This window comes from Ovis canadensis, chromosome 4, assembly GCF_042477335.2.
Source record: "Ovis canadensis isolate MfBH-ARS-UI-01 breed Bighorn chromosome 4, ARS-UI_OviCan_v2, whole genome shotgun sequence".
Lineage (NCBI taxonomy): Eukaryota > Metazoa > Chordata > Mammalia > Artiodactyla > Bovidae > Ovis > Ovis canadensis.
The window spans coordinates 91,382,435-91,453,930 of NC_091248.1; the positions used below are offsets into that span (position 1 = coordinate 91,382,435).

At 48.8% G+C, this 71,496-nt stretch overlaps 1 protein-coding gene and 1 long non-coding RNA gene across 4 annotated transcripts; both read right to left on the reverse strand.

Moving 5' to 3' along the window:
• Positions 1–9,653: 9,653 nt before the first annotated feature.
• LOC138438869 (uncharacterized) lies at positions 9,654–16,566 on the reverse strand. 2 transcript variants are annotated; one of them, XR_011256491.1, is made up of 4 exons: positions 16,393–16,566; positions 14,546–14,772; positions 13,075–13,314; positions 9,654–10,421 (listed from the first exon to the last, which is right to left on the reverse strand). It is a non-coding gene; the product is annotated as an uncharacterized lncRNA (long non-coding RNA). The 2 variants fall into 2 exon arrangements; XR_011256490.1 differs by lacking the exon at positions 16,393–16,566 and having other exon boundaries at positions 14,546–15,206.
• Positions 16,567–17,641: 1,075 nt separating this feature from the next.
• Positions 17,642–58,989, reverse strand: RAMP3 (receptor activity modifying protein 3). Of its 2 annotated transcripts, none has more exons than XM_069586837.1 (4): positions 58,836–58,989; positions 39,869–40,001; positions 36,101–36,363; positions 17,642–19,303 (listed from the first exon to the last, which is right to left on the reverse strand). In XM_069586837.1, exons 1-3 carry the CDS (start codon positions 58,897–58,899, stop codon positions 36,108–36,110), a joined length of 453 nt encoding a protein of 150 aa, XP_069442938.1. In that variant the 5' UTR covers positions 58,900–58,989; the 3' UTR covers positions 17,642–19,303; positions 36,101–36,107. The 2 variants fall into 2 exon arrangements, with proteins under 2 accessions (XP_069442938.1, XP_069442939.1); XM_069586838.1 differs by having other exon boundaries at positions 17,642–18,876; positions 58,836–58,976.
• Between the last annotated feature and the right edge of the window lie 12,507 nt (positions 58,990–71,496).

The following is a 71,496-nucleotide window of genomic DNA, read 5'->3' on the forward strand; positions in this document are numbered from 1 at the left end:
GCTGAAGTTAGAGCCTGTGTGGCTACCGTATTACTAGCAGATTGCTAGTGTTTTTTCAGAGTTGAATTTTGAGTCATATCAAATGGAGACTACCAGGGGAGTGAAGATTTTCGAGGGTGGTCAAACAGTTGACTCTGGTCCAAGCTTTGGGCTTTTAATGGATCTCTCAAAATGGTCATTCCTCTGGCAGCTGTGAGTCTGCCAACTATTCTTGACATTGAGTTGGGGTGCAAGGGCAAATGTCAGAGCCTTAAGTATCATCACCACTCTCCCTGCTGCTCTTAGGAAAATTCATATTTTTTTTAAATATAAGTTGTTTAATTTGTCCTGTGTCTGTGATTAATTTCCAGAGTTCTAAAAAGGCGGGGTTTTTATTGACTTGTCCCTATGTTTGTTGCTTTTGAGGGAAAGTAGCTTCCTAAGACCCACCTTTCTAAAAGTCAGTCGTTCTGAACAGCCTATATTTTTCAGCTGCCCTGGAACCCTTTAGGAAGCTGGTAAAGTGTAAAGCATGAAAAGATGATAATAGTCATCCTATAACATTTTATTTTTAAGAAATCTTACTTTAAAAAAAATCACTATTGGAATATTTAAGAGAATTTCCAAAGCATCAAGAATAGAGCTTTACAAGCTATATCTTCAGTCTGCACTATTCCAAGGTGTCCTAGTTTTTCAATAGAACCTAATACGGCATTCAAACTAAAATGCACTTCCCGACAAGTAAGACACTTTTGTCTGTGAACCTGACTCAGAAGGATCCTTTAAAACCTCATCAAGAAGCTATTATCTAAAGATTTCCTCAGTTTGACAAGAACAAATGCTTGTAAACTCAAAAAACAAAAAAATCTACCAGTCGATACAGCAGCAAATGCGAACCACCGATAAATCATGTCTGATTAAAGTGGAAAATCTTAGCACACCTGTATCTAGGCAGCCACCCTTACCAAAATACTTAAGAGACACCCTGGAGGAACAAAATCTGCACTCCCTTTCACAGACTATTAAAAACAGAAATGAAAGTCTGCAAACAGCTGATAAGCCGCTCCCACTGCTCAAAATGTTTTCAGTTATTATGACTGTTGATTCTGAATATTTCCAAGAGGATGGATGCATGTGGTGCTCACAAAGCTTGCACATTGCTTTGGAGAATTTATAAAGGGTGAAAGCCCCGGGCAAGGAATTCACACATCTCTCAGACCAATATCCATCAGCAGTGGGCTTTCTGTTGCCATAGCACTGTGATTGCTCACACAGAGAGAAAACCGGTCAGGTATCACCAAAGATAAAAGAGGAACTGACACCTAAAGTGTACGCAGCCAATGAGAAATTAGAGTCAGACCCAACCAATGTTTATCATACATGCTCTCATCTGTGTAACTTCAGTAATTACAAGGCTTAGGGCAGGTAGACATCCAGACACAATCCGTTCTCAGCCCAGCCTGATTTTTTCCCATGATGGCTACTGACACTGGGCCTTTCCACTTATATCTGCAATAGCTATGGCACACAGGTTCTAGACTCAGGCACAATAGTGGTAGCACATGGGCTTAGTTGCCCCACAGCATGTGGAATCTTCCTGGACCAAGGATCAAACCTATGTCCCCTGAACTGGCAGGCGGATTCTTAACCCTGCACCACCAGTGAAGTTCCTACTATAACTTCAGAGTAAAACTCAACCCTCAGGTCCCACTTTCTTTTCCTCAGGACTTTTTGGATGTTTCTCCAGTTATCATTGATCTCCAACCCTGGCATAGCCTTCTTACTCACCTTGGGGTGAGCTGAATTAACTCAGTAGAGATTTTTTTTTTTTTTTGGCATGAAATTACTCATTGGCTTTATATATCTTGAAATTTTAAAGAATGTTTCCATGTCTCCTATTACCCTTATATTCAATAACGATTTTACTAAGTTTAACATTTTAGGGTAACTGTTTAATTGCCCCCAGATAATTACCCAATTATCTTTTCACATTGAATATTGCTAAGAAATATGAGGTCAGCCTGGTTTCCTTCTCCTCCTTATATATGAACTGCATTTTTTTCTCCTTGTATATGAATTGCATTTTCCTCAAAACATCTTTTCTCTTAAAGTTCAGTAACCTAACAAAATATGCCCATTTACTGCATCCATTTAATAATAAATTTTTCTAGACTATCTCCTAATTGAATCTCTTCAATCTGTAAGTTCAGATTTCCTTGATTTTAATAATTTTTTTCTACCACATTTTTTAAAACTTCTGTTCATTGATTGGGTTTTCTAATTAAGCTTTATAAATGTTATTTTTATTGGGTCATCTAAGTGTCTCATCAAACTTGTGATATTTTTTCTAATTGTTTTAATATCTGCTTACAACTCCTACTTGTCCATGGTTATTTCAAGGCTTTACTCTAGCAAAGTTAACTAAAATTTAGTTGTGTATAGTCTGCTTTCTAGTTATTTTTTTCATGATATAAAACATGAGGACTTCCCTGGTGGCGCAGTGGATAGGAATCCGTCTGCCAGTGCAGGGGACAAAGACTCTACCCCTGGTCCGGGAAGGCTCCACGTGCTACAGAGCAACTAAACCTACACTGCGACTACTGAGCCCACACACCTAGAGCCTGTGCTGTGCAGGAAGAGAGGCCGCCTCAGCAAGAAGCCCGAGCACCGCGAGGAACAGTAGCCCCCGCTCCCCACGACTAGAGAAAGCCCACATGAAGCGATGAAGACCCGGTGCAACCAAAAACAATAATAAATAGTAGAACAAAATGAGGAAGAAACAGTAAGTTTAAAAAAAAAAAAACATGATATTATGTGAGTTCTAAAATTTCACTTTACATTGCTCTACCAGACTTTATTGGATTTCCTGGGTTCTGTTTTCTTTCCTGAGATTGCACTAAACGTCACTCTGTTACTACTCAGAGGGGGGTTGGCGCCCTGCACAGGGTACTTATGTGGGCATTTCCTTTAACTCACCATTCAGTTCAGTTCAGTCGCTCAGTCGTGTCCGACTCTTTGCGACCTCATGAATCGCAGCACGCCAGGCCTCCCTGTCCATCACCAGCTCCCGGAGTTCACTCAGACTCATGTCCATCAAGTCAGTGATGCCATCCAGCCATCTCATCCTCTGTCATCCCCTTCTCCTCCTACCCCCAATCCCTCCCAGTATCAGTCTTTTCCAATGAGTCAACTCTTCGCATGAGGTGGCCAAAGTACTAGAGTTCCAGCTTCAGCATCATTCCCTCCAAAGAAATCCCAGGGCTGATCTCCTCCAGAATGGACTCACCATGGAGTTCTAGAAAATGTCAAACCTTGGTAATTTTTTTTTTTTTTCCTCTGCGAGATCTTGCCATTTCACAGAGGTAGATAAGAGCTTCCAAACTTGAAGTCTTCTTGAAATTTCTCTCCAGGCTGTACACCCACCCCTTGTCTACTTCTCCCAGAATTAGGAAATTTACTTGAAAACTTAGAATTTTGTTTTCTCCTCTTTTCCCAGTATCCTCTCTGGGGAACTATGAAGCTGTTCAGTGTTTCACAAGCATCATCTCCTGCTTTCCATGGCTGCCATTCTCAAATGCTATGGCCTGAATCTGTACCTCTTTCTTTGATAGTTGGAAATTTTCTTGCTAATCTTTTTGGTTTATTAATCTCATCAAGAATTGGATAAGGGAGATTCTAAGACCTGAGTTCATTATACCATCTTTACCAGGAAGTCATTCTAATTTGTTTTCTCAATAAGCAATAGATTTATTCTCAGAGGACATTCTCAGAAAACAGGAGCGGCAAATGTCAACCCACTAAATACTGTGGAACCTTCTCGTCCTCTCCATGCTGGTGGAAGAAACAAGAAATAAATGAGCAAACGATGTTTACAAAGTAAACTAATGACATGATTAAAGCGAGAAGGTGCAAAATTCTCACTGCACAGCTCTGCAGTGTGAACAGCAGCGTCTGAGACGGGACCTCAGGCAACAAACCAGCCGTGTTGATTTGAGGCACCAGGGTGAAGACGTCTGTTCTCAAGCCAGTCAGCGTGAAAACATACAGCACAGACAAATTTCAAAAGTGCACATTCAGTGTGCTGTTTTACACTCACATGTATACACTTCATGCTCATGGACTGACTGGGTCCAGGCCAGCCTGGCTGGAGATCTGCAGCGTCACAGCATTCCAGTTCCTAAATGCTTTGGATTAAATGGCCTGTGGTCACAGGTCAGAGGAGAACACTCTCCCCCAGAGGAGCTGTTGGAGTGAAAAGGGAAAAAAGAGCAATGGGTTTTTCTCTTTCCCTTTTCTGAGAACAAAGAAGATAAAAAGAACAATGAGCAGGCCTGAACATTCTCAGGTTTTTTACTTTAACTGCTCCTACCTCTGCATGTCTGTAACTAAGTTTACTTTTCTGCCCCCTAATTCAGCAAGGAGTATGTCAAGGCTGTATGTTGTCACCCTGCTTATTTAACTTCCATGCAGAGTACATCATGAGAAACGCTGGACTGGAAGAAGCACAAGCTGGAATCAAGATTGCCAGGAGAAATATCAATAACCTCAGATATGCAGATGACACCACCCTTATGGCAGAAAGTGAAGAGGAACTAAAAAACCTCTTGATGAAAGTGAAAGAGGAGAGTGAAAAAGTTGACTTAAAGCTCATCAGTCAGAAAACAAAGATCATGGCATCTGGTCCCATCACTTCTTGGGAAATAGATCAGGAAACAGTGTCAGACTTTATTTTGGGGGGCTCCAAAATCACTGCAGATGTTGATTGCAGCCATGAAATTAAAAGACGCTTACTCCGTGGAAGAAAAGTTATGAACAACCTCTGCATATTGAAAAGCAGAGATGTTACTTTGCCAACAAAGGTCCGTCTAGTCAAGGCTATGGTTTTTCCAGTGGTCATGTATGGATGTGAGAGTTGGACTGTGAAGAAAGCTGAGCACCAAAGAACTGATGCTTTTGAACTGTGGTGTTGAAGACTCTTGAGAGTCCCTTGGACTGTAAGGAGATCCAATAAGTCCATTCTAAAGGAGACCAGTCCAAGGCGTTCATTGGAAGGCCTGATGCTGAAGCTGAAACTCCAGTACTTTGGCCACCTCACGCGAACAGTTAACTCATTGGAAAAGACCCTGATGCTGGGAGAGATTGACGGCAGGAGGAGAAGGGGACGACAGAGGATGAGATGGCTAGATGGCATCACCAACTCGATGGACGTGAGTTTGACTGAACTCTGGGAGTTGGTGATGGACAAGGAGACCTGGCATGCTGTGATTCATGGGGTCACAATGAGTCGGACATGACTGAGCGACTGAACTGAACTGAACTCAGCAGGAGCTACAATTTACATTTTCTCCTTTGATTCTATGCTAAATACATCCCCTGTCTGGTGTTTACCCTTACAATACCCTTGCCCTTGTAGTTACATATCAGGAATGTTAGTCACTCAGTTTTGTCTGACTCTTTGTGACCCCATGGACTGCAACCCACCAGGCTCCTCTGTTAAGGGGATTCTCCAGGCAAGAATACTGGAGTGGGTAGCCATGTCCTTCTCCTGCATATCAGAAAGAAGGCTGCAGAGCCACCCCGCTGCCAGACTCAATTACTGGGTTGTTCACACCAGTTTATGACTGTCTTTGAGACAATGAAAGAGGAAAAAAATCAAGATCCTATCACCTTTGTTCCTCATCACTGACTCCAGACTGGGAGCCCTTGCCTTAAATAAGCCCCTAGACTCCTTATGGAGGCGGGCACAGTTCCTGAGGCACAAGCCTACTGCGTTCCCCTCTCCTCCGACTGAGAATAAAAGCGACCTTTCTACTTCCTCCAAACTCTGTCTCCATATTTTTCATTTGGCTTCAGTGAACAGAGAAGGCCTAGATTTTGGCCAGCAACAGAGTTCACGCTTTCCATGAATGCAGATGCCTTCATCCTCAGCCGTGTCTCACTCGTGTTGTGACCCAGCCTTCAAGGTCCAGGGAAAAGGCCAAATCCTGCGGAAACCATCTCCAAGCACTCCTACTGAAATGACCATACCCTTTCTTCTGAATCACAGAAATGAGAGACGGCAAGGTCAGGAGCAGGGAGAGAAGAAGTGTTCAGGAGGTCTCTGCCCAGAACTTTAGAAGTTTCCTAATGTTTACAAGTGAGAGGTAAGCTAGGGGGACATCTTGTCTTACAGATTGAACACCCACCCTGGATGGCCAGCAGCAGCACCCTGAGTTCAAGCATTTGAACTGTTGAAAACCAAGAGCCCTCACTCCAAACAAAATTTAATTCACTTTAAGGAAGGCTACAGCTCAGGACACAACCCAACAAATATATCTGTGGGGAACAGACTTGCAACTCCTAGGCACAGCCTCTGATGTCTCCAAACCCTCCACAGTTGAGATATACCTTGTCCCAGAGGACAGAGCTCAAACCATCTCAGCTATGGGAAGTGATCAGCCTTCCTACCTTCTTAGCGACACAGCCCCAAAGGACTCCTAGTAACCCATCCCAGGCTACACCTCATCTATACTCTGTTATTCATTGTGGGATTCTGGGGCATGGCCCAGGAAAAATGGTTAGATTCTTATTCCTCTTGGATTGACCTCCCATATAAGCTCACTGAGGTAGTATGCGCGGAGGATGCTAGGATGGGCCACAGCAAGCATCCGTGGATTCCACTTTCCATCCAGGAGATATGAAGGCACTGGGTATGGAACCCCTTACCCAGCATTCCAACTAGAACAGCAAAGTAACAGGCTTCGGGGGTGTGGTCAATTCGCAGCTCAGCCCTAGATGGAGGAACTGGTGGGATTTTTTCTGAGTAAGGCCTCTTTCACAGGGGGAAGGAAAGGATTCAGCTTGCTACGTGTATTTGGTTGGCTCCATGCAAAATATGACTGGCCTCAGAAATTTCTCTCTGAAAGAGGTAATTATATAACAGTCCAGTTTGCCTCTATGGAGGGGTGCTTTGGGGTATTGGCTTATCACTTCCTACAAAAATGGCAGAAATTAGGAGACGGAAAACAGAAACTGGAGCCTGAAACAGCAAGTAAACCCTCTTCCCGGGGCAAGGCTATCATCCCAGGAGTGCAGGCTCTGTAGAGGCCAGACTTCTTTGCCTCCCGTTCCCACTGCACCCCGACTTCTGTGTCTGGTGTCTGGTGAGGTGTGGAGGCCCTGGGTACATCACAGGCCGAGGGCAGAGTTCCACAGCCCTGCCCCCAGTATTCTGCAGACTGGAGCCAATGCCTTGGCCTCCAGTCCCCGGTGATGGATATGGGGCCTCTGAGAACCCCAGGTGGAACCAAGGAAACATTTTGAGGATCTGCAGCCTTAGGCCAGCTCACTAGATCTGGTTCTCTCTTGCTATCTGTCTTTCTGGGTCCATGCCAAGGGCTCAGGGGATTGGGGTCCAACATTCCTAAACACGCTTACTTGGGAGGCCAACCTCAGCTGCAACTCCCGCTGTGGGAAGATATAAACCGTGGTCCTGCCTGCTTGTAATCACCCTTGTTGACAAGTAGAGCAGGCTGTCAACAGCCCTGGAACCTCGGAGAGGAAGGCCCAGGGTGTGGTTTTGTTGTCAGATACACACAGACAGTTGGTGTGTGTGTATTGCAGGGCGGGGAGGGGGGCGGTGTCTTTTGTTGTTTAGTGACAAACACAACTCTGACCATCACTTGTCGTGTAATCCTTGGAGACCCCACAGTAGGGGCAGCCCTGGCCTCCAGCTTCTGTGATAGACCCTGCGGGCCCACACTGTGCTGGTGGGTGATGGGCCAGGAGGCATTCACTGCTGGGCAGGGAACAACGGCCTCCGTTTGAATTCATTTACAGCTGATCGCCCATGACAGGCCTCTGTGTACCTGCAGGGGCCTTTTTTCTGTCGTTTTCCACCGCAGGCATGTTTGGGCAAATCTCTGTGTTCTGGTTTCTCTGGCAGGTCTGTGTCTAGAAGGGAGCAACCACAACAAGTTGGAAAGTGTAGCCCTTAGGTCTGTGCCCTTGCCTGTTAGCCAGTCCTGGGAACACAGGAGATGGATTCAGAGGGACATGCCCCTGCCCAAGGGAATCAATAAGCCTCACATTTTAGAGGCAAATCTGTATTGATTAATGGATCCTTAATAGGCACTTCCATAAGACCTTTAAAAAGGAAATGAAAGCCTCCTAGTCCCTTGAATTCAAATATGCTGACTCTCTTTAAAAAAGAAAAAAAAAAATTCCCCATGCTGTGGAGGGGGGACTCCATCTCAGACAGGCAAATGGAACTGAAGTCCACCAACCTTGAATTTAAATGCTGTTGCTAAGCAACAGAACCAGGAGCAAAGAATGTGACTAGTTGTTAGTAAAAAGGAAACAGTACCCAAAAAAGCCTAAAATATCGAGATTTTTTAAATGTCAGTATGCTCTGAGAACACAAAAGAATTATACAAGGATTTTTTGGATTACAAAAAAATTTTGTTTAATAGTACATGTCACAATTCATCCTTGGACAAATTTAACTGGTCTGATCATTTTGATATAAAATACTACTGTTTATCTTCCCCTGTATTATAATCATGGTGTGGAATATAATACAGGCAAAGTAGTTGTGTTTATCTCCTCTTAATACACTGAATTAATTTGAATACTTTAAATTTCCTATTCTGGTTTTATGAGCCACTATCATTGTTTCCACTAAATGTTTAGTGCTATGAGGATGTAGTCATGTATTCAATCAAATTGAACTGTAATAACTAATGTCTATATTTTTAAAAACTCAGTTGTACATGTCAAACCAGGCTGCAAATGCTGTGGGGTCAACAGTCAGGCCAACAATATCAGCAAGGAGAGTGTGGCTACAGTTGGCTGAAATATAACTTCCAAGATGCCTCATTGGCTCTAAGTCCTTGACTAGTGATTGATCTTTGATTTCCAGAATTTTTTTTTTCAGAACTTTTTTAATATTTATTTTTTATTTTTATTTATTTGGGTGTGTTGGGTCTTAGTTGCAGCATGTGGGGTCTTAGTTCCCCAACTAAGATCCAATCCTGGCCCTCTGCACTGGGAGCATAGAGTCTTAGCCACTGAGCCACCAGGGAAGTTCCATATCTGGAAATTTTTTTAATAAATCAAAGTTCACAAAGAGAGAGAAAAAGTACTGAAAATTGAGTTATCACACATGTACATGTATACAAAAACAGATTTGCTCTTTTTCAAGTTTCCATTGGGATGATAACTTGGACATAGGGATTGTCATGAGCTGATAAGGTTAAGAATATTGTGAAGCAGACTTCTCTGGCAGCACAGTGGATGGGAGTCCACCTGCCAGTGCAGGGGAAACACATTCGATCCCTGGTCCGGGAGGATTCCACACGCCACAGGCAACTGTGCCCATGCGTTACAATTACTGAAGCCAGCTTTGGGGCCCATAAGCCACAGCTACTGAGCCCGAGTGCTGCAACGCCTAAAGCCTGTGCGCCTAGGGCTCACACGCCACAGCAAGAGAAGCCACCTTAGCGAGAAGCCCACGCACCGCGACAGACAGTAGCCCCACTCGCTGCAGCTGGAGATGCCTCCACACAGCAGTGAAGAGCAGCACAACCATAAATAAATAAACAAATAAATTCGGGGAAAAAAGTATCATGAAGCTAAAGTGGGATGCTGCATTTGTATGCTAGGGCTGCTACAACAAAGCACCACGAAACAGATGGTTTTAACAACTGAGATTTATTCTCTCCCACTTCTGGAGGCTGGAAGTCCAAGAGCAAGGTGTCCACAGGGCTGGTTCTCCCGAGGCTGTGGGAAAGACTCTGTGCCTAGCCTCCACCCTGGCTTCTGGTGGTGTGCTGGCAGTCTTGGTGTTCTGAGCCCCGTAAAAGCATCACCAGATGTGGGCTTTCTCCTTGTGTGCACCTCTGCATTTAAATTTCCCACTTACAAGGACGTCAGTCATTGGATTAAGACCATCCTACTCCAAGATGACTTCATCTTAACTACATCTGCAACGACCTTAACCTGCAAATGAGGTCATATTCTGAGGTACTGGGCATTAGGGCTTCAAACATATGAATCTGGGGGAACACAATCCAGCCCTTAACTAAGCCCTTCATTCAGGAATAGGGCTGTAGCCTCAGGCAGCATCTCAGCCCCCAAAGCTCCAGGAGGAAGGTGGCCCATGTTCTCAGGCTCTAGGGCTGACATCACAGGAGACAAGGAAGGTCCCTCTCAGCAGACAGCAAAAGCCCGCAAGGCAACAAAGACCCACCCAGCACAGCCAAAATAATTAATATTTTTTAATTTTTTTAAAAAAGAACACAAGGGAGACCAGAACCTCCAGAGAGAGACAAATCTCTACAAATGGTCTATGTTTAACGCAAACTATTAAGGAGAACTTGGTTAAAACTTAGAAGAGCTCTTCATCTTCTTTGCAGATTTCCTCACTAGTGAGTTAAATCCAGCTTTGACATGAATTAGTCTATCTGCAAGAGAAAGATATTTTTAATAGTGATCTTTAACCATGAGATTGAATTAAATCCAACAGAACATCGCCAACAGAAAAGAGGCTTTCTGGGAGGACAGAGCCCTGGGTAATGCCCCCTCAGAGGTCTGAGACAAAGAGAGACCCAAGGGAGCAGCGACCAGGAACAAGCTAGCGGGAGCAGAGACCATCTTGCTGGACACTGAGAACTGAGAGGTGGAGGTTGGTGGGGATCAGCTAAATGACTGGTAAGGGTGAGAATCAGGCTGGGAAAGTACCTTCAGGAGGGAATGAAAATTCCTTAAAGCCGAAAAGTAAGTCACCAGTACAAAGGCACTGACCTTCACCAGGGACCATCGAGGGAGCTTCCAAGGGGTGCTTACTAGAGCATAGGCAAGGAAGGAGGACCTCAGAGAGCAGCCCGCAGGGAGGGCAGGCAGTGTCTGCTGGGCCCAGCAGGCATATGCGGAGAGGGCCAGCCCCTTCATCCTTGTTCCTCTGTGAGCCATCTCACTCAGACGCCCTGGCACAGGCCCTGTTGGAGTTCACTAGTTCCCAAGCTTTCCAGGTGGCTCAGTGGGAAAGAACATGCCTGCCCATGCAGGAGACATGGATTCGATCCCTGGGTCAGGAAGATTCCCTGGAGAAAGGAATGGCAACCCACTCCAGTATTCTTGCCTGGCAAAGCCTATGGACAGAGGAGCCTGACAGGCTACAGTCCATGGGGTTGAAAAGAATTGGACACAACTGAGCAACTGAGCAGATAAGAAACCCCAAATCTGAGAAACACAGTCAGTAGACATGATACTGATTGGACAGCCAACCTGAGCTGTGTTGTTTGCTTGCTGTGTGTCCTTGGGCCTCTGTGTGTCCTTGGGCCAACTCCATTGGCCTCTCTGAGCCTCTCTGAGCCTCTCTTTCCACATCTGTAAAATGACTTGACTGAGAAAGAGGCTCCACCCCGACTCCATGCTGTGACCCCCCCAGCACCCATCTGTTCCCCAAGGCCAACACTAAAACCTCCTGCCCTGCCACCTCTGAACATAGTTTCCCTTAGTTTGCCAGCATCAGGAACCCCATTTTCCCCAAAATGTTTAAAGGCTTGGGACACAGAGTGTGTTTTTGCTCTTATTATCTGAATAACTTGGCCAATTATCACCTTCAATTTGCTATGCAGATGGGGTCTAGCTCATGAGTGGTGCAGATCAGACCTCCTGCAATAGAGCCTGTGGTGTCTGCAGAGGGGAGCCCTCTCAGACCACTAAGGGCTGGTGTAGTCCAGGGTGGAATTTAGAGAGAGTTTCTATTGAGTCCAAGGGCATCATGACTGCCTGGGGCCACTTATAGTCTACTGCACAGAAATCAAGAGTGAGGATCGTTGGGGTGTGAGGCTCTGAGATGGTAGCAGGCCAGTCCCTTCTGTTCTAATGGAGCTTGTCCTGTCATGTCCACAAAACAGGTTCTCAGCCTGCACCTGAGGCTTAACCACGAGCCCAGAATAAAGACCCCATACCAATTTCACAGTGTTGCTGGTACCGAGCAGACCCGAGAAATGTTTGCCTGCTGGCTGGCTGAGTGCATGGGTTTTCCTATACTTTTAGATGAGAAGCTGATCCCATATCCCAGGCAGAACTGACTTGGAGCCCAGGCTCTGCATCCTCACCCTCCGTCAGCCAGAGCAGATGGTCCAGGAAGAGCTCAGCCCCCAGGCGGGCATATCCGCCACCCGAGGACCAGGAGTGCGGTGAGGAAGGACATGCCCACAACAACAAAGGCAGCGGTTGAAATACAAATGGGATAATGATATTCAATGTCTAACTATTAAAAAGCCAAATGCCCACCAGCCAGTTCTTCCAACATGCACTGAAGACTGGTTGTGGCCAAAGTCTGCAGAGGTCACCTCCATAGTTGGAAATCCAGCCTCCTGAGGGGGTAAGCGGTGGCCATGTCACTGCAAGGCTTCCATGTCTTCAGAGAGATGTGAGGGGCACATCTGGAGGGTGCCAGGCCAGGGGCTCTGCTCTCTCTCAGGACAGGGCTGGCCCAAGACCTCAGGAGACAGGCAGGCCCCTGAGGAGGGGCCTCAGCTGTGGGAGAGCCCCTCACATCTAGCACCCCCAACCAGTCTCTGAATTAAGATGCTGAGGTTGAACCCAGGCAAACTGCAAGATGGGATTCTACACAGTCTGGCAGAACCCTGATGGAACAGGACAGGAGGCTTCCTGGGGTCTGGAGGGGACACAGTATGGGGAAGGATGAGGCTCAGGACACCCCTATAAAACAAGTGCCCTGCAGACCAGAGGGCCCAGCCTGGCCAGTCCACATGCTTCCATTCACCCCTTCAAAACCTCAGGGCCCTGTGCCTCAGCTCTCAATAAACCCACACCAGGCAGCTAAAAAAATTAGTGGCTCTGCTTTGAGCTAAAATTATATGCAGTTTGTGTGGGAACATCAGCTGCCTGTCACTCAGCAGAGGCCAAGTGCAGCTGCCAAGCTCTCGGTTCACCCAGAAGAGGAAAAGCGTTGATACCATACTCCCTGCAGTGTTCCCAGATGTCAGGTCCACAGTTAGGTGACTTTGGGAGGGATGCTGGGGCGGGGGAGGGGACAAGGTATGTCTTCTTGGGGGTATTGGTCATCTCTTGGGTGCTCACCTGAGGGGTGGGAGGTCTCTGAGCAGCAAAGGACTGTCCAGTCCTCCAAGCTGAGAATTCGGCAGCCTGTAGGACCCTTGAGACTGCCCTGGAAAAACCGCCTGGATTTCAGCGCCCAGCCCCATCTAGCTGCCTTTGCTCTCCCCTCACAGGAAGTGGGCTTCCCTGGTGGCTCAGATGGTAAAGAATCCTCTTGCAGTGCAGGAGACGCAGGTTCAGTTCCAGGGTAGGCAAGAGCCCCTGGAGAAGGAAATGGCAAACGACTTCATTATGCTTGCCTGGGGAATCCCACGGACGGTGGAGCCTGGCGGGCTGCAATCCATGGGGATGCAAAAGGGTCAGACGTGACTGAGCACAACGCCACCAGATCACAGGAAATGGGTGGGGTAGGACTGGCTGGCACACCACTGCCCAGGGGGACCATGCCCCCTCCACTTCCCCAGGGAGTCTACAGCAAGCAAGAGGGGCTGCCAAGGGGGTGAGTGTGTCCTTGCACACCTGGAGAGCGCTGGACAAATGCCAGAGTGGCCATCACTGCCTCTCTTTCCAAACTTTCCCAACTACCCCTACCCCCATCCCACCAAGATGCCTTGTACCAGCTGGAACCAGCCTGGTTTAAGAAGAATCCCACTCTGGGCCTCCAGAAGAGCTCCGAGGTGGGCTGTGGTGTTGGGGGAGCGAGGCCAGGAGGGAAGGCGGGGGCACCCATGGTGACTCAGGACTTTGGTGTCAAGTGATGCCCATTCTGCAGCCCCACGGGGATTTCCCAAGGCCAAAGAGAGGGAGGGAAACACAGGGCAATTTCCCAGGAACCAAAGCTTCTATTGGCAGCACATGGGCAGCCCCCAAGCCACAACCTTCCTGCAGCGCCCAGAAAGGCCAGAACCTTGCCCCTGTGCTGTGCTGTGGACACTCGCTCAGTTGTGTCCAACTCTGCGCAAACCCATGGACTGTGGTCCATCAGGCTCATCTGTCCACGGAATTTTGCAAGTAAGAATACTGGTGTGGGTAGCCTATCCCTTCTTCAAGGGATCTTCCCGACCCAGGAATCAAACTGGGTTTTCCTGCATTGCAGGTGGATTCTTTATCAGCTGAGCTCTCAGCGAAGCCTGCCTAGGCCCTAACCCAGGAGAAACCAAAGCAGGCCAGCGAGGGAATGGGACCGCTTAGCGTGAGGGTGACCTTAGGGTGTGTGGATGTGATCCTGGGTGTGCTGTGAGACCCCGGGTGTGAGGGTGTGACCCTGAGTATAGTGAGTTTGACCCTGGGTGCGAAGGGAAGAAATGGCCTCCCGAGCTCCCCTGGCAGCTGAGTTGCCTTTTTGCCCTGGGGGCAGGCTTGTCCCTGAGGCACTGGGAGGTGGCCACCCATTTGCTGGCAGGGAGGAGGAGGCAGCCCTCCCCAGTGAGCGCACCCAGGCCTGCAGTGGGAGGGGGGCAGCCCTGCTGACCCGACCCGAGGTTGGTCTTACCTTTCCTTGAAGGATTACCCAGGCTCACAGCCAAGCGGCCTCATTGCACATCTGGGAGGTCTAACGGCTCCTCCCTTTGTCTAGGTCTGCGGCTTTTGTTCAAGCTACAGTGTTTCCACTCTGGTCGCTTCATGATCTCTTTACCCAGCAACAGTGAAACGGAGCAGGACACTGTGGTCCTTGCCCCACCCCCATGTCCTCTGCCGGCCTTTTGTCTGTGAAAAACACTTAAGCCAAAGAACAAGTTTAATCAGAAATGTAAGAAAATGCAGGAACAAAGGAAAACAGTCAAAGGAGACCATTTAATAATAGTTGAGTCCTTAAGCAAAGTCAAGGACCCTTAGCTCCTCTTCAAGGGCTACAGATAATACTCTGAGGAAATGCATCTGTGAGCTGTCTTACAGACAGTGAAACCTCCGCCGGATGCAAGAAGTTAACTGCTTGAGGACCAGACTGTAGCCATGACAGAAGCTGCAGCAATTCCAGGAACTGGGCTCAGGGACATGAGAACAAATCAACCCTGGAACTAGAGATTAACTGTACTTAAACCAATAGAGATGATGCTGGCCTGACCACCGCATGGCCAATTTCAAGGTGACTGTCAGAGCTGATTTGTTGTCCCTACATGTAGCGCCCTCCCTCTGTTTTATTATAAAAGCTCATGCCTACTGATTGTCAGAGGTGGGAAGTCAGCCTTTGGACAGGAGTCCATCCACCAACCTCCAGTTGCCAGCATCCGAAACAAAGCAAACTTTCCTTACCACCGACCTTGCCTCTTTATTGGCTCTTGAGTGGCAATCAGCTGGCCCCCACTTTCAGTTACAATAGTCCAGTGGCAGCCTGTCCTGGTATACACATGTACATAAAGGAGCATAAGAAGTACATAAAGTACATGTGTGTGCATATACTAACGTGCACAGATAGGGGTAGGTCTACAGACAGAGAGAGCCAGACGGTCATGCTTGTGTGCTGTGGTCACAGCTGGGGATCCCAGCAAAAAGTTTATGGGATTTCTTGCAACCTTCCTAATATATTTTAAATTATTCAAAATAAACAATTTTTTAAGTAGCATCATATGTGAACCATCATATGTCAAATGAATGCGGGGCTTTGTGAGCTCCATCCGCACAGGCCCTTCTCTGGGACTCACTGGACCTCTGACCCACCAGGAGCCTGAAGACCATCCTGCTTCTGGGCCTCATGTAACCTGTCCCCCGCAGATCCGGCATCCCAGCGCCTCTGGAAACCACTGGCCTGGGCTATTTCAAGAGCTCCCCTCTCCCAGGTTTCCCGGGACCCTGGCCAGACTCTGCTGCCCTGACAGACCCAGGATGAGATAGCCTCTGCACTCTCACGAGAGCTGTTTTAGGGCACAGGCCTACGTCTTCCTACTGCCCATCACCTAGCCGCTGTCACCACCCCAGGCACTACCCTCCCCCACCCACGCCAGGTCACTGCTCCAGTACTTTCCACGTAAAGGCATTGGCCCAAGGGCTGGAAGGGGGGCAAACACTTGACCACCCTGGCACAGGCCCCTGCTCAAGGGGCACCCCCAAAAGCATGGAGGACCCTGAGATGGAAAGCAGGTGGAGTCGAGGGGCACAGCTGTGCTGGGGCAAGCAGAAGAGGAAGGAGGGGCCTCACTGGCCTTGGGGAACAAGAGTGGGGCAGGGACCTCCCTGAGAGCAGCGCACAGAGTTTATGCGACACAGCCTCTGCCCCGGGCCTCAGAGCACTCTGTGCCTCCATCCCCCGCTTATGACTGGGGCTGAGAACACAGCCCTGAGGGCTCCAGGTGGCGGCCCCACCGCCCCGAGTCCCCTCTGGTCGGCTGCCCCTTGCCTTACCTCAGAGGTAAGTCCCAGCCGGCCACCTCCCTCCACAAAGGGAGTCAGTGGGCCCCTGAGGTCCTGGGGTCTCAGCCAAACAGACAGGGAAACATTTCCACCTCTGTATCCTGTTACCATAGGAAAGTGCAATGGACTGAATTGTGTCTCCCAAAATTCATGAGATGAAGCTGTATCCCCAGTGTGAGTTTTAGAAAAAGAGGTGGGGCTTTCAGGAAAATGATTAAGGTTAAATGAGGTCATGAGGGTGGGGCACTAATCTCAGAGGACTGGTGGCCTTATAAAAGGAAGACACCAGGGCTGTTTCTTGCGCTTTCTCTGTTTCTCTGACATGTGTGAACACAGCAGGAAGGCAACCATCGACAGGCCAGGAAGAGGCCCCTCACCAGAACACAGCCCTGCTGATCTCGGATTTCCAGCTTCCAGACTGTGAGACATCAATGCGGTTTCAGCCGCCAGTCTGTAGTATGTTGTTATGGCAACCGAGCTGACTAAGACAGATGGAAAACACATCAAGTGTGCCAAAGGAACCTGCCAGCAGATTCACATTAGCCATCAGGAGGTGGATTTTTAAATAGAATTAGTATCATTTTACCTTCACATCAGCTTCAATAATAATGCTAATAGCTGATGCATACACGGTGCTTACCAAGTGACCCTGGACTGCAGGTATCTCTCATGAAGCAGGTGAGGAAGCCAGCCCTTATCTGCCTGAGGCCGCACACCCAGGAGGGAGAAACAGAACTGAGCCCCGTGTTGCACTGACCCATGGTTTGCACCCCTCTGCATGCTGCCTCCAGGTTTGCAAAGCACTTTCACAGGCATCATTATTTAACATGGACTCACCCGACAAGGCCCTGGTGGGCTCCTTCTGCAGCCCACATGCTGAGTGCATTAGTGCTGTAGTCACAGACATAGAGGCAGCTGTACCACTGCCCCAACCCTGGGCTCCACGCAGAAGGTAAGAAGCAGTCAGGCTGTTAACACAAGTATGTGTAAAGTTGCAGTTGTATAAACTACAAATTCAGTACCATTCCATGCAAAACTCCAGCTGGAAGAACGCAAACAAGCCCATTCTAGAATTCATATAGGACAGAAAAGATCTGCAGACAGCTCTGAGCCCTTTGGAAAAAAAATAGAGGGATATTTGCTCTCCCAGGCACTCAGACTAATTTCAGAGGTGAAAAGCTGGAAGAAGGACCTTGGTTCTTGTCTTCACTGAAGAAAACATTCAGTGAATAAACCAACATTGCGAAAATGATAAAAGTGTTTATTTGAAGCAAAGTACATGTGGAAAAAAAAAATACATGCGAAAGAGCACAGAGATGAGCTCAGAGTGAGTTGAACCCAATAGGGGCAGCTTAGGTTGCTTATCTGGGGCATTTTCTGGGTTGGTCTCTGGCCAGTCATCTCCATATTTGGTCCTGATGTGAGCATGCATCTCTCAGTCAAAATGGATTCTAGCTGGTGTCTTCTCCCTCCCTTTTTCCTTTCCCTAGACTAACAGCTTTCTCTGTGCACTTGTTGGGCCAGGAAATCCACAAGAATGACCCAATCAGGGCTCTTCCTGATAACTCATCTCAAAGATAAGCTGATCCTGCTCCAAAACAGACAAAGGCCCCTGTTCAGTTCAGTTCAGTTCAGTCACTCAGTCATGTCCGACTCCTTGCGACTCCATGAATCACAGCACGCCAGGCCTCCCTGTCCATCACCAACTCCCAGAGTTTACTCAAACTCATGTACCTCATGAGTCAGTGATGCCATCCAGCCATCTCATCTTCTGTCATCCCCTTCTCCTCCTGCCCCCAATCCCTCCCAGCATCAGGGTCTTTTCCAATGAGTCAACTCTTCACATGAGGTGGCCAAAGTATTGGAGTTTCAGCTTCAACATCAGTCCTTCCAATGAGCACCCAGGACTGATTTCCTTTAGAATGGACTGGTTGGATCTCCTTACAGTTCAAGGGACTCTCAAGAGTCTTCTCTAGCACCACGGTTCAAAAGCATCAATTCTTTGGTGCTCAGCTTTCTTCACAGTCCAACTCTCACATCCATACATGACCACTGGAAAAATCATAGTCTTGACTAGATGGACCTTTGTTGGCAAAGTAATGTCTCTGCTTTTTAATATGCTATCTAGGTTGGTCATAACTTTCCTTCCAAGGAGTAAGCTTCTTTTAATTTCATGGCTGCAGTCACCATCTGCAGTGATTTTGGAGCCCCCAAAAATAAAGTCTGACACTGTTTCCCCATCTATTTCCCATGAAGTGATGGGACCAGATGCCATGATCTTTGTTTTCTGAATGTTGAGCTTTAAGTCAACTTTTTCACTCTTCTCTTTTACTTTCATCAAGAGGCTTTTTAGTTCCCCTTCACTTCCTGCCATAAAGGTGGTGTCATCTGCATATCTGAGGTTATTAATATTTCTCCCAGCAATCTTGATTCCAGCTTGTGCTTCTTCTATCCCAGCGTTTCTCATGATGCACTCTGCATATAAGTTAAATAAGTGAGGAGCTCAATATGGGAGGGAGCAACACCAGAAAGCAGAGGAGAAAGGACAGTTTTGTGGGAGGTTTTGTTCCTTGTTCCTGACATGGAGATACACAAAGCCAGACCTGACATCACAACATTTACAAAGGTGGAAACCAGGCATATTAAAGACCTCACTTGGAAAGGTATGGTTATAAAGCCATGGGAAGAGTATCTTCATCACTAGGGATGTGGCAAGTCTCCTTAAATAAAATGAAAATAATAAGTAAAGTCTTCTTAAATAAAAGCATGACCACAAAGTGAAGAAGGGATGGATTTGATGGCATCCATATGAAGGACTCTGTCCAGTGATGAACACCAGCTTCAGATGAATGGGTGAAACCACATCTCAGGCTGACAGTGAAATCTGGACTGCGGGGAATTCCTGGAATGAATGATGCAATGTCAGAAACTCCAGCAGATAGACGGGGTGAACAGGAATTACGGGAAAGGAAGCCCAGTTGTCTAATGAGTCTATGGGACACCAGTGGGACGTCACTGGTAATAGGAAAAAGCACAGCTTTTAAAAGGAGAGACCAGTTTCTACCCAATAGCATCATACACAAAAGTCAGAAGTGGTATGATGCCAAGTGCTGGCTAAGATGTAAATAAATGGGAATCCTCCTGCTCCACTAGAAGAATAAACTGGATTTGGTCATCTCGGAAAGCAACACGCAGCACTCAGAAGGTGAAGCGGGTGCATGCCCACAACCAGGAACTCTGCTGCAGAGCAGACCCTCCAGAGAGACCCTCACAGGGCTCCAAGAAGGGGTCTGTGGAGGATGTCCATCGCCAGGTACCGGGCGGCAGCAAGGTATTGATTGCAGACAACCCTGGCATCCTCAGGAAGAGAATAACCAAGTCAATGTACCAGGTTGTTGGCTGATCCAACATGCAGTCCCCACTGCTTCATCTATCTCAACCTGCAGCCTGGAGAACATATGTATTTACTCTTTTCAGATGCCCACGCCAATAGAGTGATTGCCAATGAGAGAAGCGAGAGTCTACTGAAGATGTGTGGGGACCCCTTGTTCCCTAACCAGTTCAGCACACTAGGGACAGCAGAGATAAGAAGAGGCAGAGACAGAGGCCACAGGGAGAACAGGAAGAGACACGACGGGTGCATGGGACACGGGTGAGAACAGTGAGCGGGGACAGCTGTTCCTGTCCACCCTTCCCCTGGGTGCTTTGCTTTTGTGTCTCTCTTGCCTTCTGAATTGTCCTTCAAAGGCATCCAGTGGGGTGGACACCAGGCCTGCTGTCTTGCTGGGGGCAGTAACTCTAGGGCTGGTGGTGGTGGTGGTGGTATCTGTGCTCCCCCCACCCTCCCCACAGTCTCAGGGCCCCCCCAGTGCCTCAGTCGGCTGTGTTTGTTCCAGGTTAGAAGCTGGGATTCCCATCACCAGTTGCCGACGTGTGTGTCAGGTTTGGAGGTGGGGACCCACACATACATCCAGGTAATTCTCTGACGCCAACAAGGTGTCCTACAATTTCACTCACTCCTGACACCATCTACCTGGAGATAAGGTCAGATCCCACAGGACTGACCCTCTCCCTTAGATGCCAGTGGAAAACCTAGGTTGTCACCAGTACTTCTGACCAGCTGGCTCTAAACTAGAGGTTCCACGACCCACTCCCTCCTCAGGCTTGATATTAACTTGCTAAAGTGGCTCACAGAACCTAGGAAACCCATCTATTCATTAGATCACCAGTTTAATACGTGTGCATGCTAAGTGGCTTCGATTGTGTCCAAATCTGCCACCCTATGAACTGTAGCCCACCAGGCTCCTCTGTCCATGGGATTCTCCAGGCAAGAATACTGGACTGGATGGCCATGCCCTCCTCCAGGGGATCTTCCCAACCCAGGGATCAAACCCACGTCTCTTACATCTCCTGCATTGGCAGGCAGGTTCTTTACCACTAGCACCACCTGGGAACCCCCAAGTGCATGTAGTTCAGGAATGTCCAGATAGTGGAGATGAGCAGGCAAGGCATGGGAAAGGGGGGAGGAGCTTCCACACCCTCTCCTCACCCTGAATCTCTGAATCTCCAAGCGCTCACCAAGTGGAAGCCTCGGAACCCTATTCTTTGGGGCTTTTATGGAGGCTTCATTACATAGGCAGCATTGATTAAATCACTGGCCATTGGTGATTGAGTCAGCCTCCAACTCTTCTTCCCTTCCAGTAGGTAGGGTGTTGGAGTGTTAGGATTGCAATTTCCTACCCTCTAATCACGTGGTTCCAAGATTGGATCCCCTGGCAACCAGCCCCATCTGGAGGTTGCTTTTCCAAAATCACTTCATTAACATAACAAGAGACACTTTTATCAGTCTCTCCTCTCAGGAAATTACAAGGATTTGAAGAGCTCTGGGCCATAAACAGAACAAAGAACATGTATTTCTTCTTGTACATCACAATATCACAGAGGGTCTCTGGGAAAGTCATCAGACCCTGGAGCATCTGTGACTATTTAGAAGGAAAACATTGAAACACTAGTGGGAGGCTCCAACAAAAAAGGCAGGGCCTGGGGATGGATGAGCCCCACCACCTCACTGGACAGGGGCCCAGAGGTCAGCATCCACGACTCTGGCCTCCTCATTGGCTGGCTTCCTCTAGGGGTGTTGTCCGACCTCTGCAGAAGAAAGGAACATTCCAGGGAGGAGCAGGAGAAGTGGTTGGGCCTCACCTCCCAGCTCAGGCCCTCACCTTTACCCCTCAGCCCCGCTGGAGTCGCCAGGGTCTCCTGTGGAGGGGAGAGGGTGTGGAGGCCTCACTGCTCGCCCCACAGACAGAGCAAGCCCACCACCCACGCTGGCTCCCTGCCTCCTTCCAAGTCCTGAGGTCCCTCCCCCAACTTGCCTCCTGTCAGCCTGGCCCACCCAGACTCCACTTTTAGGTCTTACTTCCCTCCACTTTGCAAAGTCCACCCACTTCCAGCTCCAAAATGTGCCTCTGGCTCTCCTCATCTGTGGTTTCCTGTTATTCTCCTCATCCTCTTGTTCCTCCTGGGTGGGTTTAGTGCAGTTTAGGTAAATGACCATGTTAATCCACCTATTTAACTTCAATATAAAGTCCTGTCCATGACTTTCCATGCCCTACCTGGGGTTCTCTCCCAACTGAGGAAGAAACAGGGGGTGACTGTGATCAGGTTGGGCAACCCACTCAGGCCTGCCAATCTCCAAGCTTTCAGTTGCTGCTTCCCATCTCTTTGCTGCAGGCACCCCTCTGACAACACACCATGTCCTCAGAACCCTGAGCTTTGCCTGAAAGGTGTGGAGTTTAGACGTCCCACTTCAAGCACAATGAAGCCTGTCTCTCTAGACCTGTTGCCTCAATAGAAATTCAAGTCAGTCTTGAAACTCAAAATCAAGCAGTGATTGTTTTTGTCATATCTGTTATCTGAGTGGAATAAAGTCAGCAGGAGGGAGCCCACAGGACTATCTGATGATGGGGAAACAGACGTGCATTGGTCTTGAGAGGGTAACAGGCAGGAAGGCTAGCGGCCTCCAAACAAAGGAAATAAGCTGCAAGTGTCAGACATTTGTTTATCTCTCTCAAGCAGCAGGAGGAAACAAACTAAGTGTCAGATTTTTTCCCTTCTCTATACAAATTTAAGAAGAACTAAATTTAGCGAAGAAAAACTAAAGAGCCTCTTGATGAAAGTGAAAGAGAAGAGTGAAAAAGTTGGCTTAAAACTCAACATTCAGAAAACTAAGATCATGTCATCCAGTCCCATCATTTCATGAGAAATAGATGGGGAAACAGTGGAACCAGTGTCAGATTTATTTTGGGGGGGCTCCAAAATCACTGCAGATGGTGACTGAAGCCATAAAATTAAAGGATGCTTGCTCCTTGGAAGAAAAACTATGACCTACCTGGACAGCATATTAAAAAGCCGAGACATTACTTTGCCATCAAAGGTCCATCTAGTCAAAGCTATGGTTTTTCCAGTAGTCTATCTTGTATGGATGTGAGAGTTGGACTATAAAGAAGGTTGAGCGCCAAAGAATTGATGCTTTTGAACTGTGGTGTTAGAGAAGACTCTTGAGAGTCCCTTGGACTGCAAGGAGATACAACCAGTCCATCCTAAAGGAAATCAATCCTGAATATTCATTGGAAAGACCGATGCTAAAGATAAAACTCCAATATTTTGGCCACCTGATGGGAAGAGCTGAGTCAATGGAGAAGACCCTGATGCTGGGAAAGACTGAAGACAGGAGGAAAAGGGGACAACAGAGGATGAGATGCTTGGATGGCATCACCAACTCTATGGGCATGAGTTTGAGTAAGCTCCGGGAGTTGGTGATGGACAGGGAATCCTGGCATGCTGCAGTCCATGAGGTCGCAAAAGAGTCAGACACGACTGAGCGACTGAACTGAACTGATACAAATTTAAAAGGAGGTTTCTCTTAAAACTTCTGTGTTGCCAGAAATACACCTGATTCCACCTGAACTTAATTTTTCTCAAACCTTGAGCTAACCAATGCATTTTTTATGGGAATGTTTTTCTTAAGCTATGTTAATGAACTATGTATGTACCCTAGACTCTGTCTTTCTTCAGGTGGGTTCTGCTTAAGACTCAGACCAATAAGGGCTCAACAAACCAGTATGTTTTACTCATACGTTGTTCTCCTAATCTATGTTAATGAAACTATATATTTACTTGGAAACCTACCTTTCATCAAGATTCATGTCAATTGTTTTATGACCCAGGATGATTCACCTTGTGCCAGTGTTATCTCAAAATGCATGTTGTGGGTGAGGGGCCTGGTGCCAGTCTCTGAGTTTTGAGACATTCCCTTTCTCTAATTAGCAGCCTGATTGTAGCTGTATAACATCTGGCTAAAGACTAGCAGGGGGGCACTCCTTCTGACCTCTTCTGATGTCTATGACAGAAGCTTTCTCTATCTCTTTTCTACCTTAATAAAACTTTGTTACAAAAAAGCTCTGAATGATCAAGCCTCATCACTGGCCCCGGATTGAATTCCTCACCTCTGGAGGCCAAGAATCCCGGTGTCTTTCATGGCTCAGCAACAATCTTTCAGTCTGATGTTTGAATAGCCACCACCATCATTCACAGTACAGTGTGCACAGGGGATTTTGGCCCTATCGGATCTTCAAGGGAGGTAAGGGACTCAGACTGAAGGCTGGAGGTGTTAATATAGCCCAAGAGGAATGGGATGTGCCTGCGGCTCGGCTGTGCCAGCCCATTCATTATGGCCTTCAGCTCTGCTGCTTCAGGTTCAGGGTTTCTCCTCTCTGGGAGGAAACTATGGCCATTCAGCAAGGGGACAAGAGGCTTCCAGGACAGACCTGCCTGTTTCCTGTTTAAAGTTCACACTCAACGTGGCTCCATCCTGACCCTCAGGTCAAGCAGCCCTCAGAAGGGCCAGGCTTTCTTCCCATGTCCAGGCTGGGTGATGTCAGAGCCTTGCTACACTGAGCAAAGGCACTGGGGTCAGACCTGTCACCCACGCTTTCCCACCAGGCTGGCTCCCACACTGAGCTCAGGGGCATCACGCAGCAGCTGTGTCATGCGTGGACGTGCTGCTCAACTGGAAGCTCTCTGGGGTGTCCCAGGAGACAATGGAGGGAAATGCCGTCTCTCTGCAGAGCCCTGCACTGTGGGCATGGGAGGGGCTTCTGGACGACATCCAAACTGTGGGAAAACACACACTGTGCAGTCTCCTGGGCAGGCAGAGGAAATCCTGCTAGATGCAGTTCACTACGTTTTTACAGCTCCTGTAGCTATTCAGAAGCCCCATATCAAATTGGAGGCCTAGGAGAAACTACCCCTGACAACCAGATTCCATCCCAGAAACAGCAGTTCCCAATTCTCAGTACTAGACGAAAACCCTAGCATTTCTGGTTGGCAACCACCAGTCAACTCATGTGCCCAAGAACACAGCCACGAATGTACCTAATGACTCCCAAATCTGCATCTCTGATCTAAATCTCTCCTGAGCTCCAGTTTCAGATGTGTAACCCAAGCACTCCAAACCTAATATATCTAGAACTGAGCTCATACCAGGGGAAGAACGTCAGGGAGACTCCACAAACAATGTGTGCATGCTAAGTTGCTTCAGTCGTGTCCGACTCTTTGTGATTCTATGGACTATAGCCCACCAGGCCTCTCTGTTCATAGGGATTCTCCAAGCAAGAATACTGGAGTGGGTTGCTATCCCCTCCTCCAAGGGATCTTCCCAACCTAGAGACTGAACCCACTTCTCTTCTGTCTCCTGCATTGGCAAGCAGGTTCTTTACCACTAGCGCCACCTGGACGTGAGGCCTTTAAATTGCACTTTGTCGGAGTTCAGTTCAGTTCAGTCACTCAGTTGTGTCTCACTCTTTACCACCCCATGGACTGCAGCATGCCAGGCTTCCCTGTACATCACCAATTCCTGGAGCTTGCTCAAACTCATGTCCATAGAGTCGTGATGCCATCCAACCATCTCATCTTCTGTTGTCCCCTTCTCCTGCCTTTGATATTTCCCAGCATTGGGGTCTTTTCCAAAGAGTCAGTTCTTCCCATCAGGTGGCCAAAGTATTGGACTTTCATCTGCAGCATCAGTCCTTCCAATGAATATTCAGGACTGATTTCCTTTAGGATGGACTGATTTGATCTCCTTGCAGTCCAAGAGACTCTCAAGAGTCTTCTCCAACACCACAGTACAAAAGCATCAATTCTTCAGTGCCCAGCTTTCTTTATAGTCCAACTCTCCCATTCATTGGTCTTCCCTCATAGCTCAGTTGGTAAAGAATCCGCCTGCATTGCAAGAGACCCCAGTTCGATTCCTGGGTCAGGAAGAGCCACTGGAGAAGGGATGGGCTACCCACTCCAGTATTCTTGGGCTTCTCTGGTGGCTCAGCTGGTAAAGAATACACCTGCAATGCGGGATACCTAGGTTCAATCCCTGGGTTGGGAAGATCCCCTGGAGAAGGGAAAGACTACCCACTCCAGTATTCTGGCCTGGAGAATTCCATAGACAGTATAATCCGTGGGGTGGCAAAGAGTCAGACCTGACTGAGCGACTTTCACTTTCACTTTCACACCAGTCCATACATGACTACTAGAAAAACCATAGCTTTGACTAGACAGATCTTTGTTGCAAAGTAATATCTCTACTTTTTAATATGCTATCTAGGTTGGTCATAGATTTTCTTCCAAGGAGCAAGGACCAAGCATCTTTTAATTTCATGGTAACCATCTACAGTGATTTTGGAGCCCCCCAAAATAAAGTCTCTCACTGTTTCCATTGTTTCCCCATCTATTTGCCATGAAGTGATGGGACTGGATGCCATGATCTTACTTTTCTGAATGTTGAGTTTTAAGCCAGCTTTTTCACTCTCCTCTTTCACTTTCATCAAGAGTCTCTTTAGCTTCTCTTCACTTTCTGCCATAAGGGGGATGTCATCTGCATATCTGAGGTTATTGATACTTCTCCCAGCGATCTTGATTCCAGCTTGTGCTTCATCCTGTCCAGCATCTCTCCTTGCAGGAGAGAGGGAGGCAGAAATTGGAAAGGGAATGGATAGAAATAGAGACAGATTTGAGAAAACTTTAGATAGTAGAATCAATAAGGCCTGGAGATTGGACAGATGTAGCAGTGGGGTCAGGTTAATAAAGAGGAATTCAACAAGATTCAGCAACACATTTTAAATAATACATGTACATGTTCGATATTTAAAGATGACAAAGTATAAAATGAAAAGTCAATCTCCTTTCCCATGTCCATCCCTGGACTGGGTCCACTAGGAGCCGTGAAATGCATAATGCCCTGAAGCTGACAACACACCACGAAGCTCGCATGAAGCTCCACACACATCAAATGTACCACCTTGCAATTAACTAGTGTTCTGCTCCTGAACACTTAGGCTGCTCCCAAACTTCTGCTCTAGTGAATGTAGTGAATGCATGCGCATACACATACGCATATATATATACATGTAAGTACGTCAGTAAGCTGAATTTGTTGAGGTGAAACTGCAGACCAAAAGTATATGCATTTCTAGTTCTGGCTGACAGATATGGCCGAAGTGCCCTCTACAATGACTATACCAATCTACATCCCCACCAGCAACACAGGCGAGAACTGTTTCCTCCAATCCTCCCCCACACAGTGTACTATCAATTTTAGATTTTTGCCCGTCTTATCAGTGAAGAATGATGATATGGTCATATATTTTAAACTGTGTATTTCTTATTATGGTGAGGTTGAATACCTTTTCATATGTGTAAAAGTCATCTACTGAGCTTGTGCGCTGCCACTACTGAAGCCCAAATGCTCTAGGGCCTGTGATCCACAAGAGAAGCCCCTGGAAGGAGAAGCCCGCGCTGCAGCTGGAGAGCAGCCCCTGCTCCCTGCAACTGGAGAAAAGGCCCCTCTGCAACAAAGACCCAGCACAGCCAGATCTATTAATTAATTAACTTTTTAAAGAAAAAAACAAACCATCATTGAGCTGGGGAACAACTTCAAGTGGCCTAATCATTGCGGAATTGGAATCCTCCGCACTGGGTTAGGAAGATCTCCTGGAGGAGGAAATGGCAACCCACTCCAGTATTCTTGCCTGGGAAATCCCATGGACAGAGGAGCTTGGTGGGCCACAGTCCATGGGAGGTCACAAAGAGTCAGACACAACTGAGAGCCTAAACAACAAACAACAAAATGAAAGGATGTATAGAGGCAGACAAAAATTTTTTTTAAAAATAATGATCACATTATTTCTCATCACTCAAGACAGCCCTCCATCACAGCCCCTCATCACTCAGGACACGCCCCCATCCCAGCCCCCCATCTTCAGGGCTGCAACCCCATCCTAGCCCCCCATCCTAGCCCCTCTTCACTCAGGAGACCCTCACCTGCAAGCAGAATGACCTCAGAAAAGGGTCCAGGAACCAGGACAAAAGTGAAAACATTTGGGGAGATTCTGAACCCTGTATTTCTCCTTTCTTCTCCCTTCTTTGCTTGTTTCCTAACAGTGAATTCTTCAATTCACAGGACAAATTTTGGGGACACCAGGAATTGGAGCTGGGGAAATGGTGTTCTATTCCCATAAGAAGAAAAAATGGGTGACCCAGGAGATAGAAGCAGCGTGGGCCCCTGGGCCTGCAGGGAGGGAGACGGAGGGACACGGACAGGGAGGGGGCCGTGCGAAGGCTGAATCTCGGTGGCTCCTTTCACCAGAAATCAGAGTGTTTCCCAACAACAAAGCTACCAGAGGAGGAACATGGGACCTGGCCTTCCAGGAACGAACAATAGCACGTCCTTCCTGAATGTCCACTGCGTTCTGGGAACCACGCATAAGTATTCTGTATCCTGTGATTGTCCCCATGGTCCTTGGGGCACGGTGGGAGGAGCCGGCATCCGCACTCAGAGGGAGAGCCTGGCCAGCCGGAGGGGTGGCCACACAGAAGCTACTGCAGAAGTTGGCAGAGCAGAGTGATGGGGAGAAACCCGCCCACTCTCCAAGCTGCTAGGGCCTTTAGTCAAACCCAGTTCAGGGAAGGGGCAGTGCCACCCCACCCCCACCCCGAGCACACAGCAAGGCCAGACAGCCTTTATCAGAGTCCACCGGACACATGGGCCCACTGACTCTGCAGTTCATCACAATTTTGTCCAGAACCTTATGACATTGAGAGCCAAGCCTCCGGACAAGGAGGGTTCTCACCAAGAGGCAAGTGTGGGGGGACCCCAACCCCCACCTTCCTCCTCAGCAAATGCCCCCTCCTACAGCCTCCCAAGTCCAAGCCTGAGTCTCACCTGGCCTCCCCTCCAGCCTCCCTTGTCCTGACCCACCTCCAGCCTCCCTTGTCCTGACCCCATCTGACCCTTTGTTCCTGCTCAGGCATGACCAGTCACCAAAGTCCCAGTGACCCGGTTCTGGCAGCTTCTGTAGGTCCTCTTCCGCTGCCATCCTGTGTCCTCTGCTGACTGAGGGCTGGACCAGGAACTTTCCTGGGGCCCCTTATCAATCACTTCTGAGAGGAGCCTGGGTCCTGGGCACATGTGCAGCCACACTTAGCATCCCTGCTCCCACAGGGTTCAGGAACAGCGTCAGCCTGTCAGATGCTGACACCCCGTTATGGTCAAAGACATGAAGACATCTGGGGGCTTCTTTCATCTTCCTGGAAACTGCCTGATGGATGCTGGAACCATTCAGCCGAACCTCTTCCTCTGGCAGCTTCCTCCTCCCCCTCCTGGTTCTATTGGCTTCAGCTACAGAAAAAGCAAGAGGATTCCAGAAAAACATCTACTTCTGCTTCGTTGACTACGCTAAAGCCTTTGACTGTGGATCACAACTAATTGTGGAAAAGTCTCAGAGATGGGAATAGCAGACCACCTTACTTGCCTCCTGAGAAACCTGTATGCAGGTCAAGAAGCAGCAGTTAGAACCTGACATGGAACAATTGACTGGTTCCAAATTGGAAAAGGAGTACATCAAGGCTGTGTATTTTGTCACCCTGCTTATTTAACGTCTATGCAGAGTACATTATGCTAAACGCTGGGCTGGATGAAGCACAAGCTGGGATCAAGATTTCTGGGAGAAATATCAATAACCTCAGATATGCAGATGACACCACTCTGGCAGAAAATGAAAAGGAATTAAAGAACCTCTTGATGAAGGTGAAAGAGGAGAGTGAAAAGGCTGGCTTAAAACTCAACATTCAAAAAACAAAGATCATGGCATCTGGTCCCATCACTTCATGGCAAATAGATGGGGAAACAATGGAAACAGTGAGAGACTTTATTTTGAGGGGCTTCAAAATCACTGCAGATTGTTACTGCAGCCATGAAATTAAAAGACACTTGCTCCTTGCTCCTTGGAAGAAAATCTATGACCAAACTAGATAGCATATTAAAAAACAGAGACATTACTTTGCAACAACGGTCCGTCTAGTAAAAGCTATGGTTTTTCTAGTAGTCATGTATGGATTGGAGTGAAAGTGAAGGTCACTCAGTCATATCCAACTCTTTGCCACCCCACGGATTATACTGTCTATGGAATTCTCCAGGCCAGAATACTGGAGTGGGTAGTCTTTCCCTTCTCCAGGGGATCTTCCCAACCCAGGGATTGAACCTAGGTATCCCTCATTGCAGGTGTATTCTTTACCAGCTGAGCCACCAGAGAAGCCCAAGAATACTGGAGTGGGTAGCCCATCCCTTCTCCAGTGGCTCTTCCTGACCCAGGAATCGAACTGGGGTCTCTTGCAATGCAGACAGATTCTTTACCAACTGAGCTATGAGGGAAGACCAATGGATGGGAGAGTTGGACTATAAAGAAAGCTGAGCACTGAAGAATTGATGCTTTTGAACTGTGGTGTTGGAGAAGACTCTTGAGAGTCTCTTGGACTGCAAGATCAAATCAGTCCATCCTAAAGGAAATCAGTCCTGAATATTCATTGGAAGGACTGATGCTGCAGATGAAAGTCCAATACTTTGGCCACCTGATGGGAAGAACTGACTCTTTGGAAAAGACCCCAATGCTGGGAAATATCAAAGGCAGGAGAAGGGGACAACAGAAGATGAGATGGATGGATGGCATCACAACTCTATGGACATGAGTTTGAGTAAGCTCCAAGAGTTGGTGATGTACAGGGAAGCCTGGCATGCTGCAGTCCATGGGGTCGCCAAGACTCGGACACGACTGATCGACAGAACAATGACAATTTTACAAGATAAGTGCATCCACTTTTTTTATTTTGCTTCTTTATTTATTTTTGGCTGTACTGGATCTTCACTGCTACACATGGGCTTTCTCTAGTTTTGGCAAGCAGGGGCTACTCTTCCTTACAGTGCACAAGCTTCTCGTTACAGTGGCTTCCCTTTCTTCAGAAATAGATTCAAGTGCTAGGGCCTCAGCAGTTGCAGCACGCAGGCTCAGTAGTTGCAGGTTGCAGGTTCTGATGCAGAGGTTTAATTGCCCTGAGACATGTAAAATCTTCCCAGACCAGGGATCATAGCCATGTCCCCTGCACTGGCAGATGAATTCTTAACCACTGGCCCACCAGGGAAGTCCCAAATGCATCCACTTTTTTTCCCTCCATTAGTAAGCTTTTATTTTTAACCATTTAAAAAGCTCTAAGAGACCACATGTGCTATTTGTATAAACAGTATAAGCTTTGTGGTTAAAAATTACATTTAAAAGCCTTATAGACAGCTGCATCACTCAGAAAGTCCCACTCCTTCTCATTAATTAACAGTAAATATGAAGGAGTGATTTTAACCATGATAACTGGAGCATGCCTTTATCGTTTCAATGCTACTCGGTACCTTGGCTCCACCTATGGTGTGCTCCACCTATATGTGACTATAATGACTCAGAATGAAAACCAAATCCTCACCTTGTCCCACCCAGCTCCATATGGTCTGTCCACCTCCACCCTCCACTGCTCTCCCCTCGAGTCCTCCATCCCTCTATCAGGCTAACTCTGGCCTCCTGGCTACTGCTCACACATCTCAATGGCCCCCTTCCCCCTGCTCATCTCTGCCTCCCTGTCGGGAACTCCTGCTCCCCAAGAGGACATCCAACTTCCCTCCACTCAGAACCCCTCTCATGGGGAAAGGATGGGTCTGCTTTGCCAGAGGCTAGACCAGCCACTAAGGGGGCGGGAGTGTGGGGGGAGCCTCTGCATTGACAAGACTCCTTACTCCATCCCTCAAATTTGTCCCCACAAGTCTCCTGCCAAGGGGCCGCCTCTCTGTTTAATACCTTTCTGAGATCTCTGGTTGGATTTTTGTAGTCCTGAGCTGGTGGCTGCCCGCCTGCCCCTCAACACCCTTCCCACACCCTTCATGACCACCCAAGCCCCCAACCCACTGGCCCACCGGTCATCCACCAGCTCTGCTTTCTGGAATCTTCAACAGTGCCAGCAGGATCAGTCTCCCAAAAGCATTCCTTGTGTAGTCACAGCCTGCTGTCTGGGGTTGGGGGGACATCAAGAGGTCAGGAGTGTCCCTCCCTCCATGAGGACCCAAATGAATCCACTTAATCTTCCCACCGTGGGTGACATATTCTTGATCCTGTTGCTTTCCAAGACAGGAGATGGTTCTGGGAGGGGTCCAAGGATTCCCACCTGACCACACCCCAGGAATTCTTCTTGGTTTCTGTGAACTGGATCCCTCAGTAGCATTTGATGCCTTCTGGAAACTGGTTCTCTCACTCCCTCGCTGTTGCCTGGGGTCCTCTTTCTTCAGGTTAGAACCCTTGGGGTGACTTTGCCCCAAGCTCTCTTTGCTCCCCACTCAACACATCCCCTGGGACCATCCTCCACTCCCACAGTATCACCCTCCATGAAGTGACATGCCAGGGGCTCCCCCATCCAGAACCCAGCCCAGACTTTCCATAATAACACTGACCATAGCCACTGTGTGCCAGGCTCAGGAAGCTATGTGGATGATCTCATCCCATCCTCCCAAGGCCCGCGTAGACCAGGAACCCACCTATGCAGAGGGCACATACTTGTTGAAGGTCACGTCACAAATGACTAGGCTGGGATTGGACCCAGGTGGCCCCCTGCAGCGCCAGCACCCCTTCACTGTGCAGAAGTCCACACAGAACACACACCCTAGTCAAGTTCTGCACCAACGCCCTCCAGGGGACATGACCTGGGCTGATCTGCATGCGTGAGTAAGATGGAGGCACATCTGTGATGGGTACTGGAGGACGAGGGACAAATTTGGGACAGACACTGACACTTGAATGCTAGTCATGGGTGGACTGGCTGGAATGTCAGCATGAGCTCAAGTGTCATTCTCAGAGAGCATAGCCCTCCGCTTAGCACACATGCCCAAGACCCCAAGCTCTGCTGGGGCTTCTTTTGATGTCCTTGGGTCTGATCTCTGGGAATCTGCTGTCTCTGTGGGTATCACTGTCAGCTCTCAGACTCCACTGGTGTCTAGCTGACTGCTCCGTTGTGCTGACGATGACCTGGGACATCAATGCTCCACATTCTAACCCAATTAAATCTGAGCTCCTTGGTGGGGTGATTTTAAGGCCAGTCTATGAGGTTCGATCCCTGGGTGGGGAAGATCTCCTGGAGGAGGGCATGGCAACCCACTCTGGTATTCTTGCCTGGAGAATCCCATGGACAGAGGATCCTGGCAGACTACAGTCCATGGGGTGGCAAAGAGTCGGACACAACTGAAGCAACTGAGCTCACACAGCTCGCACACGCTATGAGGTTTTCTCTGACCCCGTGAGGGCTCTTGTAAGTGTCTCTGTTCCCACTTATCTCTGGTGGGAAATCCAACTGCCTGTGGTTTAACTTGTGCTCTCATGGAGCTGCCAGCGCCCTTTCATGCTCACCTCCAACGCAGAGCTGCCAGTCGCTTGTCACTGCTCACCACCAAAATTCTCCCGGTTCTCGAGAGCTCCCTTAGGCTTGGACTTCCCTACACTATCTTCTAAATCAAGTCAGTTCCTATGGAGAGAGCTTCAGAGCTGCCCGTCCTTACAGTTGCCTCTGCCCTTGGGAAGAGCTCTGACCCACTCTCCTGGAGCTGGGGTTGTGGACAGTAGCGTAACACCCTCACTTTATGAACAGCATATTGGGTGCGGGCAGCAGCTTCTGGTCTTCTCCACTCGCCTCTCCTGGCAGGAGCCTCCACTGTACAGGTGAACTGAAGTGAGAGCAAGCTGAGCCTGGGGTAGAGCTCCCTCTTAACTGTCAGTGAGGTCTGGCCAGGGAGAGGGAGGCCTGACATCTCAGCTGTTCATGCCTGGAATTTAGTCTCTGTAACACAGAGCTCAGAGTGGAGGGGATGAGAAATCCTGGCCCTCCCAGGAAAACACTATATCTAGACTGCTTGTCTAGAAAGTAGAGAGACATGGCACCCCCTTGTACGGAGCTGGGGGAAGAGGGACAGAAATGCACACACAAATACACACAAACGTATACACACACATTCCTTGTGTGGTCTGGCACCCAGGACCCTCCATGTCCTAGAAAAACCCATGAATAAGTGAAAATGTGGGGCCAACAGACTGACAGAGCATACAAAGCTGTGACCAGTAGACCAGGCTGGGTGGGAGGGAGGTAGCAAGCCAGGGCTGGACAGGACTAGCCTGAAGGTCAGAGGGCTCAGTGGGGTCAGGGGGTCACTAAAATTAAATTAAAGTTAGCATAATGAAGAAAGCGTGCTAGAGAGCTAAAAGGGCGGTCAGGCGGCCCAGTGCCAGGCCCACAGTTACGAGGTTCTCCAGTCTTGGTAAGAGTGGGGTCTTCAGCCAAGAAGCATCATTGGATAGCCATGTGCACACAAGAGTAGCCTCTTGGTGCAGCTCTGGGGGCCCGGGCTCTCAGGCGACCTGGGAAGTGAGAATCCCTGGGGCAGGGAAGACACACACAACCTCCAGGGGCTCCCCACACAGGGTGTGGCCAGGGCCAGCAGGGGCTGGGCTGCACTCCCTCCGCAGCTGCAGGGGCCCCAGGGCACCATCTGAGAAGAGAACCAACACTTTAAAGGCTTGAGATGGTCTGAAACCCAAAAGCACTGCGCCTCCGGGCCTCCACAGGTTATCTCATCAGCAGTCGGTCAGTTCACAGATGACCAGCAGAGACCTGCATGGTGGGCGATGCTCCAGAGGCACTGTGGATACACGTTGAGATCACAGTCTCTGTTCCTTGGCTGAAGCTGCCTCAGGAACCGGAAGTGCCAGGAGATTCCCATCCCATCCCTGCACCTGTGGGCATCTGCACCTGTGGGCATCTGCACCCGTGGGCACCTGCAGAGAACCAGCAACCTCAGGGGACCCCCTGCACCTCTGGGCAGGAAGAGGAGTAAGGCCTCTGAAGGACATAAGGACTGCTCTGCTAGGTTCCCTCCACATCCACTCACAGCCACGACCCCACTTCTGGGCCCCAGCAAGACGGTGCTGAAGTAAACCGCCCACATTCAAAAGCATTGACTACGGAACTGGAACGCCGCCAGGGACCAGAGAGAGGCTTGCGGACAAAGCGCCTCCACCAGCTGCTCCCAGGTCCCCAGGACCAGGCAGGGGTCCTAGCAAGCCCGAGGCAACCTCGAAATGCCAGAAAGATGAAGTCTCCCCTCTTTCCTCAAAGCGCAGGGAGCCAGTGGGAAGCACAAAACCTCTGAGAGCTGGATAGCAGATCCCTCCCGCCTGCCCACACTCCCCTGGTTTGAGGCTCTCTTTGCTGCTCTGACCTCTGACCTCCTGGAGCCTCAATCACTCCCTGTCTGTAAAATGGGCCTGGGGGACTTGCCAGTTCTAAGAGGCCGGGCAGAGTCTCTGTGAATTCCCTGAAATAAAACTGGAAACCTCAGAAGCAGCATGTCTCTTTACTCACAGAAAGCACAGGCACAGCAGACAGAGCTCAGCCAGTAGAGCGCACAAGGCCCCTACCCTGAGGCCTTGCTCTTAGAGGGGCACATTACCAAGGAGGCCCACACCAGCTGCAGCCACAGACCGCAGGTCACAAGCTATCCTGTGGCTCCTTGGAGCTCCTAGTTCAATTCTGTCTTCCAGATTCTCTCTAAGTGGGCTCCCCATCAGGAGGACCCAAGGCCTGCAAAGTGAGGACCCACAAAACACTTTACTGCCCCACCCCCAGCCAGGTGGGAATGAAAGAAAGTGAAGTTGCTCAGTCGTGTCTGACTCTTTCCGACCGCCTGGACTGAAGCCTACCAGGCTCCTCCATCCATGGAATTTTCCAGGCAAGAGTACTGGAGTGGGGTGGGAATAGGCACACCTTTTCAGAGCAGAGACACTGTGGTAGGGCCAAGGCTGGGGGTGGTGTCAGAGTAGGAGGTGGGGTCAGAGTAGGAGGTGGAGTCAGGATAGGAGATGGGGCCAGAACTAGGGGTGGAGTCAGAGTAGGAGGTGGGGCCAGGATCAGGGGTGGGACCAGGACCAGGGGTGGGGTCAGAGTGGAAGATGGGGTCAGGGGTAGAGTCAGTTAGGAGGCGGGGTCAAGGTCAGGCCAGGGCAGGGCCCTAAGGGACTTGGTACTGGGAACACCAGAGGCCCCAGCCCATCCTGGGACAGCGCAGGTGAAGCAACGGTGATCTGCGCCCAGCACACAAGCTCCAGCCACAGCACGTTTTCTCTATCACCAGCCCAAGACCGCCGGGGCAAGGTTCAGGGGCAGCTGAAGCACCAGTTCAATCAGCCCTGCAGAACTTTCTTCCATCTCTCCAGGCATGGCCCCTCGGGCTTACCAGGCCCTCACAACACCTGTTCGGTGTGTTTGCTGCGCCACACCACCACACCAGTCATGGCGATGGTCAGCAGGATGGGCACGGTGATCAGCGGGATAAGAATTTCGTCTGGGGGGTCCTCCCAGTCTTGCCTGTCCACCGAGCAGTTTTGGAAGAACTGCCTATGGATGCCGGCGATGAAGCTCTCAGCCAAGGGGTTGGGCCAGTAGCAACCCACCACGTTGGTCTCCACCTCCGTGCAGTTGGTGAAGCTCTCGTAGTACCTGTGAAGGCAAGGCGTTTGACCATTCAGCTCCCCCACCACTTCTAAATTTGGCCCTGAGTTACAGGAAAGTGGGGGGCAAGTGCTGTGTGGCCACCAGTTCTCAGCATGGCCCCAGGCCACATGGGAAAAGTGGCCTCGTGCTACAACCTCTCTTGGGCCTGCTGGTCTGGCAGTATCCATCCCCCTGGCGTCCTTGCCCTGAGGTTCTCTCGCGTGGTGGCCCCATACCCTGCAAGAAACTCTGAGGCCATGAGCTCCCCAAAATATACCCCATGCCCAGTCTGCATCTCGTACGTCATCCCTGCCCTCATCATGGTCGTCCACACTGTCACCTCCTCCCTACAAGGAAAGGAACTCCCAACACCCCAGCTCTGGGCTCAGCCCCCAGGGTGCCAGCACCCCCAGGTCTTCCTAGAGGACACTCTGAGCCTGGGCTCTTTCTCCAAGGCCAAAGGTCACAGCCCCTTGACCTGCAAGGCCCTTCTCACCTAGGACCACTATATGGGCCTCCCAGGGGAAGAGATCTCTCTGAGGCCAAGAGAAAGCTGCCTCCCAGTCAAGTTAACCTGTCTTCATTAACCTGACTGGGTGGTGCAGGGAGGAGGAGGGGCATCCCACCTGTCCTCCTCTCCGAAGTTACCTTCCTCAGCCCCCACCTGACAGGATACATGGGACCCCCTCTGCCCAGGGTCTTCCTGTCTGTGTTGACCAAACCTGGAAAGGCACGTAGCAAGCCATGAACAAGGAGCCACGTCCATCAAACAGCCAGGCCCCTGATGGTCCATATAGCCAACCAAGGGTTACCACTGGCAGTCCCCAGAATTCAATCCAAAAGCCCACTGACCGAGGATTACGGGCCTCTGGGGCTGCTGACCTAGACTGGCAGCCATTGTTCAAGATGCTCTGGTCAGAGGGCTGGTTGAATATCTGCCTCGGTGTGCCAGCTCCGACCACTGCCCACCTGGCAAAGTGCTTCACACAGGACAGGTATGGGGCAGGAAGGGGTTCCTGCCTCAGCTCCCCATGGGGGCTAGGCTTTGCAACCACCCTTCTCCTTCCGGTACTGACCCAGGAAGGGTGGCACGAGCAACAGGAAGAATCCGCTTCCTGCAGGAGCTTCCTGTACACAACCTCATCTCTGCCTGGAAAGGCAGGGGAAAACAGGGCAGCGGATCCATTCAGCCAGACCTTTCACCACTCCTCCTGGTGGTCCTGGGGCAAATGGTTTCCCAGCCCAAACATTTGGCTGGTTGGTCAGGCACACATCTGCCCACACCCCTCAGGTAATGCAGGCAACGAAGAGCCACACAAGGCAAAAGAAAGCAGGAAACAAAGGCTACAGCCTGGAATCCATGTGCAGACCCATGATGTGGTCCTTGGGATGGGTCCAGGCTCTGGGTCGCCTCACTAACCAGGTCCTCAGGCAAACCATCACCCCCAAGACCCACCCCTCCCACTGGGCCCCATCACCCCAGAGCTTCTAACCCAACACCCTGCAGAGCCCCCACCCGCCCCAGAGCTCAGTGCAACTGAGACAAGGTACAAGGAGCAGGACGTGGAGGGTGATTTGAGGCCCGTGTGACCCCCGTGCACAGAAAACAGTACAAGGTAGCAGCTTAGGGCTCAGGATGTCAAACTGATATCTTCTAATCTCAGCTTGGCTGACCATCTTCCTGACTTTGCCCACATTGCTTAGCCTCCCTGAGCCTCAGTTTCTCCACCTGTAAATGGGATTCATAATTCTCAGCCAATAAGGTAATGGGCCCTATTAGGTGAAAGCCCCCACCTTGGTGAAAAGACCAAATTAGGTGCTGTGAATACACTTCTGGTAAGTGCCCGGCACGTAGTAGGTTCTCAGTGAGGTCATGGGTGAGTCCCAAAGGTTAGGGCTTGGGCAGAGCTGAGACCTACAGGGCCATGTGCAGACTGCCCACACTTGCTGCTTCTCAAGATCACTGGGAACTGACTCCTTATTGTGACAGAAAATGTTGTTACAATAAAAGACAGCAAAGGTCAGGCACTCAGGCACAAGGCAACAGTTGCAGAAGCCAACACCCACAGCCCAGCACCCCGCGTTCCCAGGGCTGGAGAGGCAGATGAGGCAGGGATGCACACCTTTCCACACACAGTCCCAGGTGCTGTTAACTCACCAGCCTGCGTTCAACCTGGAGATAAAATCAAGGTGTTCTTCCCAAGGAAGCTGCCATTTGTGTGACATCACAGAACCAGGGTCACGACAAGCTCGGTTCTTCCCAAGCAACTCTGGTCACCCTGGGGCCTTTCCACGCCCTCCCTTCAGTCTGTCTCCCAGAGCACCCTCCCTGCAGCCCCTGAGGGTGCTCTCACAATGAGCAAAAATGCAGCCATGGTCCAGAGGGGAAAGTTGGGATGTGGAACCCAGAAGACAGGCAAACTGCCCCTGGCAGCTTCCCTCTTCCACGAGCAAACTTTTCCCTAGTCCAGTAGACATCGGCCCCTCTCTCCTCCAAGACCCCTTCCTGGCTGACCCCTCTACTGTCCTCCGGCCCTGGGGCTGGATGTCTGTTTGATCTCACTGAGGCTTTAGCAGATGACAGAAGCCCAGGACAGGAAACTCACACCTCCTCCCTAAACCTCCACCCCTGTGTGTCCACTCTGGGCTTGGCGTTCAGGTCAGGTTCCAAGGACAATAAGAAGCCTGGCCAAGGCCCTTCCTGAACACCCCCTTCCCCTTTCCCAGCAGACACAGAAATTTTGTTCCATTTGGTTCAGTGAGCAGCTATGTGTGGAGTCCATGAGGGGGCTTGGATGTGCCCACAAGGAGACACTGTCCCCTGGGGAGATGGCCATGGAAGCCCATAGGACAACCACTGGGAACAGACAGCACAGGGGCCAGGGTCTTGGGGTGGAAAGGGCTGGAGCAACTGATGGAAATCCAGGGGTCCCAGGCAGGCATGGCCCACAGGACAGGTTGAATGCAGCAGCCCCCAGCACTGTGCCAGGCAGAGCCTTCTAAGTGGGAAGTGGGGGAAGGTAGGCGCAGGCCATCGGTGATTTCCAAGGAGGTGAAAGGTGTACCTAGACACCTGATGCTGGGTGTGATCACAGGAGATGAAAAATATCTCAGAAGCTTCTAGAAAGCGGGGCCCTCTCCACACCAGGTAGAAACCAGTGGGAATCAGTTTCTCTGTGGTCCAATGGTCCTGACTACCGACCCAGCCCTGGCTGGTGCTGTGAGGAAAACCCAAAAGGACAACTCCACCCAGTACGGACCGTGGAGAGAGGCAGGCACCCCAGGGCAGGGCACCAACCACATTCAGGAAGGGGAGTGGGTGTCAGGGGTTCCCAGAGAAATGACCACACTCAGAAGAGTGGGGGACGCACAACCTGGAGTGTTCAATTTGGAGCAGCCAGTGTGGTCCATGAGGGGAGTGAGGGGCTGGGAGGCTTGGAATGAACCTCGGAACTTGGGAAGCACAGGCGCTGTGGGCAGGGCAAGGGCAGGGATGGGCAGGGACACTCACACGATGAACTCCGAGAGGTTGCACCATTTCCAGACCTCTACCTTCATCATCTTTTCGGCGAAGGTCTTGCCGCAGCGGGGCAGCATGGCCAACATACGCTTCTCATTGCAGCCACCCACCGGGGGAGACTCCCCTAGAGAGGAGAGAGTTGTGAGTATCACTAGGAAGGCTAGGTGCTGTCATGACCCTTGAAGGCTCGTGCTGATGCCCCTCAAGGTCAGCTGGGGTCTTCTTCCACCACCTTGGCCTCCATGTAACTCAAGAAGGTTGAAGCCAGTGCAGAAAGAGGAACCCACGTTGCGGTGTCACCAAGACAGGACCCAGAAGGGTCACAGAAAGATGTCCTCTAGTGAGGCATGGGAAGAAGCAGGCAAGGGAGGGCAGCATGCAGAGAGATTGGGGTCTTGGGAGTGGAGAGGCTGAGGGAAGATGGGTTCCAGTGGGATAAAATATAGGAGAGGACTTCACTGGTGGTCCAGTAGTTAAGAATCTACCTGCCAATGCAGGGGACATGGGTTCAATCTCTGGTCTGGGAAGATCCACATGTCATGGGGGCAAAAAAGTCCATACACCACAACTACTGAAGCCCAAGCACCTAGAGCCCATGGTCTGCAACAAGGGAAGCCAGTGCAATGAGAAGCCCGCATGTTGCAACTAGAGAGTGGCTCTCATTGCTCTCTGCAACTAGAGAAAGCCTGCACGAAGCAACAAAGACCCAACATAGCCAAAAATAAATAAATAAAATATTTAAATAGAATAAATATACAGGAGAAAGTCACTGTGTCCTTGTATAAGATGAAGTCTTCTCATATGACACCAAAAATACAAACAAAAGAAAAACATAGAAATTGAACTACATCAAATTTTTAGACTTTTGTGCTTCAAAAGATACCATCGAAAGAGTGAAGACATCCCACAGAATGAAAGCAAATATATGAAAATCATATCTCTGATACAGGGTTTGTATCTAAAATATATAAAGAACTCATGACTATTAAACAAGAGCAATGACTTATTTAAAAATAGGCAAAAGGGGAATTCCCTGGTGGTCCAGTGGTTAGGACTCAGTGCTTTCCCTGCCAGGACCTGGGTTCAATCCCTGGTTGGGGAACTAAGATCCCACAAGTCATGTGGCACTGCCAAGGGTCGGGGGGACAGGAATGAAAGGTTTGGAAGGTTCTTGTTCTATACATGAATTGATATAATATCACTTAGACTGTGATAAGTTAAAGATACATACTACAAATCCTAAAGCAACCACTACAGTAATCAAAAAATAATAATAATTACTGCCAATTAGTGAAGGGGAAGAAGGAGAAATTAAAAAGTGGAAAAAAATACAAAATCTAAAAGAAAGCAGAAAAAGAGAGAAGTGGGGGCAAGAACTGATAGTACCATGGTAGATTTAAAATTAACCATATCAATAAATTATCACATTGAAAGTAAATAGTCTTAGCACCTCAATAAAGAAATAAAAATTGTTGGGATTTTCTTGGTGGTCCAGTGGTTAAGACTCCAAGCTTCGACTGCAGGGGCACAGGTTCGACCCCTAGTCATGGAGCTAAGATCCTACATGCCACATGGCATACCCAAAATTCAAAAAATGAAGCAAGGATTATTTGATGAAATCAAAAGGCAAAATCCAAAGTCCAATCACAGGCTATTTATACGTACCCTACCTTAAAATGACTCAAAAAGATTCAAGGTAAAAGGTGGGGAACAATATGCCATGCAACCACTAATCAAAAGAAAGCTGGAGTGGCAACATTAATACTGGACAAAGTATATTTCAGAGCCAAGAGTATCACCAGAGTCTTTCCATAATAATTAAAGACTCAATTCATTAACAGTAGTTGGGTGAAAGGGGAAGAAGTGACGTTGGAGGCTAGACCCAAAGGTAGACTAGTGCAGGTGTGCAGGCCTTCCCAGTTTATTTAAAGCCTAACAGAAGGCAGAGGTGGGTTTTCAAACTCCACACTCCCCCGCTGAACCCACCCTGAGCCTCAGAACATTCACATCGTGGGGTCCCAGGTAGGCAGCAGCCAAGCCGGAAGCTGACACCCCTCAAAGAGGAGCCTTGCCGTCTCTGCAGGAAGAGGGTGCCCTTCTGAAGTTAACCACAACTAGGTGCCCAGCCCCACCCCCTTGGAGTCACTGGTTTGCTGTGTGACTCTGGACACACCCTTCACCCTGCTGGGCCTATGTCTTCTCCTTTATAAAAGAGAATGGTACTGATTTTGGGTGTTTTCACCAGTTAATAGTCATGCATCTCTTTCAATTTGTCTCCATCTGGCCACAACTGCCCCACCCACACACCACTCGGCCTGGACCCCCAGCCACCTAGCCCCCTTCCCAGGCTGCCTCAGGTCTGGCTTATGTGCTCCCAGGCTGTCGATCCAGTTCTATTTTAACACAGCTCTCGATTCTGAAGTCCTTGATGGAAACAATCTATTGTAATACAATTCTTCTGAAGGCAGAACAAAGCCATTCCCCTCTGAGGCTGGTGCAGACCACCGTACCTGAACCCACCTGGACATCCCTGTGGCTGGGGGCCTCCCTCCCAGCCCCTCTCAGCACTGAGTCTCTCAGGATGACCATGTGAGGTAGAACAAAAGTGTCTGACTTGGCTGCACACCCACACTCCCTGAGGCCAGAGCCCTGGCCCATGGCAAGGGTGACTCTGAGATTGGGACCAAAGATTCATATTTTCATATTTGTTAAAAAAAAAACAACAACACCCCATGCGTGATTCCAATGTACTGCCAGAGCTGCAAACAAGTAGGGAAAGCAATGCTTGCTCACAATTACGTGCACACAGGCACGGAGATCTTGTGCAATGAAGATTCTGAGCCAGTAGGCCTGCAGCACCAAGATGCTAATCTCTGACAAATTCCAGGTGCTGAGAGGCCCTGCCCACACTGCAGAGTTAAGAGACAGACAATGGGAGAGCTGAGGAGTCCGGAGGTGGTCAAAAAGCCCCACATGTTTACCACGACTCTCTTCCAGCCCAGATGCACTCACTCTCTACTCTGAGCCCCAGTTTCCCCTTCTGGAAATGAACGCTGGCCTGGCTGCCCCTTGCCAGGCTTCCCTCAGCTTCAGTACTGACCAATGTCTGCTGAGTGCCCTGTCCTAAGTGTGGTCCAACTTGCTGAGCCCCACAACAGCCCAAAAAGACAGGGTCGCTGTGACCACTTGCTCAGTAACAGGGTGGGGGGCCAAACCCACCTGCAGCCCTGGGTCCAGGCCGTGCAGGGGGGCACAGGCTCTCGAGCTGTGTGGAGGCAGCTGAGAAGGCCACCTGTGCTCCATTTCCCCCCACCCCCCAAGCCACCCTGTTGCACAGGCACTTTTTCCTTTCAGCTCATTGACAGGCACCCCAACACAGGCTCCAGTCCACTTAATGTCCTCCACATCCAGCCGTGTGCCCATTCCTGGGTCTGGCTGATAGTCTCTGCAGGGTATCCTACATGGGTCTCCTGAGTGCCACCCTCCACCCGTGGGCATGAGCCAGGCAGCTCTCATCCCGTGGTTTGCCTCTACTGGTACTGCCACTCCTCCCAGGTGCAGTCCAACTAGACCTGGCCGTCTAGACCCCCTGGACCACCATCAAAACCCAACTGGACCTGGATCCATGGACCTGGATGATCTGGATGTTAATCCTCTGGGCCTGGACCCCTGGACCTGGAACATCTGGACATCCTCAGCCTAACCCAGGCACCACCTGTCACATCACTGAGACCCAGTTCAGTGCTTCCTCCTCCTCCATCTCATTCTCCTCCTTCCCCCTGCACATCCTCCCTCTTGGAACTCCTTCCTCCTCTCCCTCCCTCCTTCCTCATAGACCAGAATCTCCATATGTCCCAGAATCGCCACACACCAACATGGCAGGGGCCTGGCCAGAGCAGGTTGAGGATGTGCCATCAAGGACCACGTGACATCCTGAGGCGAGTTTCACGGGATAACTTCTCCTGCCCATGGAGGGAGTGGGCAGTGTGGTATGAGGAGGCACAGGACAGGCACCATGGGACACCTGTAAGTGACCTCCATGAGGGGATGGAGGGACAGTTAAATAGAGCACCATTTCTGATGCACAGGCTTAAGGAAGTCCCAGCAAAACCCAACAATCCATCCAGTGTTATAAGACTGAGGTAAAGTTTCTGGTACCGGAATGGGAGGTGTCGAGGTATCTGTCTAAAGTCCACCACCAAGGAGAGAAGAGGGATGTGGGGCTGGGCTCAGTGGTACCAAGACTGGGACTTGGAAGTAAAACTTTCTTTTTTGGTGAGCTTGAGGTTCGCCTGTGAGAAGACAAGTGAGATTTACAAGTCCCTGGATGAAACACTTGGAAAGTCTTTAAATGCCAGAATTGACTGCCGTTTCAAAGAAAATAAGATAGATGGTTTTGGAAAGTTCATGCTGTTTCTTCAATGAATTTTAGAGATCAAGTCCTGAGCCTTTGGAGTAGGAGCACTGACTCCAAGACCCTAGACTACCAGAGAACTAACCCTAGGAAGTATCAGATAGTGAGAACTCACACAAAGGAAACCACTTGAATATAAGATCCACATCACCCAACCACCAGTAGCATGCAGTGCAGGATGCCTCATCTAAACAAACAAAGAAAAAATACAAACCCAGTCATCAGCAGATAGGATTACCACTTCACTCAGCCTTGCCCATCAGAGGAAAAACAAACAAACAAACAAACAAAAACTCAGCACAAATCTCTCCTTATACAAGCTCACACAAACCACTGGACCAACCTTGGGAGGGCAGAAACCAAAAGAAAGAATTCAGCCTTGCAGCCTGGGAAAAGGAGACCTCAAACACAATAATTTTTTTTTTAATAATGAAAAGGCAGAGAAATACTACACAAATGAAGGAATAAACTAGAAACACTGAAGTCCAAATAAATGAAGAGGAACTAGGCAAACTCCCTGAAAAAGAATTCAGAGTAATGATAGTAAAGATGATCAAAAACACTGAAAACAAAATGGAGAAAATGCAAGAATCAATTAACAAAGACCTAGAAGAATTAAAGAATAAACACACAGAGACAACACAATTACTGAAATTAAAAATACTCCAGAAGGAATTAATAGCAGAGTATCTGAAGCAGAAGAATGAATCAGAGAGCTGGAAGATCAAATGGTGGAAATAACTTCTGAAGAGCAGAATAAAGTAAAAAGGATGAAAAGAACTGAGGCTAGTCTCAAAGACATTTGAGACAATATCAAAAGCACCAACATTCGAATTATAGGGGTCCCAGAAGAAGAAGAGAAAAAGAAAGGGTATGAGAAGTTTTTTGAAGAGATTATAGTTGAAATTTTCCCCAACATGGAAAAGGAAATAATCAATCAAGTCCAAGAGGCACAAAGAGTCCCATACAGGGTAAACCTAAGGAGCAACACACCAAGACACATACTAATCAAACTAACAAAAACTAAACACAAAGAAAGAATATTAAGAGCAGCAAGGGAGAAGCAACAAGTAACATACAAGGGAAATCCCATATTCTTAACAGCTGATCTTTCAGCAGAAACTCTGCAAGCCAGAAGGGTATATTTAAAGCACTGAAAGGGAAAAATCTGCAACCAAGATTACTGTACCTGGCAAGGATCTCATTTAAAATTGATGGAGAAATAAAAGCTTTTCAGACAAGCAAAAGTGAAGAGAATTCAGTACCACCAAACCAGCTTTACAATAAATGTTAAAGGGACTTATATAGTAAAGAAATACAAGAGAAGAAAAAAGATCTACAAAATCAATCCCAAACAATTAAGAAAATGGAGTTAGGAACACATATATCAATAACTACTTTAAATGTAAATGGATTAAATGCTCCAACCAAAAGGCACAAACTGGCTGAATGTACACAAAAACAAGACCCATATACATGATGTCTACAAGAAACCCACTTCAGACCTAAAGACACATATAGACTGAAAGTGAAAGGATGGGAAAATATATTCCATGAAAATGGGAAGCAAAAGAAAGCTGGAGTTGCTGCTGCTGCTGCTGCTGCTAAGTTTCTTCAGTCGTGCCCGACTCTGTGTGATCCCATAGACAGCAGCCCACCAGGCTCCCCCATCCCTGGGATTCCCAAGGCAAGAACACTGGATTGAGTTGCCATTTCCTTCTCCAATGCGTGAAAGTGAAGTCGCTCAGTTGTGTCCAACTCTTAGCGACCCCATGGACTGCAGCCTGTGAGGTTCCTGCATCCATGAGATTTTCCAGGCAAGAGTACTAGAGTGGGGTGCCATTGCCTTCTCTGAAAGCTGGAGTAGTAATCCTCACATCAGACAAAATAGACCTTAAAATAAAGAATATTACAAAAGATAAGGAAGGACACTACATAATGAATAAGGGATCAATCCAAGAGGAAGACATAACAATTGTAAATATCTCTGCACCCAACATAGAAGCACCTCAATAAGACAAACACCAACAGACATAAAAGGAGAAATTGACAGTAACACATAACAGTAGGAGAAGTTAACAACCCCACTCACACCAATGGACAAGTCATCAAAACAGAAAATTAACAAGGAAACACAGGTCTTAAATGATGCATTAGATGAGATGGATCTTATTGATATCTTCAGGACATTCCACCCAAATGCAGAAGAATACACCTTCTTCTCAAGTGCACACGGAACATTCTCCAGGATAGACCACATCTTGGGCCACAAATCAAACCTCAGTAAATTTAAGAAAACTGAAATCATATCAAGCATCTTCTCTGACTACAACGCTATGAGACTGGATATCAATTACAAGAAAAAAAACTGTAAGAAACACAAACACATGGAGATTAAACAACACATTTCTAAATAACCAACAAGTTACTGAATAAGTCAAAAAATCTCTAGAAATAAATGACAATGAAGACACGACAACTCAAAACCTATGGGATGCAGCAAAAGCAGTTCTAAGAGGGAAGTTTATAGCAATACAGTCCTACCTCAAGAAACACGAAAAACATCGACTAGACAGCCTAACTTTACACCTAAAACAACTGGAAAAAGAGGAACAAAAAACCCCAAACTTAGTAGCAGGAAAGAAGTCATAAAGATCCGAGCAGAAATAAATGAAAAAGAAATGAAAGAAACAATAGTAAAGATTAATAAAACTAAAAGCTGGCTCTTTGAGAAGATAAACAAAATTGACAAACCTTTAGCCAGACCTATCAATAAAAAAAGAGAAGAATTAAATCAACAAAATTAGAAATGAAAAAGGAGAGGTTACAATGGACAATGCAGAAATACAAAGGATTATAAGAGATTATTATGAACAACTATAGGGCAATAAAATGGATAACCTGGAAGAAATAAACAGATTCTTAGAAAAGTTCAATCTTCCAAGACTGAACCAGGAAGAAATAGAAATTATGAACAACCCAATTACAACCACTGAAATTGAAGCTGTGATCAAAAATCTCCCAAAAAACAAAAGCTCAGGACCATATGGCTTCACAGGAGAATTCTATCAGTTAGAGAAGAGCTAATGCCTATCCTCGTAAAACTCTTTCAAAAAATTGCAGAGGAAGGAACACTTCCAAACTCATTCTATGAGGCCACCATCACCCTGATACCAAAACCAGACAAAGACAACACACAAAAAAAGAAAACTACAGGCCAATATCACTGATGAATCTAGATGCAAAAATCCTCAACAAAATTTTAGCAAACAGAATTCAGCAACACATCAGAAAGCTCATACACCGTGATCAAGTTGGGTTTATTCCAGAAATGCGAGGAAAAAGAAATGCGAGGATTCTTCAATATATGAAAATCAATCAATGTGATACACCATATTAACAAATTGAAAGATAAAAATCATATGATAATCTCAATAGATGCAGAAAAATCCTTTGACAAAATTCAGCACTCATTTATAATTAAAACTCTTCAAAAAACGGCCATAGAAGGAACCTACCTCAACATAGTAAAGGCCACATATGATAAGCCTATAGCAAACATTCTCAATGGTGAAAAACTGACAGCATTCCCCCTAAGATCAGGAACAAGACAAGGTTGTCCACTTTCACCACTATTATTCAACATAGTTCTGGAAATCCTAGCTATAGCAATCAGAGAAGAGAGAGAAATAAAAGGAATCCATATTGGAAAAGAAGAAGTAAAGCTTTCACTGTTTGCAGATGACATGATACTGTACATAGAAAACCCTAAAGACAGTATCAGAAAATTACTAGAGCTAATCAGTGAATTTAGCAAAGTTACAGGATACAAAATCAATACACAGAAATCACTTGCATTTCTATATACTAATAATGAAAAATCAGAAAGAGAAATTAAGGAATCAATCCCATTCACCACTGGAACAAAAAGGATTAAATATCTAGGAATAAACTTACCTATGGAGATGAACTGTACACAGAAAATTATGACACTAATGAAAGAAATCAAAGATGACATAAACAGATGGAGAGATAGTCCATGTTCCTGGGTAGGAAGAATTAATATTGTGAAAATGACTATACTACCAAATGCAATCTACCAGATTCAGTGCAATCCCTATCAAATTACCGATGGCATTTTTCACAGAAATAGAACAAAAATTTCACAATTCACATGGAAACACAAAAGATCCCAAATAGCCAAAGCAGTCTTGAGAAAGAAGAATGGAGTTGAAGGAATCAACCTTCCTGACTTCAAATTATACTACAAAGCTACAGTCATCAAGACAGTATGGTACTGGCACAAAAACAGAAATATAGATCAATGGAATAAGATAGAAAGCCCAGAGATAAACCCATGTACCTATGGGTACCTTATTTTTGACAAAGGAGGCAAGAATATACAATGGGGCAAAGACAGCCTCTTCAATAAATGATGCTGGGAAAACTGGACAGCTACATGTAAAAGAATGACATTAGAACACTTCCTAATACCATACACAAAGATAAACTCAAAATGGATTAAAGACTTAAACGTAAGACCATAAACTATAAAACTCTTAGAGGAAAACATAGGCAGAACTCTTGATGACATAAAACAAAGCAAGATCCTCAGTGGCCCACCTCCTAGAGTAATAGAAACAAAAACAAAACTAAATAAGTGGGACCTGATTCAACTTAAAAGCTTTTGCACAGCAAAGGAAACCATAAGCAAGGTCAAAAGACAACCCTCAGAAAATAATAGCAAATGAAACAACTGACAAAGGATTAATTTCCAAAATATACAAGTAGTTCATACAACTCAACGCCAGAAAAACAAACAACCCAATCAAAAAATGGGGAAAAGACTTAAACACACATTTCTCCAAAGAAGACATACAGATGGCTAACAAACACATGAAAAGATGCTCAACATCGCTCATTATTAGAGAAATGCAAATCAAAACTACAATGAGATATCACCTCACACCAGTCAGAATGGCCATCATCAAAAAGTCTACAAACAATAAATGCTGGAGAGGGTATGGACAAAAAGGGAACACTCCTGCACTTTTGGTGGAATGTAAATTGATACAACCACTCTGGAAGACAGTATGGAGATTCCTTAAAAAAACTAGGAATAAAATCATCATATGAGCCAGCAATCCCACTCCTAGGCATATTATACCCTGCTTCTGTGAAGTTACTTCAGTCATGTCCGACTCCGTGTGACCCCTTAGTCGGCAGCCCACCAGACTCCCCCATCCCTGGGATTCTCCAGGCAAGAATACTGGAGTGGGTTGCCATTTCCTTCTCCAATGCATAAAAGTGAAAAGTGAAAGCGAAGTGAAGTTGCTCAGTCATGTCCAACTCTTAGCGACCCCATGGACTGCAGCCTACCAGGCTCCTCCATCCATGGGATTTTCCAGACAAGAGTACTGGAGTGGGGTGCCATTATACCCTGAGGAAACCAAAATTGAAAAAGACTCATGTATCCCATTGTTCACTGCAGGACTATTTACAATAGCTAGAACATGGAAGCAACCTAGATGTTCATCGACAGATGAGTGGATAAAGAAGTTGTGGTATATATACACAACGGAATATTACTCAGCCATAGAAAGGAATGCATTTGAGTCAGTTCTGATGAGATGGATGAACCTAGAATCTATTATATAGAATGAAGTGAGTCAGAAAGAGAAAGATAAACATTGTATTCTAACACACATATATGGAATCTAGAAGAATGGTACTGAAGAACTTATTTACAGGGCAGCAGTGGAGACACAGACATGGAAAATAGACTTATGGACATGGGGAGAGGGGAGGAGAGATTGAGATGTATAGAAAAAGTAACATGGAAACTTACATTACCATATATAAAATAAATAGCCAACAGGAATTTGCCGTGTGTTTCAGGAAACTCAAACAGGGGCTCCATATCAATTTAGAGCAGTGGGATGGGGAGGGAGATGGGAGGGAGGTTCAAAAGGGCGAGGATATATGTATACCTATGGCTGTTTCATCTTTGACAGAAAACAACAAAATTCTATAAAGCAATTATCCTTCAATAAAACAATAGATTAAAAACAACAAAAAAAAGAGAGGTAAAGATGCAGATTCCTGACAACACCAAAAAGGTAGATGGTTGCCACCCACTCAGGCAACCAGCTGCATTAGTAAAGTTCTCAGAAATTAACTTGGAATAGAAAACCATTTCAGCAGTTCCATCAAGGAAACAAAGAAAAAGCAGAACTGTGTTTCTTTTGTCTAGGGGACTTTCAGACTCTGGGAAATGATAAACAGCCAAACAGATGCATTTCGGAGAGAAAAGCCTTTTACGGCCAGTCATTTGGAAATGAAAAACAGGAGCTCTCATTCTCCTCCAGTGCAAACAAGCAGCAAGCAGACCATGGCCTCCTCGGTGGGCTCAGCAGTGACGGGCCACGGCCAGTATGGCTCTGGGACACTGTGGGGTCTAGAAGGTTCTGCCCTCAGCCCCTGTGGTCTGGCGAGTTCCCTCCCCATCCTGGACCTCAATTTCCATATAGTGACGTCAGAGGACCTCCAAAGCACCTCTGAGCCACGCACCTCCTTGCAGTCACTGGGGTACCTGATATCCAGCACTGCACCTGGGCCCACTTGAGTGCACAGAATCCAATGCGACAGGAGATGGCCCGACAGCAGGACATTACTCCCACCAGTGACAAACACAGTGACAGTGCCATGTTTATGCACAGACACACTGGCACAGGCACTCTATGTGGTGGTGCTGTAGGTGAGCCCCTGGGAGCCACAGATGCTAGCAAACTCAAATGTTCACAGAATGTGTGCCAGGCACTGGCAGGAGCTTCCCATACATGCAACTCCACACTCCTAGGTCCCCACACAGCTTATGGGGACTGAACTCACTGAATCCAGCTGGCAGTCACATGCACGCGTGCGTGCTCAGTGGCTTCAGTCGTGTCTGACTCTTTGGGATCCCATGGACTGCAGCCCTCCAGGCTCCTCAGTCCAGGGGATTTCCCAAGCAAGGATCCTCCTCCAGAGGATCTTCCCAACCCAGAGATCAAACTCACGTCTCCTGTAGCTCCTGCATTGCAGGCAGATTCTTTACTGCTAAGTCACCAGGGAAGCCCAGCTGGCAGTCACAACAGCCCTTTCTAGGTTGCTAGAGTGGGAAAAGCTGAGACTAAGTGCCGCTAAATGTTTTATGATCATGGGGATCAACTGCTGCAGAGAGGCATCGTGGGAGTAATATCCAAACCCAACAGTTGTGTCAAGAGCAAGGCATGAAACTGAGCCAGCAGGCCTTGGGTTAATTAGTAGAACTTCAAGCCAAAAGGAAAAAAAAGGTGGGGGGCAGGGGAAGCCTTTTAAATGTAAGTAAGTTTAGGACCCCATGGACTGGTGAGCCATGGCCAACCAGGCTCCTCTGTCCATATAATTCTCCAGACGAGAATACTGGAGTGGGTTGCCATTCTCTTCTCCAGGGGATCTTCCCAACCCAGGGATTGAACCCAGGTCTCCTGCACTTCAGGCAGACTCCCTACTGTCTGAGCCACCAGGAAGCCACATCATAATTGTGTCTTTATCTTTGGATAATATTACCAAAATTAGTCTATAAATTACCAAAATTAATCTATGATCTCTATTTAACTGTCTTAAAGAAAAGTGAGCACTTACAAATCAAACATTTCTAAATACAACAAAAAACTAACCAAAATGAATTTCAGGTTCATGCACTCTGCAGAATATTAAGTATTAAATTAATATCCAGTATTAAGATTTGTTAATTAATACAGATATGTCTTCAGAATCATCAGTACTACATATGATACTTTTCTTGTACAAAGGTTTACTGAAAGTCAGTAAATTCATGTTATATCTATTGAAAAAATTATCAACAAAAAACTGATTTGCCATGATGATATTGTCATAAGTAGTAAAATACATAAAAATGATATAGAAGTTTTTAGATGAACTCTTTAGAAATGATTATGTTTTAATTATTTTAGATTCTCAGTTCAGTTCAGTTCAGTTCGGTCGCTCAGTCGTGTCCGACTCTTTGCGACCCCATGAATCGCAGCACACCAGGCCTCCCTGTCCATCACCAACTCCCGGAGTTCACTCAGACTCACATCCATCAAGTTGGTGATGCCATCCAGCCATCTCATCCTCAGTCGTCCCCTTTTCCTCCTGCCCCCAATCCCTCCCAGCATCAGAGTCTTTTCCAATGAGTCAACTCTTCCCATGAGGTGGCCAAAGTACTGGAGTTTCAGCTTTAGCATCATTCCTTCCAAAGAAATCCCAAGGTTGATCTCCTTCAGAATGGACTGGTTGGATCTCCTTGCAGTCCAAGGGACTCTCAAGAGTCTTCTCCAACACCACAGTTCAAAAGCATCAATTCTTCGGTGCTCAGCCTTCTTCACAGTCCAACTCTCACATCCATACATGACCACTGGAAAAACCATAGCCTTGACTAGACGGACCTTAGTCGGCAAAGTAATGTCTCTGCTTTTGAATATACTGTCTAGGTTGGTCATAACTTTTCTTCCAAGGAGTAAGCGTCTTTTAATTTCATGGCTGCAATCACCATCTGCAGTGATTTTGGAGCCCAAAAAAATAAAGTCTGATACTGTTTCCACTGTTTCCCCATCTATTTCCCATGAAGTGATGGGACCGGATGCCATGATCTTCGTTTTCTGAACGTTGAGCTTTAAGCCAACTTTTTCACTCTCCTCTTTCACTTTCATCAAGAGGCTTTTTAGTTCCTCTTCACTTTCTGCCATAAGGGTGGTGTCATCTGCATATCTGAAGTTATTGATATTTCTCCCAGCAATCTTGATTCCAGCTTGTGTTTCTTCCAATCCAGCGTTTTTCATGATATACTCTGCATATAAGTTAAATTAGCAGGGTGACAATATACAGCCTTGACGTACTCCTTTTCCTATTTGGAACCAGTCTGTTGTTCCATGTCCAGTTCTAACTGTTGCTTCCTGACCTGTATACAGATTTCTCAAGAAGCAGGTTAGGTCGTCTGGTATTCCCATCTGTTTCAGAATTTTCCACAGTTTATTGTGATCCACACAGTCAAAGGCTTTGGCATAGTCAATAAAGCAGAAGTAGATGTTTTTCTGGAACTCTCTTGTTTTTTCCATGATCCAGCGGATGTTGGCAATTTGATCTCTGGTTCCTCTGCCTTTTCTAAAACCAGCTTGAACATCAGGGAGTTCACGGTTCACGTATTGCTGATTCTCAGTAACTTGAAACTTTAAAGTTTTGCTAAATTAAGTTAAATGATAAAAATTCATTGAAGGTCTAGGTCATTTTTTTAAGATAAAATACTGGAACATTGATTGCTATACAAGTCTAGCATTCGTCTTCTTAGGAGAGAAAAAACTAAAGATGTTTGTGCCACTTTAAAGAGAGAAATTATGCTATAAAAATGTATGTTTTTAGAGGTTATAGAACATGTTTATAAGTTTGTCAGTTAGAAAATGTTAGTATAACAAACAGTTCAATTACTTGCCTTTTGGGTTTTGCTAGAGATTAGCGTTTTTAAGGATGAAAATTACAATAAATATGTAATTAAAACTACTAAAAATAATAGTCAGTTGCGTCCGACTCTGTGGGACCCCATGGACTGTAGCCTGCCAGGCTCCTCCGTTCATGGACTTCTTCAGGCAAGAGTACTAAAGTTAAGTAGCCAGTGGCTAAGACTCCACACTCCCAATGCAGGGGGCCCAGGTTCAAACCCTGGTCAGGAAACTAGATCCCATATGCTGCAACCAAGCATATGCAGGCTGGAACAAAGATCCTGCATGCCACAACTAAGAGTTTGCATGCCTGACGAAGATCAAAGATCCTGTGTCGCAACTAAGACCTGGCACAGCTAAATAAATAATTTTTTTTAAAAAAAAGAATGGAGATAGCTTTGTTAAAGAAAAAAGAAAAACAATTTTGCCCTAGAGCTCATCGTTTCTAGATGGGAAAAAGATAAGGGACAAACTTACGTGAATACAGAAGTCGTGGAGGTTTATATAAAAGGAATCTTAAGAAAAGTTTTACGCATGGTCAGGATTGAGTAAGATTAGATGGAAGTTAATAAAATAAATGAATTTTATTATCAAAAGTAAACTAATACAAGACTGGAGTTTGGTTTTCTCACTCTGTTAAAAGAGCAATGTTTCCTGGAATATTGAGCTGTTTTTGATAAGAGTTAGGTTTCCTTCTCTAGCTAACTGAGTTCTCCAAATGGCCCCTGAAGCATCTCTGAAAGAAATATTAAACTAATCAAGATTATTTGGTTTATTAAACTTCATGGAGAGCATTAAATGGAAAACTGACCTAGTAAAGTTGTCAGAGTATAACTACTCATGACATGTATCACTGCTTGCTTTATAGTCTACTGCCTGAAGTGCATGTGTAACAGTTGTGTGACAATCTGATATAGCTGATAAGATGTGTAACCTATAAAGGGCTTCCCAGGTGGCACTAGTGGCAACAGTCTGTCAATGGAGAAGACATAAAAGACATGGGTTCAGTCCCTGGGTGGGAAGATCCCCTGGAGCAGAGCACAGCAACCCACTCTAGTATTCTCGCCAGGAGAATCCCATGGACAGAGAGCCTGGCCGGCAACAGTCCATAGGGTTGCAAAGAGTCAGACACGACTGAGGCAACTTAACACACACACATAACCTATAGAATGTCCCACTGTCAACATACCTCTGTAGTCCTTTTTATGGCTGATTAGTTTTCCTCCAACATGGATAACTAGGCTTTTCATGTAAATGAAAAAAAAAAAAAAAACTGAAAAAAATTTTTCATTTATATGAAAAAATAACTACTTTTCATATAAATGAAAAGTAGGACTAGCACCAAGGCAGAGGATAGACCCAGGGCAAGCAGCAAACATGATCAAGGGACAAATATTTTTATCATCAGTGCTTTCTACTGAAAGACTTGCGATCAGAAGGGGAAAATGATAGACGAAATTTTCACGTATTGAGGTATGTGGAAGTCATTCTGATTTATATGATTTAACTCAAATTTTATGCTAATTTAAAAGGGCTTGTTTGCGGCCTATTTAACACACATTGTAGGGCTTCCTTGGTGGTTCAGTGGCTAAGACTCCATGCTCCCAACGCAAGGGACCTGGGTTCCATCCCTTGTCAGGGAACTAGATCCCACAAGTCGCAGCTCAAGTTCACATGCCACAGCTAAAAGACTGCATGCGGCAACTAAGACCCAGCACTGCTGAATAAATAGGTAAAAGAAATAAGTATTTTTAAAGGAAGTAATGACTGAAAGGTTGTAGACATGGAGTGACAAAAGTAGCAGTTAGGCCTGTAGCAGTCTCAGAATCTTTAGCTCCTCCCTGAATAACTTAGATAACACTGTCCAGTGCATATTCCTGAGCGGTCTTACAGATACTAAAACCACCAGGGAGAAAGAGCTAACTGCCTGATGATCGAACTGCACCCATAATACAAGCTGCTCCAATCTGAGCAGTGCTGTTCTGCACATAGCCCCCACCTGCACATCCTTGAAGCTTTCCCTTAAAAGCTCCTGCCCTGGGACTTCCCTGGCAGTCCAATGGTTAAGACCTTGCCTTCCAGGGCAAGGGGTACAGGTTGGGTCCCTGGTCAGGGAGCTAAGATCCCACATGCCTTGAAGCCAAACAACCAAAACATAAAACAGAAGCAATACTGTAACAAATTCAATCAGTTCAGTTCAGTCACTCAGTTGTATCCAACTCTTTGTGACCCCATGGACTGCAGCATGCCAGGCTTCCCTGTCCATCACCAACTCCCAGAGCTTGCTCAAACTCATGTCCATAGAGTCGGTGATGCCATCCAACCATCTCATCCTCTGTTGTCCCCTTCTCCTCCTGCCTTCAATCTTTCCCAGCATCAGGGTCTTTTCAAATGAGTCAGCTCTTCACATCAGGTGGCCAAAATATTGGAGCTTCAACTTCAGCATCATTCCTTCCAATGAATATTCAGGACTGATTTCCTTTAGGCTTGACTGGTTTGATCTCCTTGCAGTCCAAGGACTCTCAAGAGTCCTCTCCAACACCACAGTTCAAAAGTCTCAGTTCTTCTGCACTCAGCTTTCTTTATAGTCCAACTCTCACATCCATACAAGACTACTGGAAAAACCATAGCTTTGACTAGATGGACCTTTGTTGGCAAAGTAATGTCTCTGCTTTTTAATATGCTGTCTACGTTGGTCAACAAATTCAATAAAGACTTTTAAGATGGTCCACATTTTAAAAACATGAAATCATTATTAAAAAATTATAAAAGCTCTTGCCCTCTGTTTGGCAACTTGGAGTTGATTTGGGTGATTTGATCTTCCTAGGTTGCTGGCTTCCTGAATAAAGCATTTTTCCCCACTAACCCTTTTGTCTTCAAGACTGATTTTTGAGCATTGAGCAGTCAAACCTGAGTCCAGTTTCAGCCCCAGTCAGTAACAGGCACAGAACCAGAGCCCTAGCTGAGTGGACTTCTGCTGGACCTCATGACCCTAGGGCCCTGCACAGCAGCACCTGCTTCTGAATTAGGATTTGTAATTCTCAAAGCACCTTCCCTGATGGGTCCTTCAGAGCCTGTCCTCAATGGGCCCTTATGATCACTAGGAACAGCCCCCTTGCTAGCCCAGCTCCCTGTACTCATTTGCACCACCCAGAGACAGCTCAGGGATGGTGGGGTGTCAGCATCCAGAGCAGCCCTGGCAGCCAAGACGCAGCAGCCTCCAGGGCTGTATGGCCCCCATCCCATGAATGACAAAGCAGTACGAGCCCATGAGCAGGCCTCCCTCTCTGCATCTCCTCGACTCAGTCAGGAGTCAGTTCCTGAGGTCCTTACTCTGATGAGGCCAGCGCTGGACTGTGTCTGCTGAGGGGCTGACCTGGACCCTGACGCTGGCTGGGGAGCCTGAGCCCAGGTTCTGTGGGCGAGGGACACCAGGTCCAATGGGACAAGATGAGGTGGCTTCCAGAACCACGCCAGCATGAGCCCAAGGCTATTAACATGGAAGGTTTCTCCACAGGGCCTGCCTTTGGTCCTTCTCAATTCCAGGCTGTAGGCAGGCAAGGAGAGCCTCAGTTTCCGTCATAATGAATCAGTCTTCTCCCATTACAGGAACCAAAATCTCCATGCAGACGTAGAGAACAGACTTGTGTACACAGCAGGGGAAGAAGAGGGTAGGACGAATTGAGAAAGTAGCACTGACATATACACTACCATGTGTAAAACAGATAATAAGTGGGAAGCTGCTGTGTAACAGAGGGAGCCCAGCCTGGTGCTCTGTGATGACCTAGAGGGGTGGGACGGGAGGGTGGAGAGGAGGGGGATATATGTGTAATTATGATTGATTCACGTTGTTGTATGGCAGAAACCAGCACATTTTAAAGTAACTATCTTCCAATTAAAAAATTAAAATTAAAAAAAAATCTTCATCCAAGGGTTTTGCATTTGAAGCTTGCTGAAATCCTGTATCAGTGTGCTCCTGATCTCCTGACTTCTGGAAGCCACCAATCACTCTTTCCTCTAACACAAAAATCCAGCTAACCCTAGGGCTCTAAGCCCTGAACATTAAATGAAGTCATACTTTATCCACGTCAGACATCACCAGTGGAAAGATAACCTGGAGTTCAAGATGCCAATGGGCCTAAGCAGCTTTTTCCAAATTCCAGGTCATCGAAGCTGACAGTGGCAATGCAAACAAGCCCAATTTTACATCTTCCAGTCAGGGAAACTGAGGCCAGTGAGAACAAAGGAGCATCCAAAGGACCCAGGGGACAGTGGACCCCCAGGCCAGGGCTTCCCCCTCTCAGAGCTGGCCAGGCTCAGGAAGGCTCTCCCACGGAAGCCCTCCCCAAACACGGGTACCCTATCACTGGTTCTTGGATGATTTCCTTAGAAGGATTTTTCAAAACAAGCATTTCATTCAATCCATTCCCAGTTTGTGAGCAATGTGTCTTCCCAGGAGCCCCGTGTTTTCTCGCTGGAGAAGGGGTCTGGGAGGGGAAACCTCAGAAAGCCGCCCTCTGTCCCCTCCAGCCAGTTGCTCCAGACACAGGCACACACACTCACACTGAAACACTGTCCCTGGAGGACAGACACAGGAGGGAAGATCTAGCACTCCCACTTCTGGTTTCCTCTCATCCACACCCCTGCGCCGGCTGTGCATCCGGGCGCCTGGGACGTGGAGCACACTGCCTCACAGGGAGGAGAGAGATGGACACGCCCGCCAGTCCCCAGTCCCAGAACAGCGAGGCCGGAGACATCGCAGCAGGGAGGAGCGGGCTCTGGCCGAGCCCGTTGGCCAAGTACAGCCTGCCGGAGACCCTTTGCCTTCCTTCCAAGCCCGGCCCGTCACCATCAGCTGGAGCATCTTGGGGACCGCGCCTCCACAGCCCGGCGCGCCGGGCTGGCCCAGATCGGTGCTGAGGAGGAGGAGCAGCCAGGTGCAGAGGCAGGATGCCAAAGGCCGCGCGGATCCCTCGACCCCCGAGGAGCTTGGGGCGCCCCGGGGCCGGACTCAGCGTCCCCTTACCGCAGAGCAGCAGAAGCAGCAGTAGTGGGAAAAAGTAGGGGCGCCGCAGCGCTCTTGTCCCCATGGCTGGCCAGATGTCGCGCGCAGTCCAGCTGTGACGCACAGTCCAGCTGCGGCGCGCGGTGCAGCTGCGTCCCCGCTGGGGGCGCCCGGGGACGGAGCCCAGGCCGGGGAGGGGCCGCAAAGAGCCCGCCCCCAGGAGGTGCCTGCCCCTAGGCTGTGCTCTCCGCCCTCTGGGATGAGCCTCCCTCCCCACAACAGGTGCCCTCCATCAGGTCGCGCTCCCCCAGAACTGCTGCCCCTCAGGACGCTCCCATCCCTATGACGAACCCCCCGAGGACGCGTCCTACCCCCCAGGACGTGCCTCCCCTCACTGACCGGTCCTTCCCCCAGGACCCATCCCCTCCCCAGCGCCCTTCCTTCTGCCCTAAGGGTGTGGTCCTAGAAGCCCTGGTGTCCAGCTGGGCTGGGGAGCAGGCTGGGGGTGGGTGGGAGCCTGGCCAGGAGTGGGGGGACCCAGCAGGTGCACTCACCCTCAATCCAGCCCTCAAAGGAGCCCAGGAAGGTGTCTGGAGAAAGATGGCTGTGTGGCTCGGTGCCGTGGGAGACCCAGGAGGCAGCAAGTGGGTGCAGGGGGCAACCCCCTGGGGAGAAAGCTAGGTGTGAGTGGAGGCATCTCTGTGAGGGGGTGAGAAGTGGGGACTTCAGGGTAGAACCCCGAGTACTTATGGGCCTCCGGCCCTAGGATACCCTCCTGGGGGCTTCCCTCTGCCAAGAACCTTTGTGCCCCTCTGGACCAGAGAGGCTGGGGCATGCACACACTTACATTGACACACACACTCCCCACTGCCCATGGCTGGAACTGAGTCCTCAGGCCCCAGTCCTGACCCTGTGCCCTCTGGAGGCCTCAGGGGACAGAATGAGGGCCAAGAGAGTGACTGGGCACCCCTCAGGACCTGACTTCGTGAAGTGTTATGGGCTCCCAGGGGAAGGAGCAAGGGCCTCAGGGTACCTCAACCACAGATCACCTCCGTTGGTTTGGTCATCTCTGTCCCTCTCAGCCCGTAGCACAGACCCTGGCCCCACGGATGCCCAGTCACATTGTCACTGATAAAGAACCCCTGCCCTTCGAGGCCCATAGTCTACCACCCCCCCCCCCCCCCCCAGCAGTGCCTCGTCTGAGGGCTCAGGAAAGCAGCACTAGGAAGGCCTAGGGATTAATTACTCTCAGCCTGGGCCTTTCCCATGTCAGAGGAATCGATCAAGTGGGCTCCCCACCTGGATAAGACCTCTGCCCTCTGAGCAGTAAGAGGCAGGTAATGAGCCTGCCCCAAAGATAGATGGTGCTGGAGGATTCTAGTGCAGACATCCAAAATAGAGGAGCCGAACTGACCTTTCCTGCATTATGAAGCCCCCTTAATAAGGGACCAAAGTTTTCTGTTCTTATTCTGATTAGAACCAGAATTATTTCAACGGAGAATTAAAGCTAATTAAAATTGACCACCCTTCCTGCTTGCCTTCTGCCCAAGGTGGTGGGGGTCACAGATGAAGGGGCTACCCCTCAGCTCAGTGCTTCCTGCCAGCCACCGCTTCTCAGATGCCCTACACCAAGGGAAACGAGCCAACAGCACGGTCCCAGTGTCCGCGAGTGTCCCCGGGAGACTGCAGACACACTGAGGGCAACACCACTCCCCGGGAGAGGCTAGGCCAGACTCGGCAGGCAACTGGCACACAGCTAGCAGGCTGCAACAGGGGACAGGTCATCAGATGGGGGCAGACCAGACAGTACCATGAAGCCCATTCCAGCCTGAGGCTGTGACTTGCTGACCAGTACTAACTTGCCCAGCATCCTGAGAGGTAGGGCCCTGGATGAAGCTGCTTCCCAGTCTGGGATGCCCTTCCGTCCCCCATCTTGCAGACTCAGGTCCCCGCACTCCACTCCCATGGAGCTCCTCTGTGCCCCACGGCAAACTCCCACGGCCCACAGACTGCCCCATCGTCCCCACTAGAGGAGGTCCATGAGAGGCAGGGTCCTGGCTTTTGCTCTCTATGCCCTGTGCCACAGCCCTGACACAGCACATCTCTGCTGGGGCAGGGGGTTTCACTCCGGTGGTGAGAAAGGGGCTGGGGGAGGCCCAGAGGGGCCTTTCTTGCTGTGGCCCCACCCTGCTGCTTCTTCCCCTTGACCTCCACCACCCCCTCACCCCGCCACACTCCCACCCCAATGCAGAACTGTCTCCTCTGCCCCGAGTCAGCTGGTCCTCCCCACTCTAGAGAGATGATTCAAAGGTCAGCAGAGACTCTAGACTGCCCCCCACCATCCAATCCACTGGAATTAGTGGCTGCTGTGGCCTCTGGACGGCAGAAGAAGAGACATTCTGGAAATGCCAGGCCTAGGACTTGAGGCTGTGGCTCATTGCTAGTTAAAGCTGCTGCCTGTTGGACAAGGAGCCGCCATGTGGGCAGCCCTGGGGTGAGAGCTCACCTTGACATTACTCTGGCTTCCCCAAGGTCCTGGCTGAGTCAAAGCCGGTCACCCCAGGATAGTGAGGAAGGACACGAGTGTGCTGTGTACACCACTAGGTCTGGAAGCAGGAGTGTGAGCATGGGACCTTCCAGGCAGACAGGAGGGGCTGTCGCTGTGGAAAGATGAGCTTGAGAAGGGAACATGGGGCAGTGAACACCCTGGGCAGGTGGGTGACGGTCAGTGCTCATGACAATGGATGCTGACTGACCCTGGGGGCTACCCGAGGATGACACTGTTTGATCCACAGCAGCCTGCCCTTAAGAGGAGAGGATGTAGCCTGGATCCCTGAAAGGACAGAAGCCCCCACTCACAAGCCAGCCAGCTCCTCTGGGCCAAGCTGACAAGGTCTGGAAGGCCAGTGGCGGCCCGCAGGCCTCAGGGCAGAGAGGACAGGACAGGCCCAGGGGCTGTGCTGCTGTCTGGCTCCTTCCCTGGGCTTGCAGGCTTCGCTTCTGGAAGAGTCAGTCACCCTGCCCACAGAGAGGACTTTATGATTGCCTGGCCCCCAGCTCACCCTCCAGGCGTCCTCTTCAGCCTGGCCCCCCACCTCTGCCAGGCCCTGTCCTCCAGCCACTGCTCAGGGGCAGTCGGGGTCCTTTCTCCCAAGCTGCAGCCCAGTCTCTGAAATCTCCGCTGTCTGCTCCTCCTTCTTCTCTGGCGCCTCTCCTCTACCTCAGAATCCCAAACAGTGAGGACTCAGCCCAGGTGGTCAGTGGGCATCCAAAGGAGGGCTCCTGTATCTCCTCCCAGGGCTGTCTCAGCCCTGGAAGGTGGCATCCCTGCAACCCAACTCTCCATTGCCAAGCATGGAATCCCAGAGTCGCTCCTTGGATATGGGATCCCATCTGGGGTCTCCTCCAGCCCTCCTCTTGCTCCCCTGATGTCCCAGATGCCCTCAATTAAACCCACACATCCTTGAGAACAGGTCAAATCAGCTCTTATAGGAACTCGTCCCAAGCTTGAAAACTTCCCCTGGAAATGACAAATCTGGTCCAAGTCCTGGTGTTGGCCCCTCCATTCGACACTGCCGGCCTGGCCCCCTCCCCACATGGTGGCCCAGATCCGCAGCTCTGATCTGGGTCTCAGAGCAGAGGAGCGTGGGAGATGCACAGACATGGGTCCAGCCAAGCTCCATTGTCTCCCTGGCACAAGACACTCAGGGAGCCTCGCATTTTCCATCTGAAACTGAAGAGGATAACAGCCTCGTTCTCAGATCAGCGATGAGGACTGGCAGCAAAGGAGCTTCTCTGTGCTGAGATCCACAGGCCCTGGGCAATGGAGATGGCGGAGGTGAAGACGGTAGAGGCAGCAGATGGCTAAGACAGTCCCAGAGCAGTCGTCATGCCTGGCAGCCTGTCTGGCTCCTCCTTGCGGCCCCACCACTCTGAGCAGGTGACTTCCGCGTCAGGAAAGCAAGGCCATCAGACTCCTCCTTCTGTAGCAGCCCCGCAGGACCCCTGAGGGTACTCTCCTCACCCCTGCTTGGCCACAGGTGGGAGACTGAGCAGATGTGTTGATTAACCAGAGGCCCCTGCAGGCTCCTCTGGGAAACACAGGGACTGGATGAGCATGAGACTCCCATGCCCCACCCCAGCCCTCGCGGTAAGACAGGCCCCTCCCCCGTGACTCTCAGCAGGCTCAGGGCCCCTGGAGTAAGCAGAGCCCTCAAGGAGGAACCCGAGGGGTCGTGCTCCTCTGTGAGTGGCCTGGGAGCCAGTGCCACCCAGAGACTAGTTCAGAGGGTGTTACGGGGTGGGGAGACCCCCCTGCCGCAAGGGAGAGAACAGGGCCCACTGCTGTACCCCACAGGGGCTGCTGCCAGTCTATACTGCTGGACCGCAGGGTCTGAAACCCCAGAGAGGATGCAGCTGCCCCATCACCTGGGACCCAGGATTGCTCGGTTACCACCCCCATGTATAATGTGCCCAGGTAGTGCATGACCCTGACCCACCCCTTTCAAGGGTGCACCTCCCCTCCCCTGCCCCTGCAGGGGTCTGCTAACCAGGCGCCCCCACAGTTGCCATCCTATGTTCCTTGGTAGGCCACCCCATCTCTGTATCAAGCTTTCCGGTGCCAGTTGGCACTAGTGGTAAAGAACCCACCTGCCAGTTCTGGAGACATAAGACACTTGGATTTGATCCCTGGATCAGGAAGATCTCCTGGAGGAGGGGATGGCAGCCCACTCTAGTACCCTTGCCTGGAGAATCTCATGGACAGAGGAGCCCAGTGGGCTACTGTCCATAGGGTTGCAAAGAGTTAGACAGGACTGAAGCAACTTAGCACGCACCAGTGCCAATTACCGTGTGGCTTCTCTCTCCTAATCCACCCCTGACCGAGGCAGTATTATCAAGATATTTATTCAGTAATTTTTCTTGTAATGGTTTTAAGAGCATGTTCTTCCGACAACAAAGGAGCCTCTTTTCTAAGTGCAGGTTTTGTGAGCAAACGCGATCAGAGAAACACGGCTCGGCTCCACACACCTAGTCTACGAGCCACCATGAGAGGAGCTGAAGTTTAGGGCAGGCGGATGAGAGATTAACCGGCAAAGCCTTGGGAGACTTGGCGGCAGAGATCTGTGTAGCGGGGCCGGAACGCGGGTGCTTGGCGCCCCCTGCCGGTAAAATATTGTCCCTCCATCCTTAGTAAAGCTCGGGGCCGGAGACTTGCATGTAATGAGCCAGAGGGTCTGTCTAGGAAGGGGCCACAGGGAGATAACCCTCTGTGAGAATGGGACTCTGACCCTCCGCTGTTTCCCAGGGCCCAGGACTCAACTCTCTATGTTGTTGTTGTTGGTATTGTAAAACACACACCACATAAAATCTACCACTGGGGAGGGAGGTGGGGGGGCGGGGGTTCAGGATTGGGAACTCGTGTACACCCTTGGCGGATTCATGTTCATGTATGGCAAAACCGATACAATATTGTAAAGCAATTAGCCTCCAATTAAAATAAATAAATTTAAATTTTTAAAAAATCTACCACTCTAACCACTTTTCAATGCACCATTCAGGGGCAGTAAGCAAACTCACATGCTGTGTAGCCATGACGAGCATCCATCTCTAGAACTTAATGCTGCCTCCATGAAACACTAGCTCCTCTTGCCCCCTCCCCCAGCCTCTGTCTCTATGAATCTGACCACCTCACAAGAGAATTCACAACCTTTGTCCTTCATGCCTGGCTTATTTCACCTCACATAATGTTTTCAGGTTCATCCACATTGCAACAGGTGTCAGAATCCCTTCCTTTTTGAGGCTAAATAACATTCTGCTCTGTGTATACACACATTTCATTTATCTCTTCATTGTCACCCATTTCCTCTTTAAGTGAACAAAACAAGTTAACTTTCATTTGATTTCATTTTTGTAAAACCTGTCAGAAAATGTTTTGAGGAAAACACACTTCAGAAGCTGAGAGCCACTGAAGAAGAGGGACCTTGGTCCTACCGCCTCAAAGAAGCTAATTCTGCCAGTGACATGACCAAACAAGGAAATGAGCCTCCCCTGCAGCCCAGGGGACCTGAACTGGACTTCTGACCTACAGAACTGTAAGACGATATGTGTGTGCTTTCAAGCTGCTGCATTTGTAGTCAATGTCATGGCAGCCCCAGATAACCTATACAGAGCTAGATCCTATACGCTGCAACTAGGAGTTCACATGTTGCAAAAGATACAAATACAGAGCACCCTAGAACAGACACAGAGCTCACATCACCCTAAAACAAATACAGAGCCTACGTCACCGCTTGGGCTCCCCAGAGGAGATCCTGACACCAGGAGCCAGCATGAACCCCACACAAGTGGTCACTGGGGAGGCACAGGGGAGTGGGATGCACTTGAGACGGGAGAAGCAGGAGAGGGCGCAGGGGAGGTGGAGGACGTCCAGCCTCAGAGGAGTGTGAGCCCAGCCAAAAGGAGGGCGACCCCCTGGCAACACAGGGTATGTCTGCTTTACTCTGTGTGAGATCAGTCTGTTCTGCAGAGCTAATTAGCTGGTGCTTTCCACAGGCCCCTCTGGCCAAGGGGAGAGCACAGCCATCAGCTACTGACGGGATCCTGGAAAGGATGGATGGAGTGTGAGAAAGTGAGGAGTCAAAGATGGCTGCCCAGGGACTTCCCTGGTGGGCCAGTGGTTAGGGCTCCGAGCTACCACTGCAGAGGGCACGGGTTCAGTCCCTGTTTGAAAGTGAAAGTGAAGTTGCTCAGTCGTGTCCAACTCTTTGCGACCCCATGGACTGTAGACTACCAGGCTCCTCCATCCGTGGGATTCTCCAGGCAAGAGTACTGGAGTGGGTTGCCATTTCCTTCTCCAGGAGATCTTCCCAACCCAGGGATCGAACCCGGGTCTCCCACATTGCAGGCAGATGCTTTACCATCTGAGCCACCAGGGAAGATAAAATTCCATATGTAGTGCAGTGCAGCCAAGAGATGTTGTAAAAGGAAGAACTTTACGTAAAAAATTCATCAGAGTATTATTAAAACTACAGAAAGATGTGGTTATATCTCTGGGCGAGGTTCATCTGGGTTATTGCAAGAAGACATATAGTATCAGATAATGTTTTTAATTTATTTTCCTGTGCCACGTCTCAGTTGTGGCATGCAGGTTCTTCCATCTTCACTGCAGCAGGCAGGATCTTTTGCGACATGTGAACTCTTAGTTGCAGCATATAGGATCTAGTTCCCTGGTCAGGGATCGAACCCAGCCCCCCTGCATTGGGAGCATGGAATCTTAGCCACTGACCACCAGGGAAGTCCCAGTAGCAGATAATTTTGACCACATAAAATTTTACATCTTTCACAAGACAAAAGAATACCATAAAGTGGAAATAAAAACAATCTAATGAAAGGAAATATTTGTAACACAGAGAATTCATATCCAAAAGGTAAGAGGAATACCTAAAAATCAGTAGCAACTTGATGGAAAGTGGCTGGGCCCCAGAGTATGAACAAGCAGAGTATGAGAGGCAGTGAAATACAGATAACATAAACAACAGTCACCTTGCTAGTAGTTAGAGACAAAAAATCAAAATGGAATTAAATCCCCAGGGTGCTGGCCAGGCTCAAGGGACTACCCGGAGCTCCGAAGAGAGACTGCATGGGGGTGGATCATGCAGAAACCCAAAACAGAGCGCTCAGCCATGTGCCTTCAGGACTTCAACATTTAGAGGTTGAATTCAGGGCTTCCCAGGTGGCTCAGTGGTGAAGAATCTGCCTGCCAGTGCAGGAGATGTGGGTTTAATCCCCTGAGGGAAATGGCAACCCATTCCAGTATTCTTGCCTGGGAAATCCCATGGACAGAGGAGCCTGGCGAGCTACACTCCGTGGGGTCGCATAGAGTCAGACATGGTTAAGCAAGGAGGAGGTTAAGCCAGCGAGGCACCCAGAAGGGTTCACCAAGGATGGGAGGAAAACAAGAAGCACCTGGTGTCACAGCAGGCACCCAAAGACCACACATCACAAGGGCCAGGGATGCCACAGATGTGACCAGAACCTTGGCAGGAGTGGGTTCAGAGGCTGCCAGGTCTGTTCTGCGCTGAGCCTGGTGGGGAGAGCTGTGTGTGTCCTCTCTAGCAGGAAGAGGCCTCTGTTCCCATCTGGGTTTCTCTGTGCTATTGCTGGACACTTAGCATGCTGACTTTTTATTCTTAGAAACCACCATTTCCTTCACACTTAGCCTCTGGGCCATCCTCCGGGTCTGCCCCCCTGACCTGATGTGCTCTGTCTCCACCTGGCTCAGCCCCCAATTTCATCCACCAAGATCCAGCTCCAGAGTTACCTTCTCTGAGCATCCATCCCTGGCTCCTTCCTCAACATCCCCACTTCTGAGCTCAGGATGCTCTGTGGTCACAGCTGTCTCATCTGGTGGCCCCAAGCGACTCCCTCCCCACTTAGGGAAATGCATTTTGCCATCTAGTGCCTGGAACAGACAGTGTTTGCTGAACTTAATGAAACTGCCAGGCAGCATGACCCGTGGAGAACACGAGTCTGCAGAGAGACAGAGCCCAAATGCCAGTCTTTCCTCCGGTCTAGCTGCGTGCTTCCCACCTCTGTGAGATGCATGGTTTCTTCTCTTGCTGTGCAAACAGCTTTTTAAATTTTTAATTAATGTAAAATAGTAGAACATGGAAGATGTCAAAAATTTTTTTAATTTGTTATCATCATTCTGAGTGCATGCTAAGTCACTTCAGTCGTATCTAACTCATTGCGACCCATGGGCCAGTTCTCTGGGATGTACCCACCAGATTCCTCTGTCAACGGGATTCTCCAAGCAAGAATACTAGAGTGAGTTGCCATGCCCTCCTCCAGGGGATCTTCCCCACCCAGGGATCAAACCCACATCTCTTGCATTTCCTGCATTGGCAGGTGGGTTCTTTACCACTAGCACCACCTGCCAAGCAGTAATTGTAAAGCCCTTTTTTAAAAGTTAAAGAGTGACATCAGAAACACGGCTGAGTGAAAAACTACCTTTGTCCTTCCCCTTCAGTCTACATCCAATAAAACATCTACAACTCAACAAAGGTTCCTCCGCCCAAAACAAGAGGACAGAGGAAACTCCACACAACAGAACATCTAAAGGTGGGTGGGTTGGAATAGGGGAAACAGACCTGTGGAAACAGTGGAGTGGGTGTGCGCAGTCCCAGCCTTCTGACCGCAGCAGCTGAGCCCACAGGCACAGACAACCCACGAGCAGCCACACTCACAACTCAGGTCTCCAGCTGCACTTGCGCCTGTGCCCACAGGTAACTGGGCAGCAGAGACAGGCAGTGGCCTGGGGCACCATCCTTCCAGATTCCAAGGGGCCCACGCACCCTCCTATCTGCAGTAGTGGAGTCCGGGAACCTAACACCACCACACACTGGAGAGGTGCCTGTGGACGCTGGCTCCCCTTCAGACATCCCACCCGCCCACAGTGGAGCCTGTGTCTCAAGGGATCCCAGATGCAAGGAAAGAGCCATACCACCCTAGCGATGACAGCAGCTCTGGCAGAAGCAAGGCAGCAATGACCCCAGAGACACAAGAAGCAACAATAAAGGCACAGAGGTGGACTTCATAGAGGGATGGTGAAGTTGGAAAGTGCGCTGAAATAGAAGCAGCTCGGCTAAGAGAAACCAAAAACACATGAGATAGCGCCACCTACCGGAAAACAAACTAAAGGACTCGTAGCTCCTGAAAGTGGTGGAAAGGGTCCCACTGGCTGCGAGGAAGGCTGGGGACAGAGCTCCCACCCAGGGGCATGAGACTGTGAAGGAAACTCTGACCCAGCTGACCCCACAGGACCAGTGGGGACCCTATGCCCTTGGCCCATCATGTGACTGATGCTCCGGGAGATCACAGCTGGGCCTCAGTTTCCCCATCCATCCAAACACACAGGAGATGTGCGGAGAGAAAAGGCCTGAAGGTCTTGGAAGAAGATGGGCTGAGGCCAGGCTAGTGGTGCCAGTGAACACTCCCAGGGCCCCAGAAACCCCCCACGACCCTGCCTTGGGGCAGGTGAGCCCAGGGAACATGGTTCCTGGAAACTTCTGGTTTCTCTGTCTGGCCTAGCACCTGCCTGAAGGCCTGGCCTGCCAACACCTCCTGCTTCTCCCCCTGGCCCCCAACCCCTCCTGGCCTGGCCTCCCCGGCCGCCAGCAGATAGAGCAAGCCTCCACTTCCCCTCCAGGTGAGAAGCGCAGTCCCAATCCTATGGCTGCTGGGTAAAGGGTTCTCTTAGAAGCTGAGGAAATGGGTTGATGGTGGCCTGCTAGTAAAGTGACCTGGTTCCCTGCCACTGACCACAATGCCTTCCAGAAGCCTTGAGGGCATGGGAGTGCTCTGGGTAAAGTGACCACACCATGCCTGCAGCCCAGCCCCAGGGACACAAGATTGTCTTCAGGGAGAAGGGGTGGTGGACAGTCTGTGTATATATGGGAGGATGTGGTGCTCACATACACAGGTGCTCACAGAGGAAAAAACAATGAAGGTGAACCAAGACATTAACCGGGAAGCACTGGGACACAGATCACTTGCGATTTTCTTTCTTCTTTATGCTTTTCTGAATTGTCCAAGTTTTCTGCAACATGTATTTGTTATTTTTCCAATTTAAAATTTTTACATTAGCTTCTAAATCATCTCAGTTGAAATCTGTAGACAGTTTTTTAGATTCAGAGGCACCTTCGTTACCTTAGCACATCATGTAACCCTCACGCCTATGCCTATCCATGAGGAGAGACAGTGTCATTGTCCCCGCCTCATAAATGGGAAAACTGAGAAGCATGTGAAGGGGAACAACCTCTCTGAGGTCACACAGCTAATGAGACCAGAGCCTGACTCCCAAGGACAGACTCCTCCCATGATGGGCTTGCCTGGGGGATTTAAATCCTGGGTCTTCAAATCTTAGCCAAGACTACTTTGTGTTGATTTAAAAAGACATTCTGAGATGTGATCTGCTAACAGCCCTCACCACCCCAAAAGTACCAACCTAGACCATGAAGATAAGAGGAGGTCAAGGACAGGAATACCTGCTAATGTGCTATGAAGTGGGCATCAAATGCTTTCACAACAAGTCAGTCCCCTAGGTATCATCCTCATGCCAAGGCACAGGTGAGAAAACAGTATATAGTTCAAGGTCACTAGGGCTGCATTAATCCACTCAAACATTCAAACCTCCCTTTCAGCCATTCATAGGAAAGCCATTCAAACCACACTCTGTGTTTGGACTTCACCAGCCCTCCAGGCTGTATGGGAAGAGTTTCAGATGGGGGCAGGGCGGGGGTGATGATAGGATCGTGTGAAAGCCCAGCTGGTGGGGAAGATCAGCAACTCCCTGGAAAGGGGAGCCCTGCTGCAGCCCTCTCCTACACTCACGTGTCCTCGAAGCTCCTCTAGAATAAAGGATGCTGTCCCAGATGCTGGGACACATGATCAGTGAGACAGAAGGGAGCCTGACCACAGGAGGCTTACACTGAGGAGGAGCAGAAAGTGAACAGAACAACCAACAAATAACTAAGATCATCTCTAATCAGACGAGTGTGGTCAGGCAGTCATCAGAAGCCTGGCACCGTGAGAGCCTTCCCAGGGCAGCAGCCCAGGAGATGGGCAGAAGCAGGGGTGAAGGCTTCGGAGGGCAGAAGGGAAGAGGCAGTGCTGCCTCCAGGCTTCAAGCTCTGGGAGTGGGGAGGGGTGCTGTTCCCCAACAGAAGAGATTCGGGCACCCAGGAGGCCTGAGAAGCCAGCAACTCGCCTCTGCCCATCCCAGGAGAGGCTGCTGTACCTGGGAGGCAGTGGGGCTGAGGGTCAGGTGGACATGTGACCTCAAAAAAGGCAGAGCAGTAGGAGCAGGGTGGAGGGCAAGTGGCCCACCAGGAGGTGCTGGCGGGGCTAGGGAGACTGGAGGAGTTAGGGCTGAGGAGAGAAGGGAAGGGGGACGGAGGGGGATCGAGGGGCGTGTTTTCACAGGAGGCCAGACTTGGCGGAGAGGGTGAGACCACAGCAGCCAGGGACAGAGGGAGAAAAACATGGAACGAGGCCTTCCAGCCCACAGAGGCCACTAATCCCACCCAAAAGGGGTGACAGACTCCCAAACCCTTAGGAGAATATAGTGTGTATGCAAGTGTCCCCAGGGAATGAAATAATGCCATTTGTAACCATCTGAATGGACCTAGAGATTATCGCATTAAGTGGATTAAGTCAAAGACAAATATCACATGATATCATCATTTGTGGAATTCAAACAAACAGCACAAGTGAACTATTTACAAAGCAGAAATTAGACTCACAGACACTGAAAGCAAACTTAGGGTCACCAAAGCGGATAGCTCTGCTGCTGCTGCTGCTAAGTCACTTCAGTCGTGTCTGACTCTGTGTGACCCCATAGACGGCAGCCCACCAGGCTCCCCCGTCCCTGGGATTCTCCTGAGGGGAGATAAATCAGGAGTTTGGAATTAACATATACACACTACTATATACAAAAAAGATAAACAAGGACCTACTATATAACACAGGAAAGTATACTCAATATCTTGTAATAATCTATAAAGGAAATGAATCTTAAAAAGAATATGGATGTGAGTATAAATGAATCACTTTCCTCTACACTTAAAACTAACAAGTTCTGGGGAGGCTGTTCTCCAATAGAAAAAATTCAGGCACCTAGGAG

Excerpts from the sequence above, each read along its gene's own strand:
- RAMP3 (XM_069586837.1), bottom strand. The coding sequence starts at position 58,899 with ATGGGGACAAGAGCGCTGCGGCGCCCCTACTTTTTCCCACTACTGCTG. Across the intron at positions 40,002-58,835 it reads GCTGCTTCTGCTGCTCTGCG|GGGAGTCTCCCCCGGTGGGT; the intron begins GTAAGGGGACGC and ends TCTCCTCTCTAG. Across the intron at positions 36,364-39,868 it reads AACCTCTCGGAGTTCATCGT|GTACTACGAGAGCTTCACCA; the intron begins GTGAGTGTCCCT and ends TTGCCTTCACAG.